At 31.2% G+C, this 64,117-nt stretch overlaps 1 protein-coding gene across 3 annotated transcripts; it reads right to left on the minus strand.

The window, feature by feature from the left end:
- Positions 1-15,347: 15,347 nt before the first annotated feature.
- On the minus strand, positions 15,348-56,832 carry LOC139485381 (glutamate receptor 3-like). Of its 3 annotated transcripts, XM_071269828.1 has the most exons (19): positions 56,468-56,832; positions 52,128-52,274; positions 39,308-39,556; positions 38,633-38,835; positions 36,651-36,704; positions 35,983-36,144; positions 34,009-34,200; positions 33,378-33,482; positions 31,674-31,778; positions 30,456-30,659; positions 26,967-27,313; positions 24,863-25,061; positions 23,715-23,962; positions 21,050-21,155; positions 20,302-20,442; positions 18,978-19,100; positions 18,208-18,225; positions 16,683-16,718; positions 15,348-15,737 (listed from the first exon to the last, which is right to left on the minus strand). In XM_071269828.1, the coding sequence occupies exons 1-19, from the start codon at positions 56,559-56,561 to the stop codon at positions 15,660-15,662; spliced, it is 2,811 nt and encodes a 936-aa protein (XP_071125929.1). In that variant the 5' UTR covers positions 56,562-56,832; the 3' UTR covers positions 15,348-15,659. The 3 variants fall into 3 exon arrangements, with proteins under 3 accessions (XP_071125929.1, XP_071125930.1, XP_071125931.1); XM_071269829.1 differs by lacking the exon at positions 18,208-18,225 and having other exon boundaries at positions 15,526-15,737; positions 56,468-56,661; XM_071269830.1 differs by lacking the exon at positions 16,683-16,718 and having other exon boundaries at positions 15,526-15,737; positions 56,468-56,661.
- Between the last annotated feature and the right edge of the window lie 7,285 nt (positions 56,833-64,117).

Consider the following 64,117-nt stretch of genomic DNA (forward strand, 5'->3'; position numbering starts at 1 on the left):
TAAGGACTCTTTTTGGTTCATCAAATCTTTAAATAATTTGTATAACGGTTTTGAATTTGATTTTTTTTTACCTCAGGCATATCTTCCGTGTGTTGCAAAATCAGCGATAAATACATAATGATAATTATAAGTAACTAGTTTTAATGCGTTGTATACCTTTATGATTCTACTTTCTCTGTTGTTTTAATTACACCATAAGGCCATTGGCAGTAAATTAAATCAATAGATTAAATGTGAAAGAACGATATAATAAAGAGAGATAAGTCGCCTGGGAAATGAAAACAAACCGAAGCTGACCATTTTTTATTTGAATCTTAATAAACAAGAATCCTGCTGTTCCAGATGAACGGAATCCCACAAAGCGGTTCGGAAGCACCAAATTCATAAATTGTGTCACGTGTAATACAAAATTTATACACTAAAGTCAGTAAAATTTTCAAATTTAAAACACGAAGATTATTGCGACATATGTTAAAATCATTAATTGCCTACAATCTTGTTTTTTATCAGCGTAAACGTTAATAAAACATTGATGTTGTCTTCTTATTATTAATGATTTATATTTCTAATGGTATTCTTCTCTCCTTCTATTGAAGATAATGATAATAAGAACCATTCAATAAACTCTTAAACATACTAGACTCTTTATTTGGTGCACCATGCAGACGTGCATTTCATCTAAATAAGAATAATCAGTGACGCCCAAATAAAAATATTTAGAGCTGCAAAGAGAAATGAAATATTACAAATGAATGAACTGCACTTATACATAATATATAATGCATATGCTAGGGTAATTGAAAACAAGGCTATAATCTTAACCGGTTTTCCTTCTTGTCTAGTTTGAACTGGTAGCAATTTCTAAATATAGATTTTTTATAATATATTTCTCAAAAACTTTCTACAGCAAAACAACTATTGCAGCACATGCGAAACATTTTCTCGTAAATAGTTTGTTATAAAACAAAATATTATTTGTGTTACAATTCCTACAATATCTGATGTTTTCAATATTCGGTCATAAAAAATCTAATTAGTACAAATAATCAGTTCACATGTTCAAAAACAACACTATTACACATGACAATTATTTTTTATGTTCTTCACTCCGTGCTCTGAAAGTATTAATCAATGTTTAGTATCCTTCTGTTCACTCGATGTTAAGCTAGATTACGCAAATTTTCGGAGAATTTATTGTTCTTAAACACAAATTATGTAGTCTGATTTAATTACTTGTCATGTGCTATAATTGTGTAAATTTAAAAAAAAAACAATTTGGTAATCCACTAACAAATGAAAAATGTTGGGTTAATTAAGTTCTTTTTATCTAATAAAACAGTTTATCGTTCAAAACTCTGACTACTTGACGTATAATATCATAGACGATTACAAACCAGTATGAGCTTTACAATAAGTTGACTGAAAACATCAAATGTGGATTTCATTTCTTCAGATCATAATTTTACTTGATAACCTGATTATATATTTAACGATACGAATTTTCATTTTAAATATGAACCAGTTTTTAGACTGATTGGTAGTTTTGTTCAGAACACACCAAGTGCCAATAATTAGCTAAATCTTTTAACAGCGTCTGATGTCTGCTCTATGGTCGGGTTGTTGTCGATTTGACACATTCCCCATTTCCTTTTCCAATTTTATCAATTTTTTTTCGAATTCTGGAAACAAAAATTGATAATTTTCAAAGTACTGCAACAGGAATATGATCTCCTCCGTTTGTCTATATTCGCCAATACTCATAATGCGCCACAAATTGGGAAACTAAAGTTGTGGGTAAACAACAAATCGCTGTGCAGTAATATTGGTCATGTTCCTTTTTTAACCAGTGACTGAGCTAAAAATTTTGAGTTAATTTGCATGGAAAGAAGAGTAGAGGCCAACATAATAGATGTGTAAAATCTGTGAATTTATTACATAAGATTCAGAATGGAAATGAGGAATATATTAGAGAGACAACAACCTTACTAAAGACCATATAACACCTTAAGGCTATCAATGACTCCTCATTACAGTGAAAACATCCAGCACCCGCAAAGTATAAAATTATCAAAGAACTTATATAGTGAAAACAATGATTTACCACAAGGATCCGAATCATCAAAGGATTGTCGGAATGTGCTTATTTACGACAAAATGAATCTCACTTCATGCCCCGAAAATTTAACGATATATGTGGAAATGTCTCAGCTTCGAAACGAGCAATCATACATATCCAAATTTACAATATGAACTGAATGTCAGTAAAAAATTGTACCATTACATTATCGTATACGGGAAGTATGACTTTTGATCTATCACAATCATTCCTTATACTTATTCCAGTAGTAATGTGTCAACAACTTTGGTTGACTAGTAGTAAACTACATCACGTGGCTTATGCATCAAAAACGTGTTCGGGGCAAATGAAGTACGAGGTAAAAGAGCACCTAGGACACAAAAGCACAAAATTTTTACACCTTACGGAATCTATTTCTTGGGTACAAAATCCTAAGAAAAAAGTTTAGTTAAAAATTAACTTATATTTATTTTCTTTAACAATTACATTTCAATGAATCAATATTTTCTAAAGTTTTCTTTATAAACAGATTGATTTCGTAGCATTGGTGCCTTTGAACGAAAAAGTTTTTACATTTTGATTTTGTTTAATGCATTGTTTCTGATTTATTTCTCATATACACATTCTCAACAGCTGTGTTATACATATCAACATCATTATTAAATCGCATACTTCCTTTTTGTTACTCTAAATTTCTACTGTATTTGAAGTAAATATGACCTTATTGTCTCGGAAACACAGTGGACAAAGATTAGTACATTATATCATACAAAAACAACACTTGGAATAAAATTGTTATGTGCTGGAATTTTCTTTTTTACACCAAAGACATCAATGATATTTTGTTTTACTTAGATAAAATGACATTGTGCAGGCCGAAGTATTTATTTATACCTGCAACGACCAGATACAAAGAATGAGCCTGTGTGTGAATCAGTTTTGAAACCAGTATTAAATGCCAGACATATAGTTATTGTGTTTGTGTAGCAATGTTCAATCAAAGAATGTTTGTTGCTGCTTACTGTGTTTTTTTAACATATTTGATAAACTTTGAACATCCGTTTGTTGCATTGAAGACGGTGATTACATAACAGAAATATGCAATGCTACAAAAGAAGAATCACAATCGTCAAGCAATATATAGTCCATGCGCATAACGAATATTAAAATGATTGAAACACATATGCTCTACATGAGTATTTATTACTACGGTTAATATTGAATATTCGATTACAAAATTTAAAAAAAAACATCTTTTACCAGATTTTTGTCTTTACTTAATAAATGAGACAAAAATGAGACGACACAAGTCGCAATTGGAGTGTCTTTATCAATGCAATAACATTTTGAAATCAAATCAGAAAAACGCATGCTATATTGATCTAGTTACTTTTTTATCACTCCATTAAATGCAATTTTTGTGACATGCTTTTCAAGTCAATAAATTAAAACATTTAACTTCTTGTATGTCACGAAAGATCTTTTGATTCATGTACGAACAATCCATTTGCCAATCTTTATGGTTTTATCTATTTTGGTAATTGTTCGCGATTCATTTCAGGTAGATGGGACTATTAACATTTTCTCTCATTTCTCTGTTTCTTATATATCTAACTTGAGTATGCATGATGGTTTGTATCGAGATCACCCCCGAATTTGTTTGGGTTTAAATTTCTCAATGGAAGCTTTTTTTTAATTGTTATCGTGGTTTTTCCTGGTTTTTTTTTTTTGGCGGGGCTTAGTCTGTTTCTCTATATTTCAAAATGTCCCCACATGTTATTATTTCAGACAAAATGTGAAATGCTCGGGGTACATGTACCATGTTATTCCATTTTTGAAGAAGAAAAAACTTTGATTTTTAATACGACTTCTTCAGTGGACTTATTCTTTTTTCACAATTAACATCCTTGTCATTTCAGTAATTTCCAAACATGAAATCATTCAATATTTGGTTTCTTCATTATATTATATTAAATATCATTGCACAACGCTTCTTTGTTGACATATTAAAATTGTGATCATCGCTTTAACACGCATTAATGATATTAACCCATTTAAATGATAAGTACAATTTAAATTCAAGTTAGATTTAAACCATGTGCCTTACACTTATTATCAATGTCTTGTTATGAAACATAAAAAAATGTATCGTCTCAATTTTGATGGTACTTTTGAGAATTGTATCTTCTTCTAAATAATGTCAGAGTGCATTGCAGTGCAGGCTAATTAGAAATCGTTAGTTTATTATGTTTATCCCATTTCTTATCGATCCTCGAACAATCTATATTTAATAGTTGCAGAATCTTAAATGTACTAGGCAGATGTTTAAAGGTATAATTTGATTTCTTTTCTTAGTATAGTATTAGTGGCGACATACACATGCAACAGTTGAAACACAATATCATACACAGAAAACGTATTGATGTATTCTTATTTTAAAGAGAAACTCTACGGAGCCTGTTGTCTATGAATGATATAAATTATTCTTTTTACATTTAAACCAGTGATTCCATCGGTAAAGCGAGGCTGTTTAAGAAATTTAAATAGTATTTGCAACTCTATACCAAATGCAGCAACTTTTATCACTTATCGTTTCCGCAATTATCTGTAAATTTTCACATACAACATTGATTCAATTAAAGATATGAAGACAGAATAAGATTTTGTATACGAAGATAAATTATCAATCTGAAAGAAACTGAAATGATTTTAGTAACTTCCTTGTTCACACCTATACACGAATAAGTGGAAACGGCAGAAAAATAATCTGTTTCTCTTTTGAAATTGTTTTTTTACAAACAAATAGCGTTACTTTGCCAAATAGCTATCAAAGGTACCAGGATTATAATTTTGTACGCCAGACGCGCGTTTCGTCTACATAAAACTCATCAGTGACGCTCATATAGAAATATTTATAAAGCCAAACAAGTACAAAGTTGAAGAGCATTGGGGATCCAAAATTAAAGAATTATTTCATTTGAACAATTTGCAGCTATTTGACATATAAAACATTATATATCAAAGTCGAATAGACGTAAATATTTAAAACAAAAGGGGAAACATATTTAACGAAATTAAGGAAGTTCATTGACGTTGTTTTGTAGAAAGTTTCTTAAACATACTTTCATATGATGTTAGCCTTAATATTATACATATTGATGATACATGAACATATATAGATACGAGCCATCGCTTGCTTAGAAACATATTAATAAACAAATCACGTAAATACGTTGCTTTCAGATAATCTTATTAAAGATACCAGGTTTGTAATATTTTCTTCACCGGTAACATTATGCATCTGTTTAAAATGACAAGACGACGCCAAATACATTGTATTCCATATAAATATGAACAGAAAAACATTTTAGTAGTTTTCTTACCTTTTCTTCTTCGTTGAATGGCTTAATGTACTGTTTTCAAAGGAGGTATACACAGTTGTAACATTTCCCTAATGTTATTTTCGGAGGTAACATGTGCAGTAACATTTGACGTCGATATGTTTGCCAGGGATAATATAACTTGAAATCGGCAAAACAAGATTACAATATACATTGTTTTGGTATGGAATATGAGTATTAGTCATACAAACTATCCATTATTTTGATTGGAGGGTTTTTTGTTTTACAACATAAATTATAAACTTGTATTTTTGCTGGTTTTCTTCTTCAAGGACTTTATATATTGTCTATACTTATCTTTAAAGACCCTCAGGTCATAGAGGAGTTGTCTTGCCTCCATGACAAATATGTTGTCGTTCCAGCTGACAAAGCCTGAAGGAATATTGTTTTTGCTTGCAAGAAACACTACATTGACTGCCTGATTAAGGAACTCGGGATAAATAACACACTTGGAAATCCTACATATACACTAAGTACGCTTACGAAGCAGGAGATCCTGGAAAACCAAAAATCGGTTTTAATCTCCTTTGGTGTTTATCCAAAGCATGAAGACCAGGATCTTCCATCCTTATATTGGATTCCTAAGCTTCACAAGAATCCTTATGAGGAAAAGTATATTGCAGGTTCTTCAAAGTGTGCCACTAAACCCCTTTTTAAAGTTCTTACTGTCATACTCACTGAAGTCAAAGAAGGACTTCAGAAATATTCCGAAACGGCATATTCAAGAAGTGGTGTTAATCAGATTAGGATACTGAAAAATTCAAAAGAGTTATTGGTGAATTTACAATCTCAATCATTAAAACATTGTACCAACATTAAAACCTTTGATTTTTCCATTCTTTATACCACTATTCCACATACTAAACTTAAAGCTCGACTGAAAGAACTCGTCATCACATACTAAACTTAAAGCTCGACTGAAAGAACTCGTCATCACATACTAAACTTAAAGCTCGACTGAAAGAACTCGTCATCTTATGTTTCTTAAATAAAAAGGGCACTAGACGTTTTAAATATCTAGTTTTGGGCAGAAATTCAGCTTACTTTGTGAAAAATCACACAGAGTCAAGGAAAAAATACACCGAAAAGGATATCACTGCCATGTCGGACTTTTTAATTGACAAAATATTTGTTGAATTTGGAGGTTTGGTCTTCCAACAGACTATTGGAATCAAAATGGGTACTAATTGCGCTCCTCTACTTGCAGATTTGTTTTTGAATTCCTTTGAAGCAGAATTTATCCAAGGGCTTGTACAGAAAGGAGAAAATACAGTTTTGCAAAAATAAATCTAGGCAAAGGAAAAATGAAATTCAAAATTTGGAAAAAAAACTTCAAACATTACAGGAAAGAAATAATAATAATAAATTAAGTGAAGTGGAAAAGAATGAAATCAATTTATTAGAAAGTGAGATAGAATCTCTTTATAGTTATAAAGCAAAAGGCGCACAGATACGTTCAAGGATAAAATGGATAGAAGAAGGGGAAAAGAATTCTAAATTTTTTCTAGGATTAGAGAAAAGTAGACAAACAAGAAAAAATATAATCAATTTAAAAAACGAGAAAGGGGAGATAATTACAAAACAATCAGAAATACTAAATTTAGAAAAGAAATATTATGAAAAACTTTACACTAGTACTAAACCAGATAAAAATTTTATAAACACATATATTAAGGATACAAATATTAAACAATCATTAAGTAAAGAGGAAAGCAATTCTCTAAATGGACTTCTAACAACAGAAGAATGTACAAAATCAATTTTTCAAATGAAATTAAATAAATCCCCAGGCCTAGACGGACTTTCAGTAGAGTTTTATAGAGAATTTTGGGACAAATTAAAGAATTATGCAATTCAAAGCTTTAATTATTGCTATAAAAAAGGAATGTTATCTGAATCACAAAAAATAGGCCTAATTTCTTTAATATTTAAAAAAGGAGACCCCACTGAATTAGGTAATTACAGACCAATTACACTTTTGAATGTTGATGTTAAAATTATTGCATATACATTAGCCCAAAGATTAAAACCTCTGATGTCAAAAATTATCCACAGTGACCAAAATGGATACATTAAAAACCGTTATATAGGTTTTAATATACGTCAGATACAAGACATTATAGATCATGCAGAAAAGTTAAAAATAGATGGAGCTATACTATTTCTAGATTTCTCCAAAGCCTTTGATTCCCTAGAGTGGGAATTCATGTATCAATCACTAACAAAATTTGGTATTGAAAATTCTATGTTAAGATGGGTCAAAACCTTGTATGCAGATATCAAGGCATGCATCTCTAATAATGGATGGATTTCAAGCCCACTGAAAATTTTTAGAGGAATTCGTCAAGGATGTCCGTTAAGCGCCATTTTATTTGTCTTTGCAGTCGAAATATTAGCCTGTAGAATAAGAAACGACAATAATCTTAAGGGAATAAATATAAAGTTAGATGGAAAAACACACAGCCTTATAATAAGCCAGTTAGCTGATGATACTACATTGTTTCTCTACTCTAAAGATGAAATCTCTCAGTCACTTAATATAATTGAAGTATTTGGCTCTTTATCAGGACTTATTTTAAATCGAAATAAAACTGAAGGATTAGGTTTCGGTAAATTAAAACACATTCAGGACAATTTTGAGAATATTAACTGGAGCAAAGAGACTGTTAAAAGCTTAGGTATTCACTTTGGATATAATAAATCTCAATGTATGAATTTAAACATAGAAAAACAACTTCACAAATCTGAAAAAATTCTTAACTCATGGAAAAAAAGAAAGTTAACAATGATCGGAAAAGTAACTGTTGTGAAATCTCTAGTTATACCAAATATAACATATCTAGCTTCTGTAACTGATATCGACAAAGATTCTCTATTTAAGTTTAAAAAAATGATTTATGAATTCATTTAGGACCATAAAAAAGAAAAAATTAAAAGAAAAACAATTAACATGAAAAAAACTGAGGGAGGTCTTGGAATGATAGATATTGACAAATTTATTGATGCAATAAAAATTAAATGGGTGAAAAGATTAATAGAAGGTGAACAGTCAAATTGGAAAATTATTCCCACATTATACTTTAATCAATATGGATCAAATTTTTTAATATTTCACATGAATCTGGATAATTTAAAATCAATAAATAAAAAAAACAACAACATCCCTGATTTTTACTTTGAAATACTTAAAACTTGGGTAAGATATGGCGGTGGTCAAACTAACAATCCAGAAAACTTTAGAACCATCAGACAACAAATTATATGGGGTAATAAATACATAAAGCTAAATGGGCACAGTTTAGTTTTTAATCATTGGATAAAAGACAACATAATCTATGTAAATGACATAATTGATGACAAAGGTAGAATATCAAAAGAAAAAATACTCAATAAGTTAAAATGTAAAAGAAATTGGATTGCTGAAATAATACAAATAAGAAAGAGTATGCCAAATCATTGGAAAGATATATTACAAAAACAGAACTCATTAAAAACTATTGTTAAGTGTAAAAAACAACTATCTTTAAAACAAGGCGCAATTATATATGATTTACAAAAAATTAATAATAAAGATATTTATGTAATTCTATCAAATGTAAGTAAAGAAATTCCTATAGGGTTTACAAAATGGCGGAAAGAACTAAATATAGATAAAAATCAACCAAAAATTAAATACACATTAAATTTTATTTTCAATTATTTAGAAGATAATAAATAAAAAATGATTCGATGGAAATTATTACATTATATATTACCTGTAGGTACACATCTTTTCACATGGAAAATTAAGCACACCAATTTGTGTTCAGTGTGTGGGGTACCAGATACTTATCAACACAATTTCATGGAATGTACTTATTTTAAAGTTTTTTGGAATAAAATTTGTATTTTATTAAATAAGCTTCATATTGGTGAACATATAGTTACTTTAAAACACTTAGTAGTAGGATATAAAATAGAAGAGGACTCATTAAATGATATTAATTATCTCTTGACAGTCATCTTATTCACTTTACATAAATGCAATTGTATTTCAAATAATAAGATAAATCAAGTTAATGTTTATGAAATATTTAAACAAGAATATAAATACAGATATTATTTGATGGAGTATAGAAATAAAACAATAAGTAAGATGCTTAAAAATATTCAAAAATATATGTAATTGAAATGTATTTTGAGTGAAAATGAAAAGCTATGCTAGACTTTATATTTGTACATGTATGTATGTTGTAGTTGTTGTTTTTTCATTTTTTGTATGTATAAACAAACAAAACAAGACACTTTATTTATTATACTTTTTAAAAACTAAAATGATTATAATTCAACACTGATTGTTTTTACACCAAATATCCTCAAGTAATTGTGTGTATCAGAGACATATATGTGTATATATGTCTCTGTGTGTATGTTGGCTAAATCACATGTTAAAATCTTTATTCTTTCTATTATATTTCCAGATACATTTAAACTTTTTCACTCTAGATACATTTATTTTGTCTCTATGACAAAATTGCTAACGAATAGTATATAATATTACTTACCAAACAAGTTTTATCTAATCCTACAATTTATTTTCACAACAAACATGTGCTTCCTTTTGCACTAGCTTTCGGACAACGGTAACTAATCCAGCACAAAAGGTCAAGTACAAATAATTAACTGTGTCAATGATTATAAACATGGGAAATTGAATACAAATTCGGAATGCAAATTGATGTTCCGTAAACACGTGATTTATACCATGAAATTTTATTTTTAATATGTATACACTGTATTTAAAAGAATGTATATATTATATAATTAACACTTGAATAATTTAGTATACTTTACTGAGCTTTTCCCTGGAAATTCAGTAACTAATAACAGGGATACTCGGACTAACGCTGTAATCCGAGTAAATTGTTAAAACAGCAGATTTGTAATAAAAGATATTTTACTTGGAAAAAAAAAAAGAGAAAAGAAATTAGCCAAGTCTTTTAATTTCACCTTTCTGTATATTGATGATGTACTGTCTCTTAATAATTATAGATTCAGTGATCACTTACATTTAATATATCCAAGTGAGCTTGAAATTAAAGATACTACCGACACAGATAAATCTGCTTCATTTTTAGACCTTTTTCTCGAAATGACTACTGATGGTTGGTTAAATACCGAAATTTATGACAAACAAGATGATTTTAATTTTCCTATAGTCAACTTTTCATTTCTGTGTAGCAACATCCCTGCGGAACCAGCATAAGGAGTATATGTGTCTCAATTGATACGTTACTCTAGAGCTAGCTCAAATACGTTGATTTTGTTGAACGTGGAATACTACTTTCTCAAAAGTTGCTAAGATAGGGCTATGAATCAATCAAATTAAGGTCATCACTCAAGAAATTTTACGGTCGCCATCATAAGCTGATTGGCAATTGTGACAAAAGTGTGTCAAAAATCACATCTGCTATTCTTCCTCAGTCATATTAACCTTTCATCATTACCGAACTGAACATAGAAATAACACGACGGGTGCCGTATACGGTGCAGGAAATGCTTACTCTTCCGGAGCACCTGATTTCACTCCCGATTTTTAGTGAAGTTCGTGTTGTTTCTTATTTCTTATTTATAACTGTTGATGTAAATGTCCCTTGTTTTTTTTTTTTTTAGTCTTTGTTTACTCCTTGGTTTTGATTGTTATTGTCTTTTAAACACACGAAATATGTAAAATGTTTATTTCATATTATGGTTAGTTCTTGTATATAAGTATACAAAGCAAGTCTTGACTATATTTATCATATCATGCTGAATTAAGAACCTCGATATGGTTTGCCAATTCAATATAGTTTTTCAATTTCACAGAATATGCAACAGAATCCTAATAAAAAGATACTTAATTAGGACAAGAAATAAATGGAGTTCTATATTAGTACTACTTAATCAAGTATTGTACAAGCCATTAGGAGAAGGAAGATGGAAAGCATACGATTAATGTCACTTTCAGTGAACAAATGCTTTGATATTTTTGTTAAATTCAATCATCTTGTTTTATTTAACGCGTAATCTGATCAAACTTCTGAATGCATTCTTCGCTTGTTGCATGACTTTAATCGAAGTAAAATTTTAGTTGCGCAGTTTATAAGAATATTACATTAAATCAATTAAGATATGCCTGCTGGTTTTCCATCAGTCAATAAAATTAACATATATCTCTAAATCCGAATGCTTGATTTCACTTGATTTTGTCGTGGTTGTGTTAGGATACAACTAACTACCTACTATTAAATATGCTGCTAACTAGTAAGATTGTCCTATATCAAAAGGATCGTTTGCAGAAAAAATAATGGCGACAGTTTTTATATCTTGTTATTATACAAATGATATAAAACTAGGTCGTCAATTGTTCAAATTAACATATTTCTAAATATCTGACCACCTTTCGGTCGAGAGTAAAGGATGGCTGTCATAAATATTGCGATGATGCATATTCAACTATCGGTTTTACAAAATTGTGCATTTTTTAGATTGATAAATTTCTAAAGTATGAAAAACTTGTATGTTTACGTATCTAGATTCATTTAAAGAAACTTAGTTTCATCAAACATAGCCTTTTGTTTTAACAAAACAGGAATAAAGAGCACTTTGTTTTATTCTTTTGGAAGAACAATATTAATTACAATAACATGAATAACTAATTCAAAAACATGATAATCTCAAAATAGTCTACGTTTTGACCAACAACATTTTCTTTGAGTTCCGTGGATTACTATTTATACAGACAGTCGTTATCCACAAAGTGAAATAACAAAAACCCGAACTCCAAGGAAAATCTTAAACGAAAAATCCTTTATCAAAAAGGAAAATCAAAAGCTCAAACACATTAAACAAATGAAAACAAATGTCATATACCTGACATTTCCTCAAGCAGACCTGGTAGATTTAACCTGGTGTAACGAATAGCTAAACCTGTCACGCTTAATGGGTTTTTATTGTGAGCCCTTCTATTAAACACATTTAATATACAAAACCCTGTCATGTATTTGTAAAGAAATGTATCTAGTTGAGCTGGAAATTCTACCATTGTTAGTTTAGTACTAATATCCATCTTTGCAAAATCATAGTTATATTGTTGAATTTATATTAGTTTTTCAATATGTATTTATTTCGATTATTGCCATTAGTTATTATAATAAGTCACATTAGACGACTTTGTATGACACTTTGCGTAATCATAATGATTAATATAACAATTATGGAAATAGATGTTTTTGCCAGATTTTTTAAATATTTTTTATATCAGATTCCTTAACCTTCTTTATTACAACATTTATAAACATGTAAGAGAAAAAAGAACTTTTCCTAGCAGAAATCCATATTTTTGTACTTGTGAATTTACACATGTCTGGCGTACCAATTATTTTAGTTATTACATATTACGATAAAATTCATTGGTGGTATCAATAGTTTTTTCATAACCTTGCAAGTCATGTTATCAAAACCATTACCCAGCCACCAATTCAAGTTACGTGTCTCCTGTATAGTGTATATAATTTTACGACTTCGACACGAATGGTAGTCGTTAATATCTGTATTTGGTAAAGAGCATCCTTTGTTGTTGTTAATGGAAACGAATGAGCTGTCAGAATAAATGATGCGTAAGTAAATTAGCAAAAACAATATCACATCCGATATCTATGTTTTGTTGAAAATAACATTCTCCAGATATAAATGACCCTAAGCTTTTATTGTTTTGTTTTGTTGAACTCTTTCTTTCACATTTAGATAACAATTTAAGCGTCATTCACCGTACTTATAAAAAGCCTTTGAGGTAACAAGATATTTGTTTTTAGGGGTAATAGAGATATGTTTTATTACAACACTTTAGTGTGTGTCATACACAGAGGCAACATTATGAATATCAAATCCATATTGCTATATTTCGAAGATTTTTTATTTAATGTGTGTTTATGGTGATAACTGTTTACTTTTGATTATTTTGCGATCGATGGCTTAGCTTCAAAGTTTGTTTATTAATTAAGTAATTAATTGCAATCGATCAATTTGGTCAAAAGATATAATGAATACTCTTTGTTCACATGTTTATGATAATCTAGTTAGAATTCAACCATAACTTTGGAGTATAGAACAAAATTGACCGAAATAATAATATAAAGATATTAGGCGGCGGCAAAAAAATAAGATGTAGAGAAAGTGAGTTGATAGATACACAAGTGACATTTGGGGTGTAAAAATACTTGGCCACGTCATCTCTGTGTTCTTGTTAGATGTATTTCTATGTGTATCCATCTGCTGAGTGAAGCCTTTTTTCAACAGATATTTTTAGTTCGTTCTTATGTTGTACACTTACATCACTGTCCCAGTTGGGGGAATTATTGTTTATTTTTGTACATTAATTAGGCCGTTAGTTTTCCCGTTTGATTTGTTTTGAATTTGTCTTTTCGTAGCCTTTTGAGGCTGACTATGCGGTATAGAATTTGTTCGTTGTTGAAGGCCTAAAGATAGCTTATAGCTGTCAATTTCTGGGCATTCGGTCTCTTGTAGAGTTGTTTCATTACCACATCTTCTTTTTTTATTATTATTATATGTCGGAAAGAAACGGTCAACGCCATATCTAACAAAAGAACAGTAGAGAAATAACGGTACAGGTCAGCAGATTCTACTGCTCATTTGACACCAACCAACACACCAATCGCGGAAATATAGACATGTCAAGCCTCGTGTATTTATCTGCACGACATTGCACAATATAAATACATGATCACTCATATTGATGTTTTATAATCCTCAGTTCTGGAAATGTCAACACTAAACCAAAGCTGACGTCTATTGAATGTTAATTGTCGATAATGAATGTCATGCTGCTTAGCAGAGCTTCTTTACATCTTTTTAGACATGCAAGTACAGTAGGCGAGGATTTATGAAAACTTAAATGCCAACACCTAAAATTCTTATTTTACTATCTTTTTTGTTATAAACTGCATACATCTGTAACTATATTATAAAGACGGCTCTTTTACCGCCATTGTCTCGTAGTTCTAAGAGTGTGACATTGCATCATTCTTAGCATACTCACTTGTCTGTATGTGTTATAAATGCAAATGTTTCTAACGGTGACAGTCTAGTATACCCTTTCTCTTCGGATATCATGCTTTAATTCAAACTTTTGAAACCGACTCAAGAAACGATAATTGCACTCGTGTCGTAGTTGATTTTTTTTCAGATTAAGTGGTTGATCTGCTATTATGTGTCAAACCACACACTAGAGCAAAACAAGAAGCGATATAACAATCTTCATTCTACTCAATATGTGAATAAGAATATAACGTATATATCAAGGATAGAAGGTTGTCTCTCTTCTAACAGAAATTCATTTACACAGTCGCGATTATGGTATGGTGTATGTACAACGTTAGTCCGAATTCGCTAATATGACTTTTCAACATATCAAGTTACAATATTAATTTTACTGGTGGGAAAAAAAAACGTGTTGAACCTTCAGAGGCAACCTTGTTCATCATGGTTTTTGGTGGGGTCGCGTAGCTAAATCTAGTTATCTGTGTATTTTCTCCGGCTATTGTGTTTCTTATGTCGGTTTCCTTTTGTCATGTCGTTAACCGGTTTTAATAATTGGATTATCACGTGATATATCTTCCTCTTTCCTTTTTCTAATTTTTAATCACAATGAACAATGTTATTGATTCACGTCATCTAAAAGGCTCTATCTTTTAAAATAAGGGTATCTCTTGAAACCATTACTAGTTTCCAATTTTTAAGTGTCAAATTTAACAGGTTCCAATTTAATATGAATAGTATTATTTTGTGCGTTTGTATAGCTTTGTTTGACGGCTGTAATAAAAACAAGACACTTGAATTTTATAACTGTTTTTTTAAACAAAATGTCGAAATCATGAATCAATAGTAATGTTAAGCTGTGCTATGTCATCAATAAATAATAACTTCCCAATATTATGATGAACTAAATCTTCGTGCACATATATAAGCATAACTGTTGTGAAGACGAAATATGAATTGTTTATACAGTGTAACATATAAACAACCCGTTACATTTGATTGTCAATAACCAATCAAAGTTTAAAGTTGATAAACAGACCCAGTCATCGAATGGATGAACATCTTTGACCCTTTATATTTCCTACAGGTACTCGTAATGCTCCTGATCATAGCATTGTGGATCCATTTTCTGTGATCGAGTCGAACATAATAAGGTTTGCAGGCGATGTTGTTGTTGTTTGATACTGAAAAATATTGATAACATTTTTGTAATCTGAAGTTTTATGTTCGTGTAAAAATACTTTTTATCAGAATTATCTTTAGGATTGATATTATATGTTATACATGCGGTTTAAGACTCAATATTGAAAATAAACGATCAGTAAATTGTATATTTGGCGAGAGCGTATACGTAGCTCTAATTTCAATCTAATATTTCCTCTGACCATGTATATACATGCACATAAAGTCCCTAGATGACTATCTGATAATTGATTCATACAAAAATCGGTTAACAGATGCCGTTTTATACCTGGTATTGGAAAGAACTCAAATATTGTACAAACTTAGTTGTCAATCCAAAACCGTGTTTTGGACGAAATACAGTTTATTTTAACAGTTACGAAGATAATGTTGTCAATTTGTTTATAAAGGTATCATGGGTATCACCGTTATGGTTTCTTTTTTTTCAATTTTTTTTTAATCAAATGTACTTTAATGTATATGTTATAATTGTGAGTTATTTTAATATCAATCTGTTTTGGTTTACATTAATATTTTTTCAGGTCATGTAATTTTCAACTAGGATAAACCAAAATAATACAGTTACAATAAACACAATACAATTGAGTTTTAAAGGTACGTCCATACCCTATTCTATATAAACAAAGATAAATAAATAAACAGTTTCTAGCACTATAATCTACAAAGCAATACAAAACCAACTCGTTATTTTTAATGAATATTTAAAGCTTTACTATTACTTCTATATATCTGTTCGTTGTATGCGTTACAGATTATAAACAGAAAAGCTAAACAATATATAGGCCGTATGACAACAAATCATTTACAGTATCAACTAAGGACCTTTTGAATAAGGGTGGTATGCAAAGGCATGTCATAAATATATGGTATACAAGAGGAAATTGTTCACACTAAAACACACAAACTAAAGGGTAATTACAACGAACCGAATTATTCTGTTCTTTAAATACAGTTAGCATACCCTAAAAAGTAAAATGTATTGGTCAAAAAATAAAAAAAAAATAAAAAGCATCTTTCTGAAAACAGCTTTACAATAACGATGATTTTCTACCTACTTTGTAAAAGCCCTTACGACTCCCCCCTTATTTTAATTTGGTGTCAGATAGAGAAAATGGTACACAACAAGAATTTTAAGCAAAATAAGAAAGATATGTAAATGAAGAAAAGAAGATGATAAAAATTGAAGTACGACTCCCTATACATGCTATAGTAGTCATTTGCTTTCAAAAAACGATTTATTGACCAATTCAAGTGTTTCCTTATATCTTGAAACATTGAAAAATATATCGAAACGTTCAAAAGTTGATATTATCAAGATAACACAGAAGTCAATTGTTAAAAATTGCCAACCGGCTCTGATAACAGCACATAAATCGCAGCTATATAAAACAATCTTATTTACTTTTGCAAATAAACATGTATAAAGATACCGCTAAGGGAAGTTAAAAACGGAAAGTCATTAATCAAATGGCTAAATAGAAAGCTGAAACACATCACACGAATGGATACCAGTTTCTTAAAATAGTCCACAAATATGGGAAGATAAGCAATATACATCCTCATGAGCCTCTGTGTTTACTCCATAACATATTATGGCTGGACTATGTCCATTTGTTGCATACTGAATTAATCGATCTCTATGCAACCAAATTGAATGAAGCATCATCACTAAAATGAATAATTTGTCTTTTTTCTTCTGTCTCTGGTGTGCACACACATACATGTACATCTGCGCAATACTGAACGTTAGATCCCTGTGACAATATAGTCCTCATTTGACATTTGTTAACTGTTACACGAAAATATGACTTTCGACTTAATAAAAACATTTCCCTGGTTTATTAGAGATGAAAGATACTTTTATATCATCGAACATACGTGTAAAAGACTTTGACTTCATTTTAAATAGGATGGCAGCTGCAGGCGTATTTATGTATATTAGGAAACAAGGTATCTGAATGTTTAGCTTGTTTAGAGGAAAGTGACAAAATCTGGTACAGACAGTCTAGTAGCCGTGGGCTTTCTATATGTCAGAAAAACATCTACAACTATGTTGATTGATTAAGATATAGATAAATGCGGTTCAGAGATCATCTTGTTGTACATGTATACCAATCCAAAAGCAAAGATCAATTACACATATGTCGTAATTTGTTGAAGGAGCAAATTGAGATACTACATATTTTGGCTGATTTACTTATGTAACATGCATAATATTTAGTTAAATACTTTAGTTAATAAGTTTAAATGGTAAAACTGAAAGAAGAGAGATAACTCAAATTTTATATCTTCAGTTTGTAGTTTATGTTTTAAAAGGACAAGGACTCAAAGATATGTGAATATATCTGTCCTTCTATTCCGTGGTGTTAAATATGTTGTTATATAACTTTACATACATTTTGATAATATAAGTACGTTTATCTACTCTACACATATAGTCTTTTTACTTACCCGACAAAGGCATGGATGCTATTGAATATCATACATTTTGTAATTTTTCATAACACTTTCTTACAATTAAATGTGTGTACTGAGTGAAATGATATTTATAAATGCCAATTCGGCATTTGAATTAAAAAACGAAGCAAATTATTTGAATCTGAAACAAAGGTACAAATAAGAACAATTGATGAATACATGTTTTCGACAAGAATGATTCGAACACGTGGAGTTGGCTTTTGATGGATGTCTGTTTGTCTACCAATTTTTTAGGCATTTATTATTGCAATATTTAATATTAATTAATTACAACAAACGTTTCCTTTAAATGCGTTATTGTTCTGCCGATCAACGCGCACCATATTGTATAATGTTGTTACAATGCTATAAATATTAAATAATATTTTGTTTTTTCTTCTTAAGGAACAACCCTTTTCTGGTCTTTACTGCTATCCTCTTTCCAGTGTAATAAGAAAGGTTTATGATTATCTATGGTCTTAAAAAAAAGTCTCTGATTTCTTTGTCAACATGTTAATATATTTTGACTAATTCGGTTTGCTTTTGTTTTCTCAATCAAAATCAATTAAATATGAGTTCAATGGACAATTATGTATACGTTCAAACTGTTAATATTTGTGGAATTTGTCTTTTTAAAACATTGTCTTTGAATTGTTGTTAAACACAACTAGTGCGTTTAGCAGCCATGCATCCGGATGTGTGCAGAACACAAACAAAAATACAATAATAATGATTGAAACTTATGGATAAAGCATGTGACTTACTCCTTTATTGTCTTTTGCACCATTTATGTTAGGTGGGTTTAATGGTTTCGTTTCGTCGTTTTTCCGTTCCATGTTGACATGTCCAATATCCGTCATGTCTGTTATTAAATTTGTTTTAATAACCTGAAACACAATATTTTTGTTTCAAATTTGAAAATATTTTATAGTGACCAGTTTATGGCCACAGTATTTTAGCAATGAAATCATTGTTCTAAAAAGATAAATACCAATTATATATTTATCTAGATTACTTGTTTGCCATTATAAAATAAAATGCAATATTTAAGTGTGTGCAAACGGATTATATTATTTAGATAATAAAGCATTACAAAAGTTTTGACGTGTACCTATGAAATATGACGTTGGAACATATTTGGAAAATAAATATTGCATATTAACGATTGTAAAAGCAAGTTAACGTTCAACATTTGTAGCTATTCAATTACAAGAATATTGCACGAACATTATAATATAAGAAAGGTCATGTGTATGATTAATATCACAATAATGCCTCCTCAATATACATGATTTACACACCACAAAAAAAATGCAATTGGTGTATGAATATAGCAAATAGCCAAATTCACTGCTTTAAATATGTAAAGGAACTAAAATAGAGGCATTTCAGCAAAAGGACTTTTGATATCTAATAATCGTTTTAGTTGGAGAGGATATAAAATACTATAGACGATTTTTTAATTAGGATTTTTCTGTTATAGTTTCGGTTAGATAATCTGTTATTTCTTATTGTTTGTTATCCAAATAATCTAGATTGCCTTTTCATAACATCGATCATTGTCATGAAATTGTTTTGTACGAATATTGTAAGAATAATTGTATAAAGTTCAAGTTAGCATGTTAGTTTCGTACGCGGGACAATATGTTTGATATCCTGTGGTGTTTATCGTTGATTGCATATGTTCATTGTTGTTCTGCGGTTTGCATGTTGTGTCGACTATTATATTATCTGTGTTTGCATTTCTCTGTTATGAATGATCTTGCGTATGAGTGTGCAGTATTTTTGTCACGTATTTTTGTCAGTTCAGCCATTTTTTTAACATTGTCGTAAAGCGGGAGGTTTAGCTTGCAATTAAACAAGGTTCAAAGTAACATTTTTTTAAATGAAAATGTCATGTACTTAGGCAAGAATATGGCAGTTGTTTTCTATGTGTGTTGGCGTTTGTTTTTCGTTTTTCGGTTTTACTGTTGTTCCTTTGTTACAGTTGAAGGGTTTCCCTTGGTTTTGGTTTGTAACCCATATTTGTTTTCTCTCAATCGATTTGTTACTTTTGAACACCAGTATACTACTGCTGCCTTTGTTTACCTTGCTTTGTTTTCGTTGATTCTTCTTATGGTGAAATAGAAACTCCAATGCTGAGAAAATCATTGCTATCACCAGACCTCCAATGACTATGTGAAATGTTCCAGCAACATTGCTAAGTGATAAAGATTTCTTTCCCACTGACTGAAAAAATTATTTAAAATAATTATTTCATAAAACACGTATGATACATATTGCCGTTTTCATGTGGTTAAGAATAAACAATCAACAGAAGGCATTCGCATGTGAGCTTGCAAAGGACCAACATCTCTTGGAACATTTTGTTGATTTTCATGATACAAATTAAAAGATAATTGCTCCATGATTATTTGAATAACAAATTGACATTATGAATATTGTTTACTTGTCAAATGAAAGTTAGAGAATACCTTGTATTCAATGTATACACGGTAGATATGTTTCGGTTATGTGGAAAGGATGATGCAATGTTCAAATTAAAATACATTTATATGTAATTGTATAGTACGCAAAACATATAAAGTCAATGTACCCCATGTCAATGTTCCATGACAAACGTTAACTGTGGTAATAATAGAACTGCATACCAAATACCATTTACTTATAAAAAAAAATGGAAACAATACTTAACAAATTGCCTGTGTTCGAAGTGCATTTTTAGATTTACTTTTATCAGGAAATCTCAAAGCCGAATAGATGTAGAAGACCCGAGACAGTTGAAAAGCTATATAACCAATAAGGACCAAATGTTGAATGGTTATGAAAAACTTACAGCTGTTGATTGACCACACTGTCCTTTATCGTACCACCATCTCTGTTTTAAATTAATTAGTTCACCTTTTTCTATTATTTCCAGTAAAGCTAAGTTTAACTTTCGGCTGCAATATAAACGCATTAACTATCAATACAAACAAAAATTCGAGTGTTCATATCTATTTAAAATTTTCGTAAAGTAAACTGTAGTAATTTTGTTTTTCTTTTTATCGCTTTGTCTATATTGACGTGCGAATTTAAACTATACTTTATATGAAAACGTGATAACTTTTCAGAATTGGCAATGGTAACCGTAACATAATCAAAGCCCATCATATTGTGTCTGAAAATATCAATTGAAACGCTACTCCACTTGTATATCCACGTTCTATTAAAAGCAGCTGCGTGCTTCGTACCAAAATAAACCTTAAATAAGTTAATGGAAAATGTTTCTGAAAGCGACCATTCATATGTTGTCTTTTTTTATCACAATCCCAAATTAGTTTCTTGATACGATGTTTCCATGTATTGATTTACTACTGTTTTGTTATCGCAATCATCGATTTTTTTTTTATATCAGAATGATCGTCAGACTCTTGATTCTCAAAGGAGTAGGTCTGGTAAGGACCGATTTTGGCCTCAAATTTCAGGTTCATCTGACGAAAGATTTTGACCACTTTTTAAACACTTAAGTGTCTATTTTATTTGAATTAATTAGTTTATGTGAAAGATTTTAACAGATTTAGTCATTAAAAACGATCCGATTCAAGAAAAATCTACCTAATATGCCGAAAAATGTAACTTTTCAGATGGTTTTTGGTAAAAATGAAAGTGGCCGCATCCGTGTTCATCCTCAACCTTTATATATGTTATGTATTATCATAAAATACAACTTACATTTCAATATTAAGGATGAACATGAATGCGGCCACTTTCGTTTTACACGAAAACCGTCTAAAAATTAACTAAAATGCTAGAATTATGAGGATTTCAGTAATTTAGCATGACTTAATGGTGCTAGTACCGGATATATGTGCATTGTATTGTCAAAAACAGCCCATATTTATGTAGCAGAAGCATTCTACTGTCCAATAAATAACTAAAGGTTTACATTTTAACAATTTTGCAAAACTGCTATATTTTGGGGCCAAAAAGGGGTCTTACTGAACCTACTTCTTTATAGATTGTGTATCTTTTTAAGAAAGTTAAATGAGATTTGAATATCGATAAAAAATATTGTCTCTAATTCAAACGAAGTTAATTTTGAAAGGATTTTTAATAGGACTACATTTGTATTATTTATACATACAGTCTATTATATCTTAATTTCACTATTTCACATCTTGGACCACAAACCTCATTATCATGCCATTTGAAATTATTCATTTACAATGAAGATAAATAAATATAAAATTTATCAAATATTGCTAAGTCTAATAGACTTCTCCCAGTTCAATTGAATGAAAAGTTTTATATTGTAAGTGAACGTTTGCAATCGTTGTAACAATTTAGACATCCAAAGTCATTCCTACGAAAGTGTTTCATTAGCTTCCATCTTTTAAGCACAGGAAGATGATCGCAGAAATAAAGCAACATTTCACATTTAGACCTAAGCAGTTTGTATTTCCTGATTAAAAATTGCTTTAAATTGTATTGTTATGTTGTAAATCAACCAGGTATTTTACAACAATAATCTGAGATTCTTTTGCCTACAAATGTAGTTATGAAGAACAACACTGATTGTAACAATAAATTAATAGAAAAAGATAACATCATAGTGCTGGATGACTGTTTCTACATTATTATGCGTTGAATATGGTTGATTGCTGTTTAAACATAAAATAGAAATAAGAAGATGAGGTATAAATGCTAAACAACTCTCAATCCAAGTCACAATATGCAAAAAATAAACCATTATAGGTTCGAAACCGACCAAAATAAGTCAAAAGTAAGTATTTAATATATACTAGTTTGGATCAAAACATCTTCTTGTTATATATTCATAAGTAAACAAATTTATAAACCTTATCATTTATGAAGTGAGAAAAACATTTCTTGCTATGATGAGTATAATGAGTACAAGATTGTCCTTACATAAACAACTTTTGATATATTAATGAGGAAGAACAACTCAAAATGATAGAATGACTTGTTTATGGTCAGTATCACACAATGCTTGACCGATACTACATGACTTTTTGTATCTATATATTTCTGAATTTAGAAAAAGGCATAAGTATGTGGCATGGTTACAAAAAACAATAGATTAGTCATTTGTAAATTAATTTAATGATATCTATGTCATTTGGGTTTTGATTGATAGTTGTCTCATAGGCAACCATTTCACATTCTTTATTTACTAGTTATTCAGTTTGACCTGACGTGTGGTGGAACATCAGCCTTAAAAAGGAATCCCATCAGACGTATAAAATAAACAAACGTTAATCTTTGCGGACAATGTCCTACATTTGGTTGCTTCTACTAGATTTGTCAATGTCTTGTTTAAGTTATAAAGGATTTGGAGCTCGGCATGTAGTTGAGACGCTTTTCTATTATTGATGACCGATTTGCTATTTAAATTATGGTTTTATATGTATTGTGGTTCTGACTGTGTAAAGGATGTCACATATCTAAATTGTGCATATTAAACATTTATGAACAACTGATTAAATATAGTGCATTACCTTAATTCGCTTCCTTGTTTGGTTGCTATGCCAATGCCATATTGATTGAGATTATGACCAACCTTCATCGTTTTACATGGTTTTTGCTGATTTCGATAATCGTTGCTAGTTGATTCGAGTAAAAATGCATATTCCCCTTTTCCTGCTAAGACTTTGTACCAACCATCTAGGTTACCGTTTACAAAGGCAGTCTGTGATGTTGCCTCCATAAATTCCCACATCTGTTTATAAACTGAGACATTTGAAGTCTGAAATAAATGCAATTGAACGTCAAGAAGGTCAATGAATATCAGAAACGATATAAATGAATGTTGTATTATTTGTGTATGGTTAAATGGCAATATTTAATACATTGTACATTACATCAGGAACACATTTAAAGATAATAGGTATGAATTTAACTGTTTGCAATATGGAATTTGTCAGATGATATAAAGTTATTCGGAAACATATATACATTTAATTTATTCTGTCGTTGATGTCGCAAATAAAAAAATATATGCAATAAGAAAAAATTAATAACCAGCGTCTGATTTATCATGTTTATGTTTGAAATATCAGAAAAATTTGTAGCTTATATTTTATGTTAAATGCTAATAATTTAATTTTGGATGTAACGCGTCTTCTGATTGGCTGACGTTATTTTGTTATCAGCCCATAGACATAATTTAGTCATGTGACCGTGACGTCATCAACGTTTTTTTCATGGTTTTCTACGGTTTAAAATGGAATTTAGAATTAAATTATAAGAAATGACTGTAATATTTTTCTGTCTTTTTGAAATAACATAAAAATGTGATGCACACTGTTAAATAACCCGCTACTCGCGTTATTCAGTGTGCACCAAATTTTTTATGTTATTTCTTCATAGAACGAAAAAATATTACAGTCATTTCTTAATTATTTGTCACATTTTATCTTATTTTATGGTATTTGAACTTAGATAAAATATCAAGTGTTACAATACATACTTTAAAAGCGGGTTTTTACGTTCATAAAACATCGTACTATATATACTGCGACACAAAACAATGTCTTCAATGGCTTTAATAACATTACTACTTTTGTTGGTGAATGAACAAATAGTATCCTTAATAATTTCAAATATAAAATAATAAGTTTTTTTTTAATTATTTCGTGAAACATACACTGAAAAACTTTTCTGTTGAACCACCCTTCGAGATACCATACTTTATTTTGGACTGTTTTGCTAAGTCATCTGCAGAGTTAATTGGTATATTAAGTTTTTCAACTGTTAGGAAAGCTGCTAAGTTGGCTGTATATGATGATACTATGATTAATGTGAAAAACCACCAGGCACACTCAGCTATGCGACCAGATATTGAACTGAAATAGATATATATTTCATAAATGTAATTGTTACCTATTTGGCAGAATTAATAATAAGTATCAATTACATTAATTAGATCTGTTTCTGTTTCTGTTTTTTTCTCTGTTGGTTTAATTTTTTCTTTTGATTTTATTAGTATTTTAAGACTTTGAATAGCACTTTTGATGCGTTTTCTATTTGTGTTAACTTCAATACAAATTACAATTTCATGACTTTTAAAAGTCAATGTCCACTCAGAATAATTTGCATACATGGTATGTCAATTGCAGCTCAATGATCAACATTCATTATTGCAAAGGTTTATCATGCTGATAACGGCACGTTTACGCTTTTATTAAGACCAAAGTGCTATTGCGCTTACAATTTATTTTATAAGTAAGAGTTCCCTCATCCATAATTTGTCTATCTATTAATGGAGCGATTAATTAAGCCCCAGTCCCACTAGACCACAATCACACCACGCTCATTGCGATTTAAAATAAATTTAGATCGTGGTGAGGTCGCGGTATGAGCGCCATGAAAATGTAAATTTTCGTTGCTTTCACGATGCTACTACGTCCTCTCTACGCTTCTACAAAGATCCCGCTACGATTATACCACGTTCTCACCGCGCTTATTCTGAGACCTCACTACGCTTATCAAGATCTTTCTACGCTCTTCACGTTATCACTACGACCATACCACGAGTTATCCGATTGCAACACGATCTTACTGCGATTATAACACGTTCTTACCACGATTATACTACGTTCATAGCACGATCTTACTACGTTCTCAGCAATAACGTCAACATCGTGTTCCATATCAATACAGTTCAATTCCTTCTATTTCTGATTAAATCGTAGATTTCTCGGAAACAATACAGTCATGCCACCAAAATCTACCAGAACATGTGGGCATGATGGTAGGAGTTGATGTAGAGGCAGAGGGAGCAAAGTAACGAATCCTGATCAAGCAGAGATGTCGGTCCGACCAATCCAACCTAAATTACAACCTATTGCTGGTCCATAAAGCTCAATGACGATATTTTAGTGAACAATAGCAGAGATGACATAGATGTATCAATATATATAGGAAGATGTGGTATGAGTGCCAATGAGACAATTCTCCATCCAAGTAACAATTTATAAAAGTAAACCATTATAGGCCAATGTACGGCCTTCAACACGGAGCATTGGCTCACATCAATCAGCACGCTATAAAGGACCCAAAATATTACTAGTGTTAAACCATTTAAACGGGAAAACCAACGGTATAATCTATAAAAAAACGAGAAGCTGGGTTGAGCCGTTAGAGGAAATGGATAATTACATTCAAACAAACGAAATCTAGGGAGCTTTTTTATATATTTTATGTGAAAATGACAATGAGAATGATAGTCGTAGTGTGAACGTAGTCAGGTCGTAAATAAAGCGTGATGAGGACGGCAAGGGCGTGCTAGAATCGTACTATGGTCGTGAACCGTGGTATAGTCGTAGTGGAAGCGTAGTTGGGTCGCAGTGAGAATGTGATGGTCGTAGTGAGGTTGTGATAACGTCGCTCTGCGATCGTATCGCAGTCTCTCCGAATAGAATCACGATTTCGCTACGCTCTCGCTACGATTGTACAGCGACCTTTGCTATCTTACTACGATCTTAGTGCGCTCTCACTACGCTTCTACTACGACCTCATGTTGCCACGACCGCACCACGATTGTTTTGAACATGTTCAAAGTTGGCCACGCTCTTTACGATCTTGAAGACCTCACCACGACCGTGATACGACCTTACTGCGATCTACACGATCTACATAGATCGTAGTGCGACCGTGGTCTAGTGGGACTGGGGTATAAGAGATATGACGTCAAAGTGATGGTGTTTTGGTGTGTCCTTTTTTTAGAATGGGTGTAACTCTATACCTACCTTGGAAGAAAATCTGAACCTTGCTGAAGTAACGCGCCAAATGATGACCATAAAGAGTTAAGAACACTAAAATCTTCTGATGGGCCAGTGTTTGAATTATTTTGCCATTCATAAGGACTAAAGCGTCCAATTAACACCAAAACAAGACTGACACCAGCAAATCCACACATAATACATATCCACATACTGTTCGAAAATGGCTCTTTGAACGATAGAATGTTTGGTTTTTGTTTGTCTGGCCTTTTGATCATGATACTAATTCCGGTATTCATAAATGGCTTTGTAAAATCAACCACGTGTTCCCTTTCTTCAGTGATTGATATGCTACCAAGAGCTATATCCGCTTCCTAAAATGATCAAGAGTCAAACGTTAAACAACAAAATGAGAAACATACTCTCACCTGCTTAACACATATATGTAGATATATGCATAGGTATTCATTGATATTTGTATAGTAATTGTGGTATTGTTTTTTGGTGGTAAATGAATGGAAGGATATTATTATTATGTTCAATTTTTTGTCTAAAAATGTATAGTGTTTTATGCCCCATTTTGTATACTTCATGTAGCGATACATGACTCTAAAAAATGAGGATGAGAACATGTAGTATACTTTGTCATTTGTATTGCACCGACCAACTGACCAGCTAAATTGGTCAAATATGGCGTTTTCAGGTTACATTTAAAAGCATTAATGCTTCATTAAGTTAAGACATTTGTTGTTACTTTTGCTGTTATGAACTGGGCATTGTCCTGCTGAAACATATTCATCCGTCTGTCAATAACATTGGGAATGTAATGCTGAAAATAAATTTATCATAGATACAAGGATCAATTTTGTATTTACGACAGATGCACGTTTCGTCTTCAAAAGACTTATCAGTGACGCTCGAATCCCCAAAAAAATAAAAAGGCTTAATAAAGTACGAAGTTAAAGAGCATTGTGGAAAACAGTTCCAAAAAGTTTTGCCAAATACAGCTAAGGTAATTAAGAAACACATTGTCTCCATAACATTATGCCGTTCAAAATCTGAGGACACGCACTGGGTTTATTCTGTAAACGTGGTGTATAGTTGATCACATAATGACGCTTTCAACAACAAAATATATAATCTTTAGTACGCCGGAAGATTGTAATCTAGTATACACAGGAGGAAAGAAATCAATCCTCAAGTTAAAATTCTGTACGTATTCCACAAATTTCAGACTCTTAATATACGGCGCTTTCGGAAATTGGCACCTTTATATACCGAGGACTATATTCTTCCATTATAAGGTATTCGTGACCGAATTTCGTATTGACAAAGCCTGGTATGGACTGTTTTGTTGGATACGTAAACCTTGTATACAAGTAGCATTGGTTGAAACAGATTTTTGTATACCCGAATACGTCGATCTTTGACAAAAGTAGAGTGCTGTCTGAGTTATCACTACTTGGGCGATCTATGTTGATCCAGTTTTAATACATACCAAACTAGTAACATTGTGCATTCATGAACGTAAAATTTCCAGGCAAGTTCACTCAGATTTTTAATTGTCCAGCATGAAGACGTCTGTTGACTTTGGTAAATGTAGTATCGTCAAATCTTAGAACAGTAACATTTCATAGTAGAAATGACAATCGGAAATTTCATCAAGTTTCAAACCCGATAGCGACCATCCTCATCCACAAATGGAGTTTAAGTTTCTGCGATAAAACGGCATTGAATTTCATCGATTAAAAATGGCCATTTAAAATGCTCACCAAATGAAATATTTACTCACATTATGACTGCCTCCATGTAATTTTATAAATCTTAATAGATTCTCCGAGGAAAAAACTATAACTTCCGTATACAAATTGATTAACTTTCCCACTAAACCCTCAAAAAAAGATTTACGTTTTTTTTTGTAACCATCATGTTACTTGAAATGAAAAGAAGAAAGACAGATGTTGCATGGGCGTACATGAATAATGGCCAGAGGTGTAGGGGAGGATCGAGATCTAAATAACATGTTTAACCCCGCCCCGTTTTTTACGCTTGTCCCAAGTCAGGAGCATCTGGCCTTTGTTAGTCTTGTATGATATTTAATTGTAGTTTCTGGTCTATAATTCAGAGTTTAGCATGACGTCCATTATCACTGAACTAGTATAATAGATATCTATTTAGGGAGCAGCTGAAGGACGCCTCCGGGTGCGGGAGTTTTTCGCTGCATTGCAGACCTATTGGTGACCTTCTGCTGTTGTCTGTTCTATGGTCGGGTTGTTGTCTCTTTGAAACATTCCCGATTTCCATTCTCAATTTTAGGAATTGGATTTTGTCATGTACATGTACATATGCCCCACACTGATGTTAATCGGTTTTGTGCTATATTTGTTTGTCGCGGCATGCACTATTCAGATGAGTAAATATTTAATTGAGAAAAAAAGACAATATTTATATTGTTATTCTTGTTTGCATATAAATATTCATAATCGCATATAATATGTATATTTCATTGATTAAAAAGTTCCTAGTTCATTTGTTATAAAAACAAATTGTTTCAAAATAATTTCCTTATGATGATTACTTGACAACACTAAAAATATACTGAACTTTAAATTCTAGCTTTGAACTTATAGTTATTGTTGTTTTATTGCTTTCCTTAGTTTGTTTTTACAGTGAAAGAAAAATAGGTATCATAAGAAAATCTCTTAGCCTAGATACAGCAACTAGAACTTCTGGTTGTCTTTATCTAACAAATAAAGTAATAAAGGAATGTTTCGTGCAAGTCCAAATCAGACGTATACGATGTACACAAATTACCGAGATGGCGCGATAATGTCGCCGTGTATGTAAAAATCGCGATTGTCGCCCTTGAATTCGTGTCCATTACGTCATATGGAAGGAGGCGCAGAACTGACGTGTGGCTTTCCCACTGATAGTACGTCACTTTTCTTCACAAACTGTGGTTGGTTAGGGAAAAACAATAATTTTGTGTGAACATTTTAATAACCATAAATATAGCAATTTCAGTGGCACTACAAAAATGTCGTGTCAATTTTAGAGTTCTAGTACATGTATCCATTTTTTTGTATTTGGAATGAAATCGTTCGAGTAGTTATCAAAGGTACCATGATTATAATTTAGTACCCCAGACTCGCGTTACGTCTACACAGTCAAGACTAATCAGTGACGCTCATATCAAAATATTTATAAAGTCAAACAAGTACAAAGTTGAAGAGCATTGAGGATCCAAAATTCCAAAAAGGTTGTACCAAATACGGCCAAGGTAAATATGTGCCTCGGATAAAAAAAATCCTTAGTTTTTCGAAAAATTCTAAGCTTTGTAAACAGGAAATTTATAAAATTGACCACATTATTGATATTCATGTCAACACCGAAGGCTCGTTCCTGTAGCAGTTACTAAGACTCATACAAACGGGTTGATATTTTATGACATCAACCTAATATTATATATAATCAACATATGTTTTTTTATATAGAAATATCTAATTGTTTACCTACTCCTTCTATAAGTTCAGATATCATACCATCCCAGGATTTAGTTTTTTTATTCCAGGCTCCATATTTGGTATCATTCCGTTTCCGTATTACATAATCTAGTTGTAGCTGTGAACTATTGGCTAGTTTCTTGAACATGTCAATGCAGAATCCTTCAAATACTTCCTTCCCATTTTTATCTGTCTTATTTATAACAAACGGCGCCTCCTATTTAAAAAAAAAATATAAGCAACATTCATTTGAAATTATAAAGAATCTAAAACTATAGTTTAACTAATCTTAGTTAATTAGTCATAAAAGCATGATTTTTGATGAGCAGTTGTTAGTGGCTTTGGAATATCTTTCAGTTAACTGCGAGTACTCTCAGATCTGTACCTAGTGTCTTTTTGTTGTTGGGATGTATATTAAGTTCCCGGCCACGTCCACTTCTATATTTGTCCATCTGATGAGTGCCTTTTTCAACTGATTTTTATAGTTCATTCTTATGTTGTACTGTTGTACCACTGTCCGAGATTAAGGGAGGGTTGGGATCCCGTTGAAATGTTTAACCACGCGACATTCTGTATATAAATAAGTCAGTCAGTTTTCTCGTTTGAATTGTTTTAAATTGTCATTTCGGGGCCTTTTATAGCTGACTATGCGGTATGGGATTTGCTCATTGTTGATGGCCGTACGGTGACCTATAGTTGTTAATTTCTGTAATTGTTCTTTTAAAAACTCTTTTTTTTTTAATTATATGTATGACATCGTGTTTAATGTCATTTATGAATCCCCCGTAGAAAAACCATGCACATACATGTATAAACAAAACATAAATTGTAAAAAAAAAATGTTTTTTATACGTTACTGATTATCATATGTAAATACATTGTACGTTTCAAAAGTACCAGCGGCTCTTTTCTCAACCAAAAAATATATCGAAAATACTTGCAAGGATATATTATAACCAGTTTCAATTTAGATTGTTTGTGAAAAAAACTGCATGACTTTTGATTTTGCGGAACGCTTTAAGTGCGTTACGGCGACAAAAGACTCATTGGCTGCGCTCGAATAAAATCCTTTGGTAGTCTAAATCACGTACCATTAAAGCGCATTAAAAACATCACTTTACCACAAAATAGCCACACCCGGCATTTAGTAGTAAAACGAGCACATCGAATCAATAAAACATAGCTTTGATATATTATCACTAATATAGAAAATAAGAAGTTTAGAAATTACCACAACTAATGTAACTATGTAAGGGCCCTTATGTTCTTTTGGCTTCTTTTTTAGAGCATCTATTACATCTCTGTTGTATCCAGTTTCAGACGACCAATTTCCAATCTACAATGCAATGTATACTTTACGTTAGTCTGAACACAATCATTCATTTATATCTGTACATCCCACCCTTCCCTTCACGAATGGGAGGGTCTGGAGGGGTCCTTATTTTTTTCATTATTTTTTTTATTACCATCTTCTCTCTTCTTTATAAAACTTGCCCATAAATTTCTATTCTTTATAAAACTTGCCCATAATTCTCTATTCTTTATAATATTTGCCCAAATTTCTCCATTATTTTTTTTATTTTTTCCCATAATTCTCTTTTCCTAATGTGCTAGCACCACAATTGTCTATATTCTTTATGTATACGCACGCCATATATCTCTATTGCTAATGCTTTAGCACCGAATTTTACTCTATTCTTTATGTATAAGCACTCCATAATCTCTATATTATTATAGCTTTAGCACCCAATTGTACTCTATTCTTCATGTATAAGCACTCCATATCTCTAAATTGTTAATGCTTTAGCACCCCATTTGTCTCTATTCTTTATTATTATGGCCCTTTTAAAATATCTAATTTTTGCCCATTTTGCTTTATTCTGTAAACTCCATCCAGACCCTCGTATACGGCGTGAAATATTATAATTGTGTACTTACAGTTGTTTTACAAAGTAGGAAAAAAACATAATGCTGATGCACTTGCAACTAATGTATCGATGTAGATGAGTATCGGTGCGTAAGATTTAAAATTAGAAACGCAATATTAGTTTTATAATTTGATTATGGTTGCATTAATCTTTTTAAAACCATTACAGTACATTTTGACATTTGAAACAGAATATAATCCATCATCTGGTTTAGACATCTGTAATCTCGATATAATTGCATTTTGATGTTGGTCATGCACACTTCAAAACTTCAAAAACAAATTATATTTATCAAATTAGAATACACGTAATGCATTTCCAAAGAGTCCCTAGTGACATATGAAATATGAAGCCATAACAACGTATAGTTTTACAAAGAGTTAATGTATTAGATGCGTTTATATTTTCACATGTATCCTAAATGGTCATAAAACTATAAAACAAATTAACTACTCAACATGAGGTCAAAATGTATTGCATATTTAAAGTTATTAAGCATGCTTTTTCTTTCGGCATGAAATGATTTATTAATCTAATCACTGACATATTGCTAAAATGTATCGGGTTTCGAGCTATTACTTACCCAATAAGTCAAAAGCAGATACATCTTTTAAGTACAACGTTTCCTATATCATGAGAATTTGAACAAACCAATTCATTTCTTTTGTTACAACTACAAGAACATACGTCTGACAAAAAGGGGCGAAAGTTACCACAGAGGCTTTGACAGTCAAACTCATAAACTGACAACGCCATGGCAAAAAATGAAAAAGACAAACAGACATATAATAGTACACAAGATACAAGATAGAAAACTAAAGACTAAGCAACAATAACCCCACCAAAAACTGGGGATGATCCCAGGTGCTCCGGAAGGTTAAGCAGATCCCGTTCCACATGTAGCACCCGTTGCGTTGATCAAGTTATTGCAACCCACTGAACTCTCAAATGTCTGACCCTCTCGCACGCTCACGTACAGCATGGTCAAATGTTTTTCACAAACCTACCTTTTTCAATTTCTTTTTATATAGAGAATGGACATCAAAGTTGTATTTTGTTCGGTATCCATTTTTATCAAATTGTACATTTCCCGAAAGACACGGTGCTGATGTCTGAAATAAACAATTTATAGATCACATTTGTTTAAAATAAAAATAACTTTGTTCATTAGTTTACACTCATGAACAATTAGTTAAGTGTATAGTGTATACATTAAGTCCGTGTCATTTGCTCTCTTGTCCCATTGGCATGCATACCTCACCTTCTTATTTGTATACGCAACCAATACATGAACAAACTGCATACAGTAAAGAACAAAAACTTTTATATTTAGAATCGTTGTTTGTAGTTTCATTCTTACATGAATTGTATTTGATAGTAACGACTATATTTTGTTGTCGTCGTTTGTTTGTTGATTTTTTTATCTTTGATAATTGTTTGTTATAATATAATTGTTTTAAATTTGATTATGCTGGCTTTATTAATTGGTTTTGTTTTTGTTTAGTGTTCCTCTTTTCTTTTTGTCTTTTCAATAAAAGTTTTTATTTTTTACATGTATCTCCATGTTTTGTAATTGAATTTAATTGAATTTTGTAATTGAATTCAAACGTGTAACAAAAAAAATATTATTTAACTTACATTCTTTAGAAACTCTAAAATTATTGGGCCTCTCTCAAGAAATTTATGTTTATGACACACTATTTCTTTTGAAGAATTTGTATTATAATGTATTCCAGTTCTCGTCCGGACTAAATCAGGTCTTTCTCGATTTATTTTCTCAAAGCCTTGTTGTAGAAAGCAAAAGCTGTCCAACAGAAATATATCTTTCATCTACAAGCAATATCAGTCTACATAAAATTACCATAAGCAATAATCTATATGGTAAAACAATTGACGAATGCCTCATCCAAGGGTAAAACAATTAGGGGTAAAACAATTAGACGAATGCCTCATCCAGGGGTAAAACAATTAGATGAATGCCTCATCCAGTCGTATAGAAACATCATAGTAAAATGTTCAATCCCATGAATTGATTACCTTACATGTAGCTGTATTTGGCAAAATGAATCTTTCGGAATTTTTGGTCTCAATGCTCTTCATAACCGTTCTTTATTATAAACCTTATTAACTTTTTTTTCCAGTGTCACTGATGAATCTTTTGTAGATCAAACATCCATGTGGCGTATAAAAAAAAATCATCCCGGTAGCTATGATGAGTTTATGTATAACCACTGGGTCGATGCCACTGCTTGTGGAGGCTTCCTGGTTTGCGAATTTCAACTGTCTGACTGACGTGTGAATGTGAATTACTGTACAGGTTCTTTACATTACATCTTTATATATTTAGGTCTTTCCACTTTTCTGTGGAAAGACCTATTGTATTTGTTCTGATTATTTTATTTTTTTTCCGCCTAATTTTGTTCTTGTGATAAATAATTGTTTCACAATATGTCGCTTATATATTTGGTATATGATATCGAACAGTTTATGTGCCTTTGAAATTTACCCTGCGTAACCAAATACTTTTCTTTGTAGGAGTTATCTACCCGAACACTGTTTTCCTTGTTACTACATCTCCATCGTAACTGTATAAGAAAGCGACAAATTTAATTTATAAAATTGCTCATTATATCCTTCGCATGATTTGTCCTATTTTGACGGAAGCGATATGAACACTCCGTATGAGAGTTATTTCCCCTTATGCATTTGATTTTAGTGATATGCATTTCTATCGTGTAAACCATAAGTAATAGAAACCTAAAATCTTTTGATTTGTGGTCCTTGATCCAAAAATAAGAAAATAAGGTTAAGGTCAGAGGTCAACGTTATATTCCAAATTTTGAGTTTGTCATATTTTCAATTCGTTTCGAAAACCGTGGAGGATATCGACAACATATTTTTACTAAAATGTTAGTTGCGACACATGAATTTTGATTGAAAGGGTACGCTTTCATTAAATTGGGGTTTTCTCCACTCTTCTATTAAAAATTAGGCATATAGTGATATAACTCATTAACCATCTCTAATTAAGACCTATGGTCTTTTGATTTGATACCCTTGGTTAATGACCTTGAAATTGAACTCAAGGTCATATGTAAATTTGACGTTCTATGTTTTTACCTTTGCTTTTCTTCATATGTGTACATGATAAAGCCAATGGGACTGTTTGCATTACGTTGTAAGCCATTGATCATGAAAAAGCCAACCGGAAGTGACCTGGTGTAAACCGGAAGTAGCTTTTTTTGTACTTATTTAATGTAAAAGTATATTGAACAACATATTTTTGGAATCAGTATCAAGTAAACTATCAAATAAAACCGAAATTGACATATTTCAGAATGGAAGTAACAATGTATCCCCCTTATTTAGAAAAAAAATGTATAGAAACCCTATATTTGTGGAATCAGTGTACAATAAGCTGTGATTTGACGCCGGATATGATATTTTAACTGAATTGTCATAGTTCTATATCAAAATTGATGTGTATGGGTGAAAAGACCTTCAATTGTTCTCTGAACAATTGGTTTTTAATGTTTTTTTTATGTTTGTACTGCAAATCAGGTTATCTTACATTATAATGAGGCTTATGTCTGCAATAATTTGTTTACTCACTTCCAAAGGTGGTGCCTTGATGCCCATCTTTATCTCCGATTTTGTCCTTTTCTCCCAAGGTATCAAAACTTTTGATTTAGTGCCATTTTTGTCTACTATTTGGAAACCTGTTATGCGGGCTCCACCATGTTCAAAACTTTTCAGTGTCACTTCCTGGATATCCTTTTGATTGGGAATAATAAGGTTGAGTTAATTTAGATTAGTTGGTATTTCTAGTAGAACTAGACGAAGGACATCAGTAGCGACATGAAGACACGTGACTTTAATTAGCTTTTTCATACATTTAAGATAAACAAAATAATAGCAAGTAACGTTTCACAAGTCTATAAACAACTATTTTAAAAAGAAATATCTGGAAGATAATACAAATATTTTTGTTACACTTAAACAAATTTAGAAAAGCATATATATTTACCCGATTTTAGATTAATATGGCATCCATAAAGCAATGGATTACTGACTGCCTTATTCGGGTTTATGAATAAAAAAAGTCTTTCATAAGTCCAAAATGATAGACACAGACTCTTCTGTCGTAAATAGCTAGTATTAACCAAAAGTTGAGCTTTTTTTTTAGATAGGGTAAGTAAGTTATGAAGCAAGATTAATTTTTACTATAAGAAATATTTCTTATGTTTGGCTTTATATACATATATGGAATGCTCACTTACCATGCCACCAATTATGTAATTGTATCCTTCTCTGTTCATACCTAACTCTGTTATCTGAAATAAAAAAAATATATAGAGATATTTACTGCGTTTAAGACCCATTAGTGGCATTCAGCTGTTATGTTCTTAACATAAGTGGTCAATACATATTGCGTCGTTGTCTCTTTTGGTACATTTCCCGCTTCCATTCTCAATTTTATTTAAATTGGCTCTGTGAATTTTGATGATTTTTTTTGGAAACGAAATTACTTTGTTAGACGCTCGAAGAAAAAAGGGTGAATTCGAAAATATAGTGACAAGGTAAAAGATACGTGTAATATACTTGTGCTTGGTCAAAAATTTGAATATGTCATTTCTTGAAATTCAATGTTATTCAATAAATAAATTTTGATTTATCCGACGCTCGTGTACACCGTGTATCATAGGTACAGCGTATATAGGTACAAAATAAAATGTACTGACCAAGCGGTCGTGATCGATTTTTCTTCTGACACGGTATCTTTGTTTTGTTAACATAATATCAAAGTGTACTTCAATCTAAACATAATTGTTGTTTAATAAATGATTTGGTCGTAGGTTGATGATAAGAGAAGTCTCATTAATTTTGTCAAAACAAGAACGCTTACTAAAAAACATGTGCAAATACTTGTCAAAGAAGTTGTCGCTCGTCTCATCTGATATGGTTCTATATTCATTGCAACTCTTTTTCTAACAGAAGGCCACTGGGTGTGTGTAATAAGTATAGCTGTTTCATTAATAGGCATCTGTCAGAAAAAAAAGTACAGAATCATATCGGATGAGACGAATGCCAACTTCTTTGACAAGAATTTGCACATGTTTTTAGTAAGCGTTCTTGTTTTGAGGAAATTAATGAGACTTCTCTTGTGGAGAGTTGTCTCATTGGCAATCATACCACATCTTCTTTTTTATATTGAAATCTTTCATACATATGTTATTTTTCGACATTTTTTTTTCCGAAAAGAAGCGTTGTGTACGGTGTAAATCTGACAAACAAATCCTTCTGTACGGTGCATAGTTGAATGAATGTACGTTACATAGCTTTTCACGCTTCGAAATACATAAAAACCTATATCCGCTGTACTGATGATACAAAGTTGAAACATTTGAGTTGTATTTTATAAAAACTTAAATGACTACAGTATATGTCGTCATATATACCGGTTTTAACACATGTGCATAATTAAAAAGCAGTGTCGGAGAAAACACTTGTTGAAATAGATACTCATTTTAAAACCAATTTAAATCATTGATTTGACCGAAATTTCCTAAGCTCAAAACTAAATTTAATTCTCTTGTGCTTTAAATGTTATCATATCATTTAATTAAGCAGCTTCAATGTAATTTGCAATGTTTACTCTTCTGTCGCTTTGGGTCTTAATTTTTGTTTTGTGTTATAAACAAAATTTGCAAGATTAAGAAAGTGTTAGCTTCTACTTTTTAAAAATAAATGAAAACAAGGACGTTAAAAAGAGAAAATAATTCTAAATTTACTTTGCGTGTCATCCAAATAGAACATAGACTTTTAAAATATTTCAACAGCCGAATCTACAACCCCAAAATAGTAAACAAACAAGAATGTGTCCTAATGCCCATCCGCACTATCATTTTCTATGTTTGATGAACCGTGAAAAAGGGGGGAAGTCTTTAATTTGGCATTAAAATTAGAAGTATCATATCATGGGGAACATGTGTACTGAGTTTCACGTTGATTTGACTTCAACTTCATCAAAAACTTTAACCTGAAGCGGGACGAACAGACGGGCGGACGCACAGACCAGAAAACATAATGTCCATAAATGGAGCATAAAAATAAAACAAATCGCATATACAATGTACAAAGATTCTTCCTAATCTGATTGTGTTCATGACTGCATACAATTATCATGTCTACCAAACTAAAACAGCTAGAGATAGTGATAAATCTTGTAAAATGTGTCAGAGAAACCTCCTCCTTCACTTACCTGTTTTAATATTAGTTGTAATGTTGGTCGATCCAGTATATCTAAAATAAATATCTTTTCTGTATGTGACAACGCCATTTTATCTAAAATCCTCAGCTGTTCATAAGAATCATTTAGTTTTCCTAAATGTCGCTGTATAATATTTATTTTGTCAGACCCATTTGTTAACGTGAATATTTCTGAAACTCGCCAAGGCCACAGAGCTGAAAAATAAAACACTTATGATTACTTCAATTGTTGTTGCTGTCGATGCTCTTAAGAACTTCAAATAACCATGTACTCTACGTTTGAATTTTATTACCATTTTGGCTTTAATTTGCTTAGTCTAAAAGTCTTGCTCATCTTTTTTCTTGTTAGGTGTAAGTTTAGAAAAAAGTAATTTACATTTAAACCAACAATTTCAACTTGATGATGTCTTCTTGTTTTTCTGACCAACTATTGTATAAATACTATCTCATCCTGGGGTATGACGACACGCTTTGTGTCCTGATAGAGCAGGGCATGCATACTATTGAGTTCGCATTCGGTTTTTGATTGGGTTTGTTTTAGTCAAAAATGGAATACAGTTTTTTTCAAGTTTTATTCCGGATTATCCATACTATGTTTCTGTTAATTACGCACTTATAAATGTTAATATACATTTGTGAAGATGTAAAATTTTGTAAATATACGTACGATCGTTTTCAACATGTAGATAGAAAACAGTTCTCCATTTGTGTAGTTTAATGAAATCTACTACAGCTTTCAAATGTGGCGGGGCAATATGCAGAAGATATTTATAATTGGGCTTCAAGAGCTTTCGGACATCATTGTATATTATGACAGGCACATGCATGGCTTGGCTGTAAGATTCAATGGCGTCATAAGATCGGACGTCGGCTGCTGTAACGATGCTGAATATGGTTTCCATGAGCAATAAACATACTGAAATTATAACGTTAAAGATTTGTTTTTTATTATACAAAGCAAATACTTAATTTACCTAATTTCACTAAAGAGGGGCGAAAAATACAAGAGGGACAGTCAAACTCATAGATCGAAAATAAACTGACAACGCCAAAACAGAAAAAGTCAAACAGACAATTGAATTTAAATTTAATCATTTTATTTTTTAGACAGTGCAATAAACACTTACTATTTGAATGGTTTTTTGTTTTAAATTTATGTGTTCTCATAGTAAAGGTCTATCTAATATGATTCAATGTTTAAAGCAAACTGCTATAAAAGAAAAAGAAGATATGGTATGATTGCCAATGATACAACTCTCCACACGAGACCAAAATGACACATATATTATCAACTATAATAGATCACCTTATGGTCTTCAACAATGAGCAATGACAATGTAAAACAATTCAAACGAGAAAACTAACGGCCTTATTTATATATAAAAAATACTAACAATACTAACTTATAACAAAATATTCTGTCTGATAACGATATAACTATGGATTGAGTGGGATTAATTTGTTACATTTGATTTTAGTGTACTAATGCCAATTGCTACTTCGAGAAATTTCTTTAATTTAACTTGATATATAATAAAACCTTAACGATGGCCAATGAGAAACAAAACGTCTTTCCTGGAATATAAAATAGCAATTTATCCAGCTATAGAAATTTTTACACAGACTAATCAACCGTTTAATCTATCTATTTTTGGAATTCAATTTACTTGAAAATATGGCCAGGTCGTTTAACTAGGATGAATTTATCTAGTATTATTCCTTCGTCGGTTTTAATACATCGTGATTTTTACATCGGATGTGACTTTAAGAAGTCATAATGTATAGTAACGAGAGCAAAATAACATTTCTTATAGCTTGTTATAAATTCATGTCTTCAATGGATACTCATGAAAATAATTTTGAAGAACATGCACAAATGAATATTTTGTCGTGATAAATATAAATTTATATATAAGTAAAAATAAAAACATAAACAGACGTATCGAAAAAAAAAATGTTTGCATGCAATTGAAAATTTCCTTTATACCATGTGTTTTGAATTATTGTAAGGTGTAAATACCTGTCTCGCAGGTATCATATTACGGCCTGTCATTTATTCGCCATTCAACATAACATATATGCATGCGGTCATCCGATGTTCAGTACTTCAGTACTTTGATTATTATCATGAATGTCTCAGTATAGGCCAATGGTGCCTGTCGAAAAAGGACCTGTTGTGCTATTCTTGTCAAAATGTAAAGTATACATAATGTATGTAATTATTGTCTTCAGCACAAACTTGACTGTCATGACTTAAATGTACTATAATGTAAAATACACTGACTGTCTTACATATGCAAGTTAATGCAGTCTTCTTGAGGGAAAAAAGTTACAACTTATGTTTTGTATAATGATGACTATAGGTAATCAATGCTGAGAATCAGGACACTCGAGTGTAATATAATTGTCAGAAATTATTGACGGCACAATACAATTTTCACATGCAATAATGTAACAATTGTTACAGAACGTTATTTAAACAGTACAGCTTCTAAATTCGTTCGGAATAAATAATTTACTTCTAAATTCGTTCCGAAAAAATGATTTAGGGGAACCTATCACATTAATGCTGTAATTGAGAAAGCAGTATTCTCCATGTTAGTATTATATTTTAGATAGTTGTGAAAACAGATGAAACATCAATGATTAGTCATTAAACATAGGTGTATGTCTGAGTCCTTGGTGTATTATCTACATTCTCAAACATATCGGCAGCAGAAATGATCAATTGTGGACTGTTCAGACTAACAACATTAATAGAATATTTACGGTAGATGTAATCTTCCAGCTCGTTAATCACAACTTTGGATTGAAGTAGAGAACTTATACCATTACACAATTATAAGAACATAAAAGATGGACAGCGTAAAATATTCGACTATATTGATTATAGTTATTAGAAATTATGAACCATTTCGAAGCTATGAGAATACTCGAGTTTCATCAACAAGGCTATTTGCATTTGAATAAATGTTAGGTATCATAGTAAACCTGTGATACGCTTTCCCGCCTGTGAATCGGTCTATATAAAACAAAACAGGTCGTTTTACATCGGTTATATTTTTGCACTGTCCTCTTATTGAATCTTAATTCCTAGTAGTATATAAAAAAAAACAGTAGTATATTTGCCAATAAGACAACATAGCTAGACCGTTGGAGGATGCAGTAAAAAAATATAAAACACTGAACGGTTTTGAATAGAACAAATAAGCAAAACATAATATTCATGGTTATGTTTTGAACGTTTAATTTGAATAATAGAATCACCTTATTCAGGTTTTTTTCTTATTTTCTTTTCACCAAAAACATATTTTCATAGAATTGAATTACAAAATAAAGGGCAACGGGCAACGTTTTTTTTTTTTTTTTAATTTATCGTCATGTACCTCCTAGACACTTAATGTTGCATAGAATTTCACACGTACAGACACAGATGGGTATTGTAATTGTAGAATTGTTGCTTGTAATATATGTACCCAAAGGCCATAGAAACTTCAAAATATGTTTTATAGCGTTACTTTTATCTTTTGTTTTCCTATGAGATCATATTCCTTCCTAATGGTTTTCACGGAATAAAATATTAAACGTTTTTGTTCCATTTTAGAAATCAAGTGTGAACTATTCATCCAATTAAAACAATAAAGAAGAACCGTAGCGGTCATGAGACAGCCATTAACCAAGATAAAACAAGACACTATTCATGCAAATTGGCAGGCAAACAAACACTAAAACAATTAACAATGTTTGTAAGCCATAAAAATATTCTGGTATTGAGTCTGTTCATGCCAATAATGTTTAAATCTGATAGTCATCAACCAGTGGCGAACAAATCAAATTATATCAAAATTTGATCAATAAGTTCTGAAAGGAAGAAATGGATATCTTGTCTCCAGGGAGTATACACACAGTGAGCGTATATTGTGATTGTGTATAATTTGAACGATGAATGGTCTTTATTGTTGACATACGGTTCTGATAGCATTTAATGGTGTCAACAAGATCATTAGAATAATTTAAAAGATAATTCAATCGATATTAAACTATTAGCAGAATATGTTAAATGGAAAATTTGCGGCGATTTTCATATGATAAAAAAGAATATTGGAGTACAATGTACATGTATGTCATTGAGACAGTAGTCCGATGATGCATATTGCAAAAAAATAATAAGTATTCTGGACAGGCATATATATCCAATTTGCCATTGTCTAATACAACTTCGAATTGGTTATACTAAACTGCATTATATTTCAAACTTTTTTATTCTATTTGTATTAGGTACATCATTAATTTTGCTTCGTATAGTTACGGTGCTTTTACAACACCCTTCCCTTTCATGAATGTGACCTACCGAATAATACTATTTACCGGATGTGTTATATGAGCAACACGACGGGTGCCACATGTGAAGCAGGATCTGCGTACCCTTCCGGAGCACCTGAGATCACCCCTAGTTTGTGGTGGGGTTCGTGTTGTTTATTCTTAAGTTTTCTATGTTATGTCATGTGTACTAGTGTTTGTTTTTGTTTTTCATTTTTAGCCATAGCGTTGTCAGTTTATTTTCAATTTATGAGTTTGACTGTCCCTCTGGTATCTTTCGTCTCTCTTTTACAATATAAAATGAAACGTGTTGCCACATTAAAGCATGTTCGTTTCATCCAACTGTTACTTGACAGAAACTTATCAACTGCATACCAACCGTGAGCGCTTGCTTGTTTATTCTGTAGGTTTTACTCTTTTTAAATCTCATACTATCCCTTGCGTTTAACTCCATTTTTTGTCCGTTTCAATATACCGTACACTTCTGATATATTAACTGAACAGCGTTTAATTTTTTTTGAAATTAAACAGGCTAAGGAGAATTAATGAAGCGCTGATTGTTTTCTATTATTATAGTGCACGTGTTAGGCGATAGAACTTTTTCTCGCCTATATCTTTCGGCAAATTAAAACCTAAAAGTGGTCTTTGAAACATATTGGGCCATGTTAAGTGCTAATTATAAAAGTGACGGCAAAGTTTGAATTTCAAAAGAAACATTTAAATCGCTTATAATTTGCAAAAGCGTCATTATCCAGTTACTGTAATTTAAGATATGTAAATTTAATTGATATTTAAACATCATTGTCTGGACTTTTAAATTATAAAAATAAGAAGATATGGTATGATGCAAATGACAAAACTATCAAGAAAATACCTTCTTGTCTGTTCTTCCTTCCATTCATCTTCATCACAAGCCTAACCCGTGATCAATATTTTACTCTAACATGAAATATAACTTACTCGACGAAAAAATAATATATGTGCTAATACGAGGGCTGCACTTCAGAGGTGCTTCTCTGAAAACATCTCACCAAGTTATACTCAAACGTTATGACTTCAATCATTGACATTTGTTCTCCATCAAATTTTTGGTAAAATGAGTCACAAAGTGTTCTGTTCAACAAAACCTATCTTTATGAATCTTTTATAACCGTCGCACAAAGGTGAATTTGCAATTTCAGAAATTTCAAATTTCAACATACTATCGACTGGTATAGCTAATTAATGATTTCTTATTACTATACACTTCATTGAGGCGTTGGCAGCGACCGACATGTTCGGGCGAATATTAAATAGATATGTGATTTGCGAGTAAATGACTGTCACATTAGTATAATTTGAGAATATGGTTATATAATTCAATTGTTCGTCTCTATAGTGATTGATTTGTCTGAGGTACATCATTTCATCATCATTTAACAGTCGTGGGCTTTAAAGATCATGCGATCACAAAAGTCATCAAAATATTCTATAGAACTTCTGTCAAAAAGTCACAGCGCCATGACATAAGGTTGAAGGCATTTTGGTGTGCTGTGGTGCACTTCAATTCGATCATTGTATAAAACATTATTTATTTTACCAATTTATATATAGATCAATGTACTTCTTAAAAAAACTTACTTACAGTGCAGAAATAATAATTATTGACAAATGAATTGGATTTACACTCCATGTGCAGGCGCTGCTTAAATGTTGCTTCAAAGAAAGTACTTGTTTCTAACATTCACTTATATATGAACGCACATTTTTACGGGAGGCCTGTAGTACCACAATGAATGAAATGCCGACGTCCCTTTATTGAAAAATACTCTTCAAATATATCCCATCTTTAGAAAGGCACATCGTTTGTTTTCTCTTATTTTTGAGTGTAAATACACATTGCGATAAGACGTGTCACGGTACTTGTCTATCCCAAATTTATGTATTTGGTTTTGATGTTATATATATATGTTATATGTGTTATTCTCGTGGGATTTAGTTTATGTGTGTTACATTTTAGTGTTATGTCGTTGTTCCCCTCTTATATTTAATGCGTTTCCTTCGGTTTTAGTTTGTTACCCAGATTTTGTTTTTTGTCCATGGATTTATGAGTTTTGAACAGCGGTATACTACTGTTGCCTTTATACATTATTTATGGATACATGATCGAAATAAATGTGTTAAAATCTTATGAGTAAATGAGCAATTTGAAATTAAATGACATAACAATAAAGGTCAATCTCATTAAAACTACTTAATAACATCGTAACCAACTCTTTTATTTGTTCAAAATTGTTTTCTATATCTTAAATAATACGATAAACTTTTAAGAAGTCATTGTTTACAGCATAGCGCTATTACATTGTGGAAATTGTCTGTGATGCATCAACGACTAGCCAAACTCAATCTATTAAACGAAAATAAAAAATGCATGTTAAAAGTCTAAAGCAAGTAAATCAAAATCAGATTTAATGCTATTAATGCATAAAAAAGTAGGCATCTGACTTTGTAAAACAAGGAGAAATAAATAAAATTACGACTTTCAGAACGAAAGTAAATCAACCATCATCAAATAATACAATGTAACGAAAACAACAAAACAACAAAATAAATCAAGAAAAAATAAACATGAAATTGTTTACTTTCACACATTATGATTCGGATGAAGAATTGGTATTAATAACTCATCTTCTTATTTCTATATAAAAAATAGAATTCAGATTTATTTGCCCCCCCCCCCCCCCTATGTCAGTAAGTCGGTACGTAACAAACGGATTTAAAAGACTACTAAGCATATATGTAGTTGTCAATCAATGGGTGTAATCGATGTACTGTGTATCATTCCTTATTATGTGGATTCTTTCGACGGAGTAATAACATAATAACATAGTGTCCAGGAGTGATAAGAGAAACAGTTCCTCCTTGATTTTGTTAAAAACGATGTGGGACATTTATATTTATTTTCTGCATTAGCAATATTTGAGACCAAAACGAAATTTGGTAAGAGTACAAGTGTGGACACAGAAGAGTGTGGATAGTATGTTTGGATGTTTGACAGTGTCTTATGACAAAAGGATATCTATGTTTTTCCTATATGGTGTTATCTACTCTGTTGCACGATGACAACCAATCTGAGCTTTAGGAGTGTTGTTTATTAAATATTTAGTTTTTAAGACGGGCATGGAAGAGACAGTAATTGCATTAGTTACCAAATGATTATGATAGAATATGTTCTACATCTTTGATTTGGGATACATTTTGTAGCTAGGAGAGCAACACATAATTTTGTTTTTGTATTGTTATGAGTTACAATTTATGACTAAAATTAGCAAAGACCCATCAAAACAACATTTGATACAAAAATTTAACAATACTTTTAGATATTTGGATGATATATTGGCTCTAAATAATGACGACTTCAGTATGTATACTAAAGAAATTTATCCTGTAGAACTTACTTTAAACAAAGCTAATGATAACAATGACCACTGCCCTTTCCTCGATCTTGATATCTATATCATAAACGGGAAGCTTAATACAAAAATTTATGATAAAAGAGATGATTTTTCATTTCCTATTGTTAATTATCCATTTTTAGATGGTGACGTTCCCTTGTCACCATCTTATGGTGTTTATATATCTCAACTTGTACGATTCGCTCGTGTATGTAACAATGTATTAGATTTTAGCGAGAGAAATTTATGTATTACTGAAAAATTATTACACCAGGGTTTTCGATATCACAAACTGGTCAAAACATTTACTAAATTTTATCACCGGTATAAGGAAATAATTCGTAAATATAACTCAACATGCAGACATCTTATACGTTCAGGTATTTCACATCCAAAATTTTATGGAAATATTCTTTATAAAGCACAAAAATGTCAGTATTCTCCTCAGAAACTAACAAAACCTTTAAATAGACTTATTAAAAGGGGATATAGTTACGATACTGTTGTCAGGTCATTAAAGATTGCATATTTTGGCTTTAACATTGATTCACTGATAGGGTCTTTGCATCGGAACTAAACACATTTATTTCTAAAAAAACAGTTGTTGGCATGACACGGGTTATGTTCTTCTCATATATTTTATGATAGTATGATACTAAACCCCTAACGGGAGGGATTGTACCTGATATTCATATGATAAAGACATAATCTTTCAATCAGTTTAATTGAGGTTTGGAGCTGGCATGTCAGTTAACTGCTAGTAGTCTGTTGTTATTTATGTATTATTGTCATTTTATTTAGTTTCTTTTGTTACATCTTTTGACATCAGACTCGGACTTCTCTTGAACTGAATTTTAATGTGCGTATTGTTATTCTTTTACTTTTCTACATTGGCTAGAGGTATAGGGGGAGGGTTGAGATCTCATAAACATGTTTAACCCCGCCGCAATTTTGCGCCTGTCCCAAGTCAGGAGCCTCTGGCCTTTGTTAGTCTTGTATGATTTTAAATTTTAGTTTCTTGTGTATAATTCGGAGTTTAGTATGACGTCCATTATCACTGTACTATTATGCATATTTTAGGGGCCAGCTGAAGGACACCTACGGGTGCAGGAATTCTCGCTACATTGAAGACCCATTGGTTGCCTTCGGCTGTTGTTTGCTCTATGGTCGGGTGGTTGTCGCTTTGACATATTCACCATTTCCTTTCTCAATTTTATCATTTTTTCATGTGTTTTTTTTTTCTAAATGGGAGAAGATATATAGATTTGAGAAACTGATATAAGGAACCTGTACTTCAGTGGTTGTCGTTTGTTTATGTGTTACATATTCGTTTTTCGTTTATTTTTTTTGTACATGAATAAGGCCGTTAGTTTTCTCGTTTGAATTGGTTTACATTGTCTTTTCAGAGCATTTTATAGCTGATTGTGTGGTATTGGCTTTGCTCGTTGTTGATGGCTGTACGGTGACCTGTAGTTGTCAATTTCTGTGTCATTTTGGTCTCTTGCGGATAATTTAATTTATAATTGTCTCATTGGCATTCATACCACATCTTTTTAATATGTATTTGCTTACTATTTGTATGGTTCTACTTATATTACTTTGTGGTGGATCATCAGTATCATTAGTAAAAAAATATTGTTAAAATGTCGAATTGTTCCTCAGATTAGAAAACATTTATTGGTTTTTAGTAATGACAATGCCTAAGATGATGCTTGTTGAATGTGATTAAATACAAATAAATGACCCATATAAATGAACTGTCATAATGTACTGATTTTATAAAACAGTTCAAATCTGTGTACAGCGTTATAACAACCCAACAACGTCGAAATAATAATTTTCATGAATGAACTATTTGATTCTAGTAACAATTATTAGTTTTGATTCTGATTTCTGTATTTAGAAATTTCAACTGAACAACTCTAGAAAGCTTAAGAAAACTAACAAAGATGGTCGAACTTAAACAAACAGCAAAAAGTGTGACTTATGTGTAATGAAAATGACAGTAGCTGCGCCTATGCCAGTAAAAGAATTAAACATCACATCCACAGAGCTGCATGTATGGATAACAGTTTGAATAAAAAACAATAATAATGTCTAACAATACTCAAAACCAATTGTGATTTATCGTATATTTTGACAGTTAAAACCGCTATCTAGTCATTTCCTTTTTTTTAGATAACAATTAACCATGAATACATGCCATATAGGATGTCAATGAAAATCGCTTTCTTCATTTCACACGATATAACATTACATAATATCAAAGCTTCATTTGACAGTACTAATAGACAACATGCAAAATTCAACTTTGTAAGAATTGTCTCCTCATTACACGTACATATTCGTTAAATCTTGATGATGGAAACCCATTGTTGAGATAGCGCGCTGTCAATTAAGCTCATGAAAACCAATTTGCATTATTTCATATTGTACTTCATTCAGTACTTTATGTTAAAAGAAAAATGTATATTCTTGGTTGTAAGCATCATTTCATTAACTTTTATGCCTTTTGATAATTAAAAATTATTGTATGATAGTTGGTTAGACTTGGTTGTACAGGACAATTTTTCGAAAGTTCAATGAAACATCAAATGCATATGCTTCAATACTTGGTGTAAATGCAGAGTACAAAATATCAGAGGTTGAGGAATTTTAAGAGTAGAAAGCACACAACTTATGATTTGTTATGTTGTGCATTTTGTACCAAAGTAAATTTTCTGTTAAATAAAGGGCTTTTGACAAAAACTACAAGCCTAGGGATGTCATAGGATCTGCTCGTCTCCTCTTATCTTGTTCTTGTATATTTTCATGTATGAAATACATTTGTATTTAATACGCATTAATCTTATTAGAAAATGTGTTGAACGAAAATAGAGAAAATATGAATTAATCTTGCCTACTTTACTCTTTTTTGATGAGTGATCACAGCTCATTATAAAGGATTGCACTTGACCCATATTTTTAAATATATATCAATAACGTTATTTGAAGCAAGATGATGTATATTTTTTTTATATGCAAAGCAGTCGACTCAAACACGTCTGAACGTGATAAAGTTTTACCTGATTTTCTTTTTGCGATAAGATAACTGTCCATAATCATAACCATAATGTTCCCAAACTATTCTTGTCGGGGTAGATATGCAAATGAAATCTTTTTTCAAAGATCGATCTTTTACATGTATCTTCCTATTTTCGTTCCATGAAATGTATGATATGCATCTTTAAGATCAAAAAGTATTTTGTTCTACTTTTGGATCGACCGAAATTTGAAAGATAAAATTGGGAAAAAACTGTCTATGATTTTTAAAGATTACATTAATGTTACTTTGTATTTAAATTATAACCATCATTCCCTATGTAAATTTGAAAATCGTCTAAAATCAACATAAAAACGGTATCATAGATTGTTTTTTAAAATGTCGGCATACATATGGAAACGAACTGATATTTTGTTATGTTTATTTTTTTTGTTTACACATCGTTGTAAATACAATGGAATTTGATGCGAATGTCATACAAGTGAGAGGTTTTAGCTAGCTTTAAAACCATTTTAAATGCACCATTATCTACGTAAGTAAATGATGTTCAAAGTCAGGAATATGGCAGTTGTTATCCATTCGTTTGATTTGCTTGGGCTTTTGATTTTGTCGTCATTTGATCAGGGACTTCCTTTCTTAATTTTCTCGAAGCTCAGTATTTTTGTGATTATACTTATTTTTGACGCATCTTCAGTTTCTAGGAATAAGTTTGTTTGGTGGACTCACAAAACAAGCATTTCTACCAATATCTGAATCATTTCTCTTATAAATACTAAAAGTTAATGATCAAGAAAAGCGGAATTTTTTATAATGCTTAAAAGTAAAAATCATTTTTATCTATTTGATCACAAGTCTCGTGTTGTACTACAGAACATGACGTAACCAGCAATATTTACACACAACGATAGATTGATTTACTAGGCATAACCTTTCATATCAGAACAACACTTCAACGCACGATATTTATTTGATAGGCAGAACATGAAGGATTATTTGAAAATATTATAGACATATGATGTGGAAAAGTCGATATTTTAAGCAATCATGCAATTTTGACATTATAGCTTTCCTGAAAATAATAGAATGTTGGAATCCGATGTCAGATAAGATCATTGATGGAACACAGATCATATTTTTATTAGAATTTTGACAAATTGTGTCTCATTATCAAAGTTATAATTTTCCCACCCTGTAGTCTGTGATTCGATATTAACATTTTCAAACTTATACTTTGTGATTGATTTTTTTAAATTCGAAATTTATAATCCTGGTACATTTGTTCCTTTGATAACTATTCTTAAGTATGCAAACAAAGTTTTCGTTTGACTAAACACTTTAGCATTTGTCTGGTTCTTGCACCCTACGACATTTATGTTTTTGGTTTCCAGCAGTTCACAAAAGAGGGACGAAAGATACCAGAGAGACAGTCAAACTCATAAATCGAAAATAAACTGACAACGCCTGGCTAAAAATGAAAGAAGACAAACAGACAAACAATAGAACACATGACACAACATAGAAACTAAAGAATAAGCAACACGAACCCCACCAAAAACTAGGGGTGATCTCAGGTGCTCCGGAAGGGTAAGCAGATCCTGCTCCACACGTGGCGCTCTTTTGTGAAAGTATATTGACAAGTTAGAGTATTAGACGGTATTAGTTCGCACCAGCCTTTACATTACTTTGATCTTTCTTCAGTAACTGAAAATTTGAATATGTTTGATGTACATGATTGTCTTTAATATCATGTTTTCAGTGAAATCATTTGTATAGTATTTAAGTTTCTTTAGTTAAACACATATGATAAAATTACAACAAGGAGGATCAAAATATAAAAAATATAGTTAAACACTGCTGTATTCATTCCAGCTCAAAACAAAGGCAACAGTAGTATAACGCTCTTCGAAATTCATAAATCGATTGAGAAAAAGCAAATCCGGATTACTATAAGATAACAATAGCCATTTTCCTGACTTGGTACAGGACATTTTAAGGGAAAAAAAAAGATGGATTGAACCTGTTTTTGTGGCTAGCAAAACCTTCTGCTTTAATGGCAATGTTAAATATAACACTAACACTCAGTAGTTGTCATGTGTAACATGATCATTGATATGATTTGTTGGGAACATTCGATGTTGATGGAAGATCTTTGACAATTTATATTTAATCTATTCGTAACCATTTTAGACTTTGAACAGGCTGTTATATTTAATGTTTAAAACTGTATGATGCCTATTAGTTATTTGCGTCTCAAGTTATGTTTCTACCTTGCTTACGAAAATCCAACATGGTTTGTTTACTCACACATTTGTTAATGTTTCATTGTATTATAAGTTATATACAAAATATACTGTAGCTAGACTGATAGACGACAAATAAAGCGTGTAATTTTTTTTCTTGCAAATTCTTGATTTACAATGACAATTAATAAAAGGGTCATGTTTAGGAAAGGAAAATGACAAACGAAATAACGACAACAATGCATTTATATGCAAGTCAAAATTGAGTAAAAACGACTTAAAACCAGGGTAAATTCGTTTAGTCTGTTTCCGAATATGCGGTTCTGTTATTTGATAGTCCTTGTCCTTATTAAACAAAGTCATTTAAGACAAACCGTACACACAGAGCTAGCAATATATAGACGTACAATAGACATGCCTAGAGGCAGTTGTTAATATAAAGCAACTTACTTGATTTTGTGAAGGAATAACTGTCAGCAATATTAGTTTTATTGAGGAAATCTTTTATTTTTATGGTATTCTTTTCCATCTGTAATAATTCAACGCCAAGTCTGTAGGCTCTTTCACTTGACTTGTCTTCTTCGTCAATGATAAACCCTGTTCAAATATAAGACACCATCATGTCATTGGTATTTTGTAGGATATAATGCTGATTTAATAGATTTTGAAAAAATTAACGACGGGACGACGACGAGTCGACGATGATATTTGATTGTTGCCAAACAATATTAGTTACATAGTGTGTTAGTGACAAAATACGATATATACGGGGTCAGAACTTCCATAATGGGTGAGAGCGAGAGCGAAGATGGAAACCTGTAAAGAATTTATTGATCCCATATACATCGTATTAGGTTATCAGCACACTGTGTAACGAATTTATCTAACCGACGATCCTTGAATGTTGCATTTGGAATAATGGCCTATCAAAATGATCAAGAAGTCAATATAAAAAAGCCTACTCCCTTTGGACTATACAAAAGTATGCCAACTATAACAACTTTTTGGTTTTAATGGGGTTTTGTTTTAATTTTTAGAGTTCCGCTGTTCGTCATTAATTCTTCATTTGTTGTCGGCTTTTCCTCGACACCTGGATGTGTTATTTTTGTCATGAATATATGAAACGATTGCACTATTAAACAAAAATAGATATAAAACGAATTAAAAAAATCTCACTTTGGGATGTAAATTCATTATATCAAATATTAACGAACAATTCTAATGAATTAACCCACTGTCTGACTTATAATGTCTACACTATATGTATGCACACTTTTAATAGAATGATATATGTGTATTGTTATACCTAAATCGTGTTTTAACTTTTCCTACGCGTAGTCACGAGTTTCTGCATTTGTATTTGTTATTATATCAATATCATTAATAATTATGATTATAATTATTTATTGCTTTTTTTTTTTCGATATCATCGCACAATCCTATGATAATATTAAGAATGGAAAAGTGGAATATGTCAAAGAGACATCAATTCGACACCAAAAATAAGAGAAAAGCTGATGACCACCAATGGGTCATCAACGCAGAGAGAAAATCCCGCACCCGGAGGTGAGTCTGAGATGGCCTCTAAATGAAATTGTGACGTCATACTAAACTTCAATATATATAAATGAACTAAAATTAATACAGTTATGTCTCTAAAAATTTGAACAATCAGGGATTTGCCTTAATTTCTAAGTCCTCCATTTCCTTCAAAAAGTTTACTTATATTCCTTCAACGTAATAACTAGATAACTGTAAAACATTTGGAGGCCATATGACGGAACAGATTGAAAGGTTAACAGTACAGGCTGGAACCGTATGTACATACATTTTAATTGGTTAAATTCGTACGTCCAGGTTCAATCCACCATTTTCTGCATAAGAAAATGCCTTTACCAAGTCAGGAATATGACAGTTGTTATCCATTCGTTTGATGTGTTTGAGCTTTCGATTTTGACATTTGATTACGGACTTTCTGTTTTCAATTTTCCTTGGAGTTCAGTATTTTTGTAATTTTACTCTTTTTGCATGTACAACTATTTCGACGTAAGACTGAAATCATTATCCTTATTGTGATTGCTATACTATTGGTGTTAAATGGTTTCATGGTTAGAGAGTCTTGGACATCGTCGACACAATCATTGTAGGCAGACAATTGTATTCAATTTACCCAGTGTGGCATTACTCTGGTTTCATTTTTTCATCTATAGAAAGGTCAGTATCTGATTGAAGCATTTCTAATATTAAGGATTTCCAACTAATCAATTGAGCAATGTCAAACAAAGAACGTTCGCATTGAAACTGTGACGTCTCTTAAAATAAATAGAATCTTATTACACTTTAATTAGTATGTCAATCAAACTTGTGGGTTATGGACACCTTAAGGAATTATCATAAATATTCTATCATTCGTTCATCTTTGCATTTGCAGTAATCATAGTTTTAAACACCTAAACGCATACTTAACCCCATCACATGCGTTGTGTTGTTGTTGTAGCATTGTTTGGTGTTTTGTAATTTGGGAACCTTGAACAGCTTATCAGTCAATTAATATGTGATTTGCGCATTGTCCCATGCCGTGCCTGTACTTTCTTTTGACTCTAATGAAGAGTTGACTCATTTACAATCATACCACATATCCTGTTTGTATGTATCAACATATATAAACTGTTTTTTCTTCGTTTGGTTCTGCATATCAAATTTGAAAAACACATGATCTTTTCTATTACAAATTGTGTTTTGCATTTAATCAACCATTCAACGCTGAATAATTCGCAGCAGACCAATATTTTTTTCTTGCAAACACGAATGTGCCTACTGTTTCAAAATTCAGAAAAGCTTAAACTATTGCGTTTTATTTCATTGTAACAACTATTGAATGAAAATATATAGTCTTGAAATTTAGTTGTTCATTGACAAGAAGTTGACAAGTTTCGTTGACTATATAGAAGGCAAATTTTGTAAAATAAATTTCATAAAAAAAAAATTGAAAGAAGATTTGTTGTGTTTTCCGAATAATATTATTTTAATACAATTGTTAATGGTGATGTCAACAATTAATGAGTTTTCAGGTATCGTTCAATAGTGCCAAAGTTCGAATACTGCAATGGTACTCGAATTATCGCAATTGGTTTCCTTTTTCTTTTGTCATAAATATAATTTTCGTTGAACATCCCTCGTATATTAAACTAGTTATCACCTACTAATTGTAGTTTTGACACCTGTTTTTGAAAAATTTACAAGTTTTCTTTAAGTTTGTTAATACTGACTGACATTTGTATATTTAAGTATTCTTTAGTTTAGAAAAGACGTCAGTGTTTATGCTCTGCGATTAAGCATTATTTACAAATTTGGCAGTAAGCATGAGTTAATACAATAGTTTTTACTTTCAGAATCATTGAAAACTAAGGATATAATATGGATTTGTAGTGATGTACAAAAATGGAGTTAAAGAAATTTGTACTGTTATTAAAAAAAAAAGATAATTAAAAGTTAAAGTTAAATTCAGCATAATTTATAATTCCTTTTAATTACAAATAGATAGAAGTGTTCTTAATTATGAAAACAAATTGGCTCACATTGAATAACAAGCATACTTAAGGACTTATGGCCTTTTATGCGTGGAATATAAACATCGACCTTCGCACGATGAATTATTCCTTTTTTTAATTCTTTTGTAAAAAAAATCACTTTTAATCACAGTGTCTTTTTCCCTATGAACAAATGCATATGCATTACCATTGATTTTAATACGTATATGATAAATGTAACCACGTGTGGTTATGTGAAGCAAGATTGTGTGATCGCATTTTGCAAAGCTACAAGCCTACATGTATATCACTTTCCGTGATTCCTATTTTTTAACTTAAAATTTACTTTGATTTTTTAATAAAGTTAAATTTAAAGTTATCTCATGCTTGCAGAACGTTTATTCTGTACTTTATCAATAGAAAAAGACAAATGATTCAAATAGATATAGTTTTTTAATAACAAGTAAAGATCAGAACGCAATACATTCAGTTTTGTTTTTTTCGCTTTACTCGATTTGTATCTCTTAATTACTTAATCAATCATTGCAGTCTGTTCGGTATTACAAAAGACATCAAATAAGGGTTGAAAAGGCAAGAGGCATGGAGTTATTTACATACTTTTATCATTTATTTTAAATTGGAGCTACATATATGTAGTTGGTAAACTGCTGACAAATCCAAAATACGTAAACATTGGTCATTTAAAAAAGTATTGGCCATTAAGGTATTGTGTGCAATGTTCAAGCTTACTTTTGGTTAGACTTGAATGTAAATTTAATTTCAATGAGCACCTTTTTAAACACAATGTATACATTCGGTCAAAGATCATATTTTATTATCGTTCAACATGTTTAAAAATATATTCGTTCTAGCTATTGCAATGATCATCTACAAACTGAACCATTATTTTGTCAAAAATCCCCCTTGTACCACGTTAAATATTTCAGCATTTACTTATATCCCAGGTTCAACAAACAGTTATGATACGAGCAAAGTTTACACAAATGATCTTGACATTACATATCCTTTATTTCAGATCAAGTATTCGTATAATATTAGAGAGGGGGACGTATTTTTATGTTTATAAAATTGTTTAAACTGCTAATGGTATTAATCAAAAAGTGGAGTTGTAAATCTCATCTTAGAACGGAAATTTTAAAACTCCTTTATATTCAAGAAAAAACACTGTTGTTCAGAGTAAACTGACAGCAAATGGATTTGTCTGCTCCTCTTTCCAATGCACAATTTAAGACAGCTTACCTGTGTTTATTTGTTTCTTCGCCAGGGACACTCTTGTCTTTACACAACATATCCATAACGAAAACAAGGAAACTTCCAGCACTATAAGTTGCATCGTAGAATCCTGATCTGAATCAATTCGAAAACAGTTTTTTTTTTTTTGCAAAACGTGTAACACCAAATGTATACGATCGTTCTTTGATTAATAGTAAACGTTGTTACATATATTGATTACATTTCAATAATTTCAATCATATTGCATCTATAGAATTATCAGATGTTTTAAACGTTCTGGAATATGAAAACACAACTTACATTTAACGCTTCGTAAAACTTTCATTCAGTTGACGTAAACCTTCATTAGGAGAAACTTTGCATTTAAATGCAAACATACGTACGATTATTGTTTCCATCTTGTACACCTTCACTTTGATGATACGTAATGGCACAGGGGACCAGTAAATTGTCTCATTGCCTACATTCACTAGTTGCTCACTTCAGAGATTGATATTGAGCGTAATGCCTTCACAGTTGTAATGTAATTTACTAACCCCATGACGGAACAGACGAGCTCTTTTTTCCGGAGATCCATTTGATTTCATTTATTATGCATGATCGACAATATTTATATTGTATAATGACACCTATAAATATTGAACGTGTTCCTGAAACTTCACTCGATTTGGTAATGTAAGCTTTTGTTTAATTTATTATTGTTTCAAATCAATAATCATGAAGCACCCATTCCGTCTTATTGTAAGCAATTATACAAGGAGCGTGAAATGTAATCAAACCTCGCTGCTTTACTAATAACTTTTAGTGTAACAGCTATATAGGGCTATTGATAAAATCAACTACGATTTATAATATGTTCTATCTGAGAGAAGATTCAAGTTTGGCCAATGTAGATTTTCTTATATTATTTGAACTTGTTATTACTTTTGGTATGTTTAAACAAACAAAAAAATACAACAAAACTGATTGTGATAGTGATTTGCTCTATGCAGTTTTTTTTGGTTCTTGAAATTTATGTTTTATATGAAACATTCGTTCATTATTCGTGTTATTTAAACCTAAATTTAATTATATATTTACACGATAACAGCAGCATAAAGGGATGTAAGAAAATGCATTTAGTGGTTTTAGGAATACAATTCAAAGTATCAAGAATAGTCTTAACTCTATGTATTACAAACCAAATAGAAGAAGATAATTTAACATAATTTCAAAACATAACAAATTTGATTTTTTGTGATTCAATAATAACATACATGAAATACTTTTTTAAAAACCTTATTTGTTGAAATATAAGACTTCCAATATGTGTCCTTTATCTTTAATTAAGTAATATATTTGATTAAGTTTAAGCTTTCTAATTCTATTCTTTGTACTACATCCTCCAACAGTTGGCTTTTTTTTTTATTGTGTTGTTAGTTTTGATTGTAAAAAGTAAAATCACAAAAAATACTGAACTCAGAGGAAAATCCAATCGGAAAGTTCATAACCACATGGCAAAATCGAATGACAAAACACATCAAAAACGAATGGACAAGAACTGTCATATTCCTGACTAGGTACAGGCATTTTCAAATGTAGAAAATGAGAAGTTGTACCATTTTTGACGGGTAACAACCAATGAATAGCTATTTCGTTCTTTATCATCTTTTCATACCGGTTAATTATTAAAATTACAATTAGAAATATGTCTATCTTTTGTTCGTCTAGCATTCGTTCGTACTATGTTAAATCTACATTCTGTCCTCGTTAAATAAATGCATCTACTCGGAAGGATACGACAAAGTCCAACGCTTAAAACCTCTCAGCCAACTATGCTGTTGTTTTCTGTATATAGCTATTCTAGAATATAGATATCCATTGTATATTTAAAATATATATTATGATATCTGTAACCCACTGTCATACATATGCATGTATACACGTATAAACATATACATACACTGTCTACAGCTGTAGTTTTTACTATTATATCATATAAATTGAAATTAAATAATTTATATATGCCAATGTGTGACGCCGGCATAATGTAATTAAATCTCGTTAATGGGTATTTTACATTTTGAACCTCAATCTCACTTTATCCTTCTTGGAATTTCCTATTCATGGCGTTAATTGTGCTACTTAATTTATACTACATGTGTGTTTCAGTATTTCTTGATAATAATATTGTGTTAATATCTTGAAAGTTTCCTATTTTATTTAATTCTAAATTTTCTCCTCTGTTTGATGGCTTCTACAATATCATTAAGCATTAACATTTTCGATTTCATATCATTGACACCTCATTCATATGATATCCACATCTCTTCCATTGCTTTTATGTCAATATTTATAATTAATTTCTTAATAGCTTTCATTTTTGTATCAGATCTTGTGCTTGGATAGCAATTACAAGAGCGACAATAGATTACTCAAAATATGACGAGCAAGTTCTTTTGAACCTGCAGGGAATCGCATGCTTTCGATATGAACATTTTCAATAAGTAATTAATACAAAGGATTCACATTCAACTATTATTTTAACACCATGTTAAAAGGTTTTAATCCTCTCGAAAGGATTACTGAAAAAAATTCGAAAATGTTATCACCATCTTCTTTTATTTTTGATGTTTGTTTATAAATACATTTTAAGGGTTTTATCTAGGTTGTATTTTGTTTCTCTTGTAAGTTACGTTGTCTTGTTTCATGATTTGTTGTTTTATTTTGATTCTGTATGTATTCTATATGTTGTGATGCCTGAATGTCCTGATACGTTATTTCATTCTGTAGGTGTAACAAGCAATCGTTTTCCTTCACTTTAACTTTTGAAACGTGAAAGCCAATAACGATAATATACAGGTAGATGCAATAAAATTGAGAATGGAAATGGGGAATGTGTCAAAGAGACAACAACCCGACCAAATAAAAAACAACAACAGAGGGTCACCAACAGGTCTTCAATGTAGCGAGAAATTCCCGCACCCGGAGGCGTCCTTCAGCTGGCCCCTGAATAAATATATACTAGTCCAGTGATAATGAACGCCATACTAATTTCCAAATTGTACACAAGAAACTAAAATTAAAATAATACAAGACTAACAAAGGCCAGAGGCTCCTGACTTGGGACAGGCGCAAAAATGCGGCGGGGGGGGGGGGGGGTTAAACATGTTTGTGAGATCTCAACCCTCCCCCTATACCTCTAACCAATGTAGAAAAGTAAACGCATAACAATACGCACATTAAAATTCAGTTCAAGAGAAGTCCGAGTCTGATGTCAGAAGATGTAACCAAAGAAAATAAACAAAATGACAATAATACATAAACAACAACAGACTACTAGCAGTTAACTGATATGCCAGCTCCAGATTTCAATTAAACTGACTGAAAGATTATGATTTCATCATATGAAAATCAGGCACAATCCTTCCCGTTAGGGGTTTAGTATCATACCATCATAACATATATGAAAAGAACATAACCCGTGTCATGCCAACAACTGTTTTTAGAATAAATGTGTTTAGTTCCGATGCAAAGACCTTATCAGTGACTCAATATTAACGCCAAAATATGCAATCTTTAATGACTTCGTCTCTTCTGTACTATAACACCTCGTTGTTCCATTTTCCTTCTTTTGTTGGCTTGTTTTTTGCTGTTTTTAATTTTTTGGTCCATGTTTTTTGCAGTATTTCCCTCATTGTCTATTCTGTAAACAACAACCCGAACTGCAGTAATAATATAACCAAAAGAGACAAGAAACGCCTGCGAAAGAGTAGCATAACCAAATAGTAAAAAAACGTTGATTTATATATAATGTATTATGTGGTACCAATCTTAATGAATATATGTAAGCAAGACAAAATTGTGAGGAAAAGAAAAGAAAATGAAGGCTGCTACCAAAAAAAGTAAATCAATCATAAAAAGCATATCGAAATATTATGCCTCGTCGAGTTACATATGAAGTACGTGCAGTCTTAACCAAAAGACGAGTGTCTGTACAGTTTGTCACTGTATACATTGAATTGGATCAATTAGCAATTAGAAATAATGTATTGGGAACTATAAATGGTTTGCCAGCAATATCAAACACACTTACGACCAGCACATATCATATTATCAAATGACAATAGAGAACTACTGATAAGGTTAATAAACTGGATCAGGTACAAGAAAATACAATATAATTTAACTGGTTATGTTTATATATCATTGCCCCCTTCTGAAACCTCCATCGGTAATAGAACAAAGTTCGTTGGTAGAAAAATGAAAGTGTGAGGTGATTTGTAAAATGCATTTAATTCTAAAATATTGGTATTATAGACTACTGAAATAAAACAAAATGGCATCATATATAAATTTTAGTCTTATTTCAAACTATAAATCAGAGATGTTAATCCTTAAAACTACTTCTTGCTATGTCATCCTCTATTATTTAACAGTTGAAAAGTGTCACTAATGTAAACAATAATTTTTTTAGGTCCATACATGTATGTTATATTTCAAAAGTTGACCGCTTTATATTTTGTAACTTATACTCAGTATTAAATATATTATTACAATGTGGTACATTAATGATCTACAATAACTTACGAAATCAAAATAGATTGTAATGTATAGTGCTTTAATTTACTTGACTTGTTCCTGTTTCCATCGTAGAATAATTGTATGTCAAACAAAGTTCTATTTTGAATATTGTTTCAAAGAACCTTAAAATTATTTTGTACTGATATTAGTAATTGAAATGAATTATTACTTCATTGATGTAATTAGATATCACCCACAACTAGTTACATTGTATTTTGATAAATATCATTACCATAAAAAAAATAGACAAAAACCCTGCATGTTTGTAATAATATACATGGTTGTAACCAACTTATCATGTAGCTTTGCTAAAGTTAATGTATACATCCGAACGAAACAGATTGGTGGCGGCGTACTCAATTACCGAAAAATGGAGGCACATTCATTATCAATTACTGTTAAAGGAATTACAAGTTCCATCTTCGGCGGGTTTAGTTTGTCACTCATACAATTTGCTATTGTTTTGTGTGACAAAACATACATCAAAAACAAAAGGCATTGTCTAATATAAACTAAATTGATATTTATAATTGATGATGCAGAAAACAAATATATCTTTAAACCAAACATAAATGAAATGTGAATGTGCGTGCGGTTCTATGCAGGCATTGTTTTAAAAGTATTACTATCATTTCGTACAACTTTCTATTTAAACATACAATATTCCAAAACTAAAAAAAAGTCGTGTTATCTCCATTATCAGATTTGCACCATTTTTTTTATATTCCGAGGAAAACCCATTAAGAGAGACAGAAATTAACACGAATCTGATCTTTGTTCTTGTTTCACATATATTTGATGGGTTTACTATGTTATTGTTTTACAGACGATGATCTAATTACGCCTACCAAATTTGTGATACTCTACGCTTGTTGTTTAACAATTATCTACAGTATCATGAGTATATTCTCTGCTTATATGTTTTAACTTGTACGTGCGACTTTGTGGTTAAATATGCATTTATTGATGTTGAGTTTTTCTTACTCTTGATCATTTGTAAAACAAAGTACATACATGTAAATAGTCATAATTTGAAATCATCAGCCTCATCAATCTTTGACCCTTGTTCCAACGCCCTTAACATGTTAGGACTTGTTAACTCTTTTACGTTTCCTCTATTACTTCCTCGCCATGTGTTTACTTTCTGTTTATCTAGTAGTAGTTATTTTCAGTAGCATAATTACAAATAGAGTTCATCACTGCTGGAAATAAACTCATCATAGATACCCGGATTGAAATTTTATATTTATGCCAGACGCAAGATTCGTCTTCAAAAGGCTCGTCAGTTACGCTCGAATCAAACATTTTTAAAAAGGCCAAATTAAATACGAAGTTGAAGAGCATTGAGGACCAAATATCCTCAATGTTTTTTTCAAATTAAATTTAAAATATAAAAATTAATTATTGAGAGTGGAGAAATGTCGCTCTTCAAGATATTTAGTGGGAAAATCTGTTTATATGATGATTTTATTACGATACTTAAAAAGGTGTATCCTTCCTTTTAAAATATTTGCAGGAAGTTGTGTTCTTTATATGTGACGTAATCGGACATGCTCACCTTTTTTCATGACGTTACAATAGTAATCAGGAAAGCACCAAAATTTTAGGTATTTGAAATTTCGACTAATCATTTTCCTGAGAAGTCTTAATTAACTAGTGAGAAGAAAATATTGTTTTCACAACCGGTTTGGAAACCAGTCTTTATCAGTATTAACCTGAGAGTGATATGTTATTTCTCGACAGGCTATTACAATTTAGTATTTTCACATATTTGTTCAGAAAAAAACGTTTTACTTGTTAATATATATATAAAATGATGAGAAAAGATAAAATTAAACGACATTAATGTGTTTGATACCAAGCTTTCATTTTAATTTTGAATCGGACATTATTACAAAATAAAACAAAACAAAATAGTTAAGAAGTAGTTAGCTTTGGTGTAATGCTCTGTGTGATTCAATACTTCTTCAGTGGATTAAACACTATTTTGACACTTATCATTATGTTTGACAGCTCTTATTAATAATAACTGAAAATTACTTCAATGTGCAAAGCAAATAATTCGTCATAATTATTATGTGTAATCAATTGCTAGAAAATCCATCTTCTCACTATAATTAGTCGATATTAATGTCAAGCATGTTTTTGTTGCCACGGCTCCTAAAATATATTTCAAATTGTGACCATATGTATATAAATATATTTAGAAGTCGGATATGCGTTTGGGGCGGCACATTTTGATGGTCATCCGTAGATATGCATGTTTATAACGTGATGGCTAGTTTTAAAGCTCCTAGAACAATATTTTAACCTTGTTTTTCTCAATACCTTCACGTTGACTGTATTATTACGATACGGAAATTCAGTGTGTCTGTGGATCTTTCTGCACTTGGAGAACGCCAAGCTCGATCGAACTCAACAAGGAACCTTTTGCTGATTTTGAAATTAGAAGATCCGTTACAGAAATTGAACTGTTCTCTCTCCACTAATCACTTCTCATTGATTGTAGTATTATTACTAGATTATACACCAGTTACGAACTTAAAACATGAATGACTGCTACTTACAATGATATGTTAAGCACTATAAAACCAGGTTCAATCCACTATGTTCTTTATTTGAAAACTCGTGTACCAAGTCAGGAATATGACAGTTGTTGTTCATTCGTTTGATGTGTTTTATCATTTGATTTTGCTATTTAATTGGGTACTTTCCGTTTTGAATTTTCCTCGGAGTTCAGTTTTTTGTGATTTAATTTTTGCATACAAGTTACTTTTTCGTCGACATTAAAAACATTAGAAATATGGTTTATGTAGTTCATCGCACTTCAACTTTAACAAGGGGAACGCTCGACAAAATTACATTAGTGTGTATCCGTAGTAATGCTGAGTGCATAATTAAAAACAAAATCAAATTTGTTGTTATTAAAACAATTCACCTATTTCGAAATTGTCAGTAAAAGAAATTTTAGATTTACTTGAAGTTGATTATTTCAAGAACGATTTTGATTTACCTCAACAACATATTTGCCTACACTTTAACTGTAACGAGGTGTGCAATTCTTCAATTCCCGTATAAACTACGGAACATAAG

This window comes from Mytilus edulis, chromosome 8, assembly GCF_963676685.1.
Source record: "Mytilus edulis chromosome 8, xbMytEdul2.2, whole genome shotgun sequence".
NCBI classification, from domain to species: domain Eukaryota; kingdom Metazoa; phylum Mollusca; class Bivalvia; order Mytilida; family Mytilidae; genus Mytilus; species Mytilus edulis.

Bases quoted from the DNA above. Each gene is read 5' to 3' on its own strand.
- LOC139485381 (XM_071269828.1), bottom strand. From the start codon at position 56,561: ATGCAACTTATAGTGCTGGAAGTTTCCTTGTTTTCGTTATGGATATGT. The intron at 36,705-38,632 runs GTAAGTGAAGGA...TTTTTATTTCAG, and splicing joins TACAACTAATATTAAAACAG to ATAACAGAGTTAGGTATGAA. The intron at 25,062-26,966 runs GTAGGTATAGAG...TATCTATTTCAG, and splicing joins GGTTCAGATTTTCTTCCAAG to TTCAATATCTGGTCGCATAG.